The following is a 72,089-nucleotide window of genomic DNA, read 5'->3' as shown; positions in this document are numbered from 1 at the left end:
TATGCTTTAAAGCTATGAATGTCCTATGAATCCATCACCTCTCTTAAAAGAAAAATGCTTTAATCACAAAAGAACAAGAAGTACAGGATTCCGAAATTTATCTCTGAAACTAGTTGAATTAGTTTGATGTGGTGGCAATACTTTTTGTTTTCTGAATGAATGCTTGAACAGTGCATATGTCTTTTGAATTTGTTGTTTTAAGAATGTTAAAATTGTTGGCTCTTGAAAGAATGAGGAGAAAGAGAACTGTTATTGAGGATCTGAAAAATCATCAAATTGATTCTTGAAGCAAGAAAAGCAGTGAAAAAAAAAAAAAAAATTTTTCGAAAAAAAAAAGGGAAAGAAAAAGAAAAAGAAAAGAAAAGAAAAAAAAAAAGAGAAGGAAATAGAGTTGTGATCCAAAGCAACAAGAGTGTGCTTAAGAACCCTGGACACCTCTAATTGGGGACTTTAGCAAAGCTGAGTCACAATCTAAAAAGGTTCACCCAATTATGTGTCTGTGGCATGTATGTATCCGGTGGTAATACTGGAAGACAGAGTGCTTTGGGCCACAGCCAAGACTCATACACTGGCTATGTTCAAGAATCAATGTACTTCACTAAGAGAATCAATAACACTATCTGAGTTCTGAGTTCTTATAGATGCCAATCATTCTGAACTTCAAAGGATAGAGTGAGATGCCAAAACTGTTCGGAGGCAAAAAGCTACTAGTCCCGCTCATCTAATTGGAGCTGTGTTTCTTTGATATTTTGGAATCTATAGTATATTCTCTTCTTTTTATCCTATTTTGATTTTCAGTTGCTTGGGGACAAGCAACAATTTAAGTTTGGTGTTGTGATGAGCGGATAATTTGTATGCTTTTTGGCATTGTTTTTAGTATGTTTTTAGTATCTTTTAGTTAGTTTTTAGTATATTTTTATTAGTTTTTAATTAAAATTCACTTTTCTGGACTTTACTATGAGTTTGTGTGTTTTTCTGTGATTTCAGGTATTTTCTGACTGAAATTGAGGGTCCTGAGCAAAATCTGATCCAGAGACTGAAAAGGACTGCAGATGCTGTTGGATTCTGACCTCCCTGCACTCGAAGTGGATTTTCTGGAGCTACAGAAGCCCAATTGGCGCGCTCTCAACGGCGTTGGAAAGTAGACATCCTGGGCTTTCCAGCAATATATAATAGTCCATACTTTGTCCAAGATTTGATGGCCCAAACCCGCGTAGCAATCCGGCCTCAGAAATTCCAGCGTTAAACGCCGGAACTGGATTAAAAGTTGGAGTTAAACGCCCAAACTGGCATGAGAACTGGCGTTTAACTCCAGAAAACGTCTCTACACATAAAGCTTCAATGCTCAGCCCAAGCACACACCAAGTGGGCCCGGAAGTGGATTTTTCTGTCATTTACTCATTTCTGTAAACCTTAGGATACTAGTTTACTACTTATAGGACCTTTTGACATTGTAATCAAAACCTTATGACCTCATAACATTTCATACACGTTCTTTCCACAGTATGAGCCTCTAAACCCCATGGTTGGGGGTGAGGAGCTCTGCTGTGTCTTGATGGATTAATGCAATTACTACTGTTTCTTATTCAATCATGCTTGCTTCCGTTCTAAGATAACACTTGTTCTTAATCCGGATGAATGTGATGATCCGTGACAATCATCATCATTCTCAACCATGAACACGTGCCTGACAAGCACCTCTGTTCTATCTTAGATTGAGTAGTTATCTCTTGGGTTCTTTAATCGGAATCTTCGTGGTATAGGCAGGACCTGATGGCAGCATTCAAGAGAATCCGGAAGGTCTAAACCTTGTCTGTGGTATTCTGAGTAGGATTCAATGATTGAATGACTGTGATGTGCTTCAAACCTGTAACCTACTGGGCGTTAGTGACAGACGCAAAAGAGTGATTCTATTCCGGTAGGGAGGGAACCAAACCGGTGATTGGCGGCACTGTGACAGAGTGCTTTGCATTAGCTTTCACTGCGCGGATGGGAGGTAGCTGCTGACAACAGTGAGACCCTACACGAGCTTGCCATGGAAGGAGACATGCGTGTTTGATGAAGAAGACAGTAGGAAAGCAGAGATTCAGAAGATGGAGCATCTCCAAACCTCAACCCATTCTCCATTACTGCAGTACAAGTAACCATTACATGTTCTTTTGCTTTTTACAATCAATCCTGATAATTTCTGATATCCTGACTAAGATTTACAAAATAACCATAGCTTGCTTCAAGCCGACAATCTCCGTGGGATCGACCCTTGCTCACGCAAGGTATTACTTGGACGACCCAGTGCACTTGCTGGTTAGTTGTGCGGGATTGCAAAAGTGTTATTGCAATTTCGTGCACCAGTACCCAATTCCTAAACATGAAAGTGTACTACCCCTTTTTCCCATCCAATGTTCCCAAGCCTCACCAACTTTGAATAATACACACTCTCATTAGCCTAGGCTAATCAAAGATCCAAACAAGGACTTTTCTTGGTTTTTCGCCTTGGGCTTGTAATGTGCTAAATTGGGAATAAGTTGGTTAAGCATAGGCTCAAAATTGGCTAACAATGGAGAATAAAAGGTTGGCTATTTGGGTAAGTGGCTAATGAAGTAATGGCCTCAATCATATAAATGCATAAATACAAGAAATAAATGGACATATAGAATCAAGCAAATCAAGGATTACATTCATAGAAAGAGAACAATTTCACACAAGAATGGAAAATAAGTGGCTATAAAGTGTAACCACATCAATAGGCTCAAGTCTCACAAGCTTGTGTTCTCAATTCAATGCATGCTTCACAAAGTATGAAATTCAAGCAAGTTTCACCAAAAATTTTCTTTCAATCAATTGGGTTAATGCCCTATATTTAAACTTCTTGGAAGCTTTCAATGTTTGAATAAGCATTGTTGTGATTGAAAAATTCAGAAATTTTCTTAGTTCACCCTTTTCTTTTTTACTTAAAACCAATTTCTTATGCAAAAAGGATGACTAAATATTTGCCATTTCAAGTATGATTTCTAATCACAACCACAACTAAAAAGACAAAGATAAACAAAATGTATAGAGAAAAATCCAACTAAAAGTACGAAATCTATCATCCAAAATATCTAAAATCCAAAATAAGCAATAAAAGTAATAAAAATATCCAAAGCAAACTAAAAGTGCATCAAAATATATACAAAATGTGCAAAATAGGATAACTAGGCTTGAAAAGTTCACCGGTTCCCAAATAATGCTACCGGTGCCCTCCCCACACTTAAAACCAAGCATCGTCCTCGATGCTAAACCTGAGGATCAGTGGGAGGTACAACGATAGGGTCAGTCTCTGGCTGTGGGACCGGCTCCTCATGAATCTCTAGTGGCTCTGTAGTGGCAGGGGAGTCCTGCTGAACCGGCGCCTCTGCAACCTCCTCCTGATGATCCTGAGCATCGGAGGCCGGAGAATCGGGAAGCGGAGGTAGCTCAGCACCCAAAGAAATCAAGGCCTGATCCATCCTGTCCAAACGGCGTCTGACATGGCGTCTCTCACGCTCCAAGAATCGGAATAGACGCTGAACCAGGAGATAAGTAGGCTCAGGTGCTGCTGGAGGATCAGTAGATGATGAAGGAGCTGCTGTGGAGGATGATGGGGCAGCTGTAGGGGCCGATGGTGAAGGTGTCCCAATGGCAGCTCTAGCCCGAGAGCGGCGCCGAGCAAGTGGCCTCTCGTGCACCCAACCACCCCAGGGGATAGTAACCTCCCTGTCATCAGCATCAGGGGGTGGTGGTCGCACATCGTCATCCAACCACGGAACATCTGCCAGGGCCGCCATACTCGTGACCAATGTAGGAAATGGAAGTAGGCCACGAATATGCGCCCGCCACATACACTGTCTGATCAGTCTAGGGAAAGAGACCTCCTTCCCCTCCATGACACACCCAATCAGTAGAAGCATCTCCATAGGAATCTCAGAGAAGTGGGTGGTGGGAAGGACATAGCAGGCAAAGATCATCTGCCAAGTCTTGGCCTCCCTAGTCAAGTGAGTAAACAACATCCCCTTCGGCTTGGTGTTGTTGGCATCCATAACCCAAGTTGCCTCTGGTAACCCAATAACAGTCCTGAGTGCCTCATAATCGAAGGTCATGCTGTGGATGGCTAACTCAGCCTGCTGGTGGGCACACAACTCATCCGGGACATGCCGGCACTGTAGTGCCTCCTCAATGGCAGTCTCAGTGATCATAATCTCCCTACCCCTCACCTGAACCGAATCCAATGTGGGACGGAAGAAGTTGCAGTAGAATTCCTTCACCCAGGCTACATTGATATCCCCCAAATCCCGGTCGACAAAGTCAATACCCAAATCAATGATCCGACCGGAAATAGAACGTCTCACATCCATCGGGAGAAGCAGCTTCTTCTCAATGTTGAGCTTTGTAGTCCGATATTTAGAAAATCGGAGCTCACAATAGAGATTAGAGAATTTGTCCGGATTGGTGGAAGGTAACTGTTGATTCTCCTTGTCCACGTCATTTAATGGGTTCTTGGCATAATGCTTATATGTGGAGGGGATGGAAGGGGTAGAGTGTTTTCTCTTTTTGGAGGTAGTGGCTATGGCTTTGCCTTTGTCAGTCATCCTGAAAATATGATAAAATATAATAAGGCATTTAGCATTTAACAAATAAGGCATGTTCAGGAGACAATTGTCAAAAAGAAACAACCATGATGTTGTAATGAATAGGTAAATGTGAACAAATAAATCAAGAAAGCAAATATCATTAAAAGTAACAACTCACATTCAAAATGCAAGAATATCATCATAATTTCGAAAGAATTGTTAAAGAGGGTCAAGGTGAGCGGAAGTTAGAGAATTTAGTAGGTTAAAGAAAATGGATTAGTAATGTGATGAGATTTATGCACAGTGAACGGAAAAGTTGTGGTTCATGTTCACAAAGAATATGCAAACCCGGAAAGTCAAAGAGAAACGGAATGTTGCCCAAAATTGGATTAAAGACCAAAATGAACTAATTTCCTTGAAAATTGGGCAGCATTCCGGCTTAAAATTGGACGTTCCCGGATAGCAAATGATCACAGTTAACATAGAAAACAACATCAAATAGTACAGCACCACTGATATAGTATTGAGGCAGCACGAAATGCATACAAACAGGCCAAAAAGCAGCATATAATATCCAAATAAACAGACAGCAAGTAAGCACATACGGAGCACTTATCAGGCCTAGAATCCTCTATCCAGCCCTAGCTACCTAACCGCAATTATTTCTAACTAATCTAATATGCAAAAATTGAATTTGACTAACTAACATGCAATATACTAACTAACAGAAATTGATGATTAAAAAGAAACAGACAATGAAAGTTGAGTAGGAACCTGGGGGTAGAGAAACTAGGGACAGAAAGGGAGTTGGGGAGTATGGTTGCAGAGTCAGAGCTGCGCCGCCGTGGACGGTGGCCGGAAGTGGCAGAAAAGGGTGACGGTGGGGGTGCTGCGGCCTAGTGAGAGTGAGAGAAGAGAGGGAGCGGATGAGAGTAGAAAAGGGAGAATGAATGAGAGAGAGAGACCGTGAGCAGTGGCGGCTGCGGTGGACAGCGGCGGAGGTGGTTATGGAGGGTTGAGAGGAGGAGGAAGAAGATGAAATGAGGAGGGGGAGAAGTGCGCTGCGGCGCAACGCTCTTCGCGTATTAGGGCTCCCATCTTTTGAATCGGCGCAAGCGCGCACCATGCGCGTCCGCGCCCATTGAGTAAACTAGAGATCTGCGCGTGCGCGTAAAGCGCGCCTGAACGTGGATGAGCAAAATGGGAAAGGACGCGTGCGCGTACAACGCGCGCACGCATGCATGGAGTTGGGCTATGGGCATAGAGTTGGCCCAACTCAGGCCTAACTCTCTGGAGAATGGCCTGGAAGTCGCGTTATCGGATCGGCGCGCACGCGGCATGTACGCGTCCGCGCGCATCGAGAGGAATGGAGATCCACGCGTGAACGTGCAGTGCGCTCTAGCGTGGAATGGTAGAAGAGGTATGGGTGCGAGTGCGTACTGTGCGCGCTCGCGTACATGAGATTGGGCCTGAGGCTTGGAATGGGCTTGAGGCACGCCCAACTCTCGGGTCCGTGGCCTAAAGTGGTGGCAGCACACAAGGGCGCGCGCGCGGCAAGCGCGCGTCCGCGTGGGTCGTGTTGGGCCTGAGGCGTAAGGTTTGCCCAAGGGAGGCCCAACTCTCGGGAGTGTGGCTCGTGGTGCATCCTCACGGGGACGCGTGCGCGTACATGGTGCGTTCGCGTCCACCCTTTTTTTTTTTATTGCTGGGTGCTCCCCTTAGTGTTCACAGCTCTTATTCACTTCAACCATCATGCAATTCACAAAAATACACTTTTGATATTATTCATCTACTACTAAACACAACATGCATGTGACTAAGCTAACAATTATGTTGTACAAACAAATTGTATGAAACATCTATCTACAATGGTGACTCAAATCACTTATTAAGTAAATGTAGAAGATTGGAAAGAGTTTACCATGGTGGGGTGTCTCCCACCTAGCACTTTTGGTTTAAGTCCTTAAGTTGGACATTTTGAGAAGCTCCTTGTCATGGTGGCTTATGCTTGTACTCATCCTTGAATCTCCAAGGATCTTTGCTTCTCAATTGGTTGACAGAATTTCCAACCATTTTTATTAAGCTTGGGCGAAGTTCTACCCAAGATATGAGCTCCCAAAGTTGGTCTTCATGTTGTGATCCGGGATCCCATATCTTATTTTCACACCCATCCGTTGGTTGAGTTTCGTGATTTTGTCGGATGAGCGGTTGACATAAAGGTGATTGACACAAAGAATTCCCTTTATTCCACCAGTGCTTCCTTCTAGATCCATACAAAGTGATCCTTGTCCCAACATCATCCCTATACCTTGAGGCCTTGACCTTGACGAGCTTAACACCTACTTTCCAACCACTACACAACTTATTCTTACTTTTAATTCCACAAAGAGTTCTAAGTTGACCATCCTTTTCAATCAAACCATATTCAAGTGAGAAATTAAAGCTTAGAGATAGAGATTTTACCCACTTAAATGTTGTATTGAATGGTAACTTGGGAAGGAAGGCTTCCCCACACTTAGACAATGCAAGGTCCACTTCCTTGTGCTCCTCTTTGATTGTTTCCACCTCTTCACAAGCTTCTTCAATTTCAACCTTTTCCCTTTCGATACACGGCTTGGTGTTGACATATTGTTTGATGGGAGGTGATTCAACTTTGGATAGGAATTCATCGATGAATGAATTCATCTCTTGATCAACCCCTTCATATTCTTCAATTTCAATATACACTGTGCCATTGTCGTTATCCTTGGGAGGTTGTGCACACTCTTCTATAATTTCAACTTCATGTCCAATGGGAGAGAATTCCATCGTAGAGAGAAATTCATCCATGATTGAATCCATCTCTTGATGAGCTTCTTCCAAGTCTCCAATGATGACATGCCTTGGAGGTTGCGCACCCTCCTCAACATCAATATCAAGCTTCTTGGAAGCGTTCTCCATGATGCTACATTCCCATGGACTTTCAACATCTCCTAAATCTTCAACCACTTCTTCTTTTTCTTCAATGATCGTAGGCTTCTCCAATTGTTCCAACACAAAGTTTGACTCCTCCTTCTTCACCGGATTTTCCAATTTCTCCTTCATACTTTGCTCTTCTTTTGACTTTGCACATGGGGCTGCGGAAGTACCTTGAGTGGTCAAGCATTGGTAGGCTATGGTAGACACTACCTTGGTCAAGTTGGTCACCAACTCAAGCGTATCCCGCTTCATGGCCTCTTGTTCTTGAAGTAACAAAGTGAGAGAATCGTCTATTGGGGCTTGGGGTGAATAGGAAGGATCATTATTTTGGAGAGGGGGTTCATAATAGGAAGGTGGTTCTTCTTGGTGAAATTGTGGAGGTGGTGTGCATTGAGGTGGCTCTTGGTAGTACTCTTGATAGGGTTGTGGTGGTTCTAAAGGTTCTTGCTCATAATGGTCATAAGAGTATGGTATGGGGGTTTGGTCATATGATGGATATGGATCATAGGGCGGTGTTTGGTATGGAAAGGCTTGTGAGAATGGTTGAGGTTCATGTTGAGGGTAGGATTCATAGGCATATGATGGTGGTTGTTGAGTGTCACAAAAAGAATCATCATAGCCGTTAAATTGACATGCTCTAGGATGGAAATTATACCTATAAGTGTCCGGAGGTTGTTGCCAATAGGAGTGATCAATTCCTTGAGGCTCCTCCCATCTTTGTTGGTTCCATCCATGGTACATGTTGCCATTAAAGTCCACATTTCCTACAACACAATTAGAACCAAACTCATAGCCAAAGTGAGAATTCATTATGGAAAAACAAAATAAAACTAACAAAATCTAGTAAACAAGCAAAAGACAAACTATTTACACTATTCACATATGTACATTAACCAATAACATAACACCATTGCAATTCCCCGGCAACGGCGCCATTTTGACGATTGGATTTTTGACGGTTTAGAATTTCTCAAATAAAATCTCGTTGTAAAGTATAGTTTCTAAACCAAACAATAATCCTTTCGTACAAAAAATTGTTTGTCACTAGTACAAACCCCTAAAATTTATAAACCGAAGTATTTAGACCTCGGGTCGTTCTCCCTAGGATTTACAATAAAGTGTCTTGTTATTGGTTGTGAGTTATTTTGGGGTTTTAGATGAGAAACATGAATAGTAAATGGTAAGAAAACTTTATTAAGAAAATAGTCTTGGCAAGATTTGATTGTCAAGGATCTTCATCATTATCACTAGCCACAAGTATGGTAGTTGCAAGGATTAATCCCACTTAGTCATCCTTAAATCAATTAACAAAGGAAAGTCAAGTGAGTTATATCAATCCTAGTCCATAAGTCCTAGCTTTCCACTAATTGGATTAATGAAGGCTAGAGTTAATGGCTATCAACTAGCAATCAATTGGACACTAGTGACTCAAGAAATCCTAAGTTACCTTCTCAAGCCAAGAACATAAAATCCTACTCTAGCATCCTCTCAAGCATTTCATCAAACACTTGGAAGGCATAAAAAGGAAAACATAGTAAATCAACAACAAGAATGAAATCTAACAACAATTATTGAAAGGAATTAATAACAACAATCAAAAGAAACACTTTTATTATGAATTACTGGTGCACGAAATTGCAATAACACTTTTGCAATCCCGCACAACTAACCAGCAAGTGCACTGGGTCGTCCAAGTAATACCTTGCGTGAGCAAGGGTCGATCCCACGGAGATTGTCGGCTTGAAGCAAGCTATGGTTATTTTGTAAATCTTAGTCAGGATATCAGAAATTATCAGGATTGATTGTAAAAAGCAAAAGAACATGTAATGGTTACTTGTACTGCAGTAATGGAGAATGGGTTGAGGTTTGGAGATGCTCCATCTTCTGAATCTCTGCTTTCCTACTGTCTTCTTCATCAAACACGCATGTCTCCTTCCATGGCAAGCTCGTGTAGGGTCTCACTGTTGTCAGCAGCTACCTCCCATCCGCGCAGTGAAAGCTAATGCAAAGCACTCTGTCACAGTGCCGCCAATCACCGGTTTGGTTCCCTCCCCTACCGGAATAGAATCACTCTTTTGCGTCTGTCACTAACGCCCAGTAGGTTACAGGTTTGAAGCACATCACAGTCATTCAATCATTGAATCCTACTCAGAATACCACAGACAAGGTTTAGACCTTCCGGATTCTCTTGAATGCTGCCATCAGGTCCTGCCTATACCACGAAGATTCCGATTAAAGAACCCAAGAGATAACTACTCAATCTAAGATAGAACAGAGGTGCTTGTCAGGCACGTGTTCATGGTTGAGAATGATGATGATTGTCACGGATCATCACATTCATCCGGATTAAGAACAAGTGTTATCTTAGAACGGAAGCAAGCATGATTGAATAAGAAACAGTAGTAATTGCATTAATCCATCAAGACACAGCAGAGCTCCTCACCCCCAACCATGGGGTTTAGAGGCTCATACTGTGGAAAGAACGTGTATGAAATGTTATGAGGTCATAAGGTTTTGATTACAATGTCAAAAGGTCCTATAAGTAGTAAACTAGTATCCTAAGGTTTACAGAAATGAGTAAATGACAGAAAAATCCACTTCCGGGCCCACTTGGTGTGTGCTTGGGCTGAGCATTGAAGCTTTTATGTGTAGAGACGTTTTCTGGAGTTAAACGCCAGTTCTCATGCCAGTTTGGGCGTTTAACTCCAACTTTTAATCCAGTTCCGGCGTTTAACGCTGGAATTTCTGAGGCCGGATTGCTACGCGGGTTTGGGCCATCAAATCTTGGACAAAGTATGGACTATTATATATTGCTGGAAAGCCCAGGATGTCTACTTTCCAACGCCGTTGAGAGCGCGCCAATTGGGCTTCTGTAGCTCCAGAAAATCCACTTCGAGTGCAGGGAGGTCAGAATCCAACAGCATCTGCAGTCCTTTTCAGTCTCTGGATCAGATTTTTGCTCAGGACCCTCAATTTCAGTCAGAAAATACCTGAAATCACAGAAAAACACACAAACTCATAGTAAAGTCCAGAAAAGTGAATTTTAATTAAAAACTAATAAAAATATACTAAAAACTAACTAAAAGATACTAAAAACATACTAAAAACAATGCCAAAAGCATACAAATTATCCGCTCATCACAACACCAAACTTAAATTGTTGCTTGTCCCCAAGCAACTGAAAATCAAAATAGGATAAAAAGAAGAGAATATACTATAGATTCCAAAATATCAAAGAAACACAGCTCCAATTAGATGAGCGGGACTAGTAGCTTTTTGCCTCCGAACAGTTTTGGCATCTCACTCTATCCTTTGAAGTTCAGAATGATTGGCATCTATAAGAACTCAGAACTCAGATAGTGTTATTGATTCTCTTAGTGAAGTACATTGATTCTTGAACATAGCCAGTGTATGAGTCTTGGCTGTGGCCCAAAGCACTCTGTCTTCCAGTATTACCACCGGATACATACATGCCACAGACACATAATTGGGTGAACCTTTTTAGATTGTGACTCAGCTTTGCTAAAGTCCCCAATTAGAGGTGTCCAGGGTTCTTAAGCACACTCTTGTTGCTTTGGATCACAACTCTATTTCCTTCTCTTTTTTTTTTCTTTTCTTTTCTTTTTCTTTTTCTTTCCCTTTTTTTTTCGAAAAAATTTTTTTTTTTTCACTGCTTTTCTTGCTTCAAGAATCAATTTGATGATTTTTCAGATCCTCAATAACAGTTCTCTTTCTCCTCATTCTTTCAAGAGCCAACAATTTTAACATTCTTAAAACAACAAATTCAAAAGACATATGCACTGTTCAAGCATTCATTCAGAAAACAAAAAGTATTGCCACCACATCAAACTAATTCAACTAGTTTCAGAGATAAATTTCGGAATCCTGTACTTCTTGTTCTTTTGTGATTAAAGCATTTTTCTTTTAAGAGAGGTGATGGATTCATAGGACATTCATAGCTTTAAAGCATAAACTTTATTAATTTTATTAATTAAGAACAAGACTCAATTATAGATATAAGATGAGACTAAAAATAAAGGAAAGAGATAAAAAAAACGAAAAACAGAGGCCTCTAATGATAGAGGTTTCACAGAGTTAGGACTCAACAACCTTGATTTTGAGAAGTGGATGCTCCCCCAGCTTGAGAGGAGAGCTTTTGGCGTTTCAGTTCCTTGATATCACGCCCCTGCTTCTCTTGTTCCTTCAGCAATTTGCAGATCATGCAGTTCTGATTCTGCTGTTCTTCCTTCAGTTGCTCCATAGTCTCTTGCAGCTTGTTGATGGATGCTTCTAGGCTGGCCCAGTAGCCAATTTCAGGGAATTCAGGGAGGAACTCACGCGCCCTCCTTTTGATGGAGTTGTCTTGCACTTGTCCTTCCATTGACTTCTTGGTGATTGGGTGTTCAATGGGTATGAACTCATCTACTCCCATCTTTACCCCCGCCTCTTTACAGAGCAAGGAGATCAAGCTTGGGTAAGCCAGCTTGGCTTCAGTGGAATTCTTGTTTGCAATTGTGTAGATCTCACAAGCAATCACATGATGCACCTCCACTGCTTTTCCAAGCATAATACAGTGAATCATCACTGCTCTCTTGATGGTGACCTCAGAACGGTTGCTAGTGGGCAATATGGAACGCCCGATAAAGTCTAGCCAACCTCTTGCAATTGGCTTGAGGTCTCCCCTCTTGAGTTGGTTTGGGACACCCTTAGAATTGGTTATCCACTTAGTTCCAGGGAGGCATATGTCCTCTAGAACTTGATCCAACCCCTTATCTACTCTCACCATCCTCCTATTGAAGGAATCAGGATCATCTTGTAGTTGAGGTAACTTGAAGATTTCTCTTATTTTGTCCAGATGGAAGTACATAACTTTCCCTCTGACCATGGTTCTGTGGGTAGGAAAAGCGGTTCCAGTCATTCTTTGCTTATCTGTGAGCCACAGATTTGAGTAGAATTCCTGAACCATGTTCCTTCCAACCTTTGTCTCAGGATTGGTCAGAACTTCCCAACCTCTGTTTCGAATTTGCTCTTGGATCTCCGGATATTCATCTTCTTTCAGATCAAATTTAACTTCCGGGATCACTGACCTCAGTCCCATTATTTTGTGATAATGGTCCTCATGTTCTTTGGTTAAAAACTTCTCTTCATTCCAAAGATTCTTTGGATTGGTCTCTTTCCTTCCTCTTGAGTTGGTTTGTTTTCCCTTGGGAGCCATGATATTGATGAATCTTGGCTTAGTGATCACGGAAAAGCACACCAAACTTAGAGGTTTTGCTTGTCCTCAAGCAAAAGAAAAGAAATAAGAGAAGAGAGAGAGAGAGGGAGAGAAAATTCGAATGGTGTGAGGAAGGAGGGGTGAGGAACGTTCATTTATAGAGTGGGGGGAGGAGAATTTCGAAAACAAAGAGAGATTTGAAAGGAAATTTGAAAAGATATGAAAGATTTTTGAGAAAAGGGTGAGTTTTTGAAGAAGAATTGGGATTATTTTGAAATAGATTTGAAAAGATTGTTTTGATTTTTGAAGATTTGAAAGTGTATAATGAATGATTGAAGTGTGATTTTGTAGAAAAGTATGGGTGAGAAAAGGAAAGTTTGAAAAAATCTGAGTTGAAAACAAAAATGTGGTCCCCCCACCAAGCTGGCGTTAAACGCCCAGAATGGCACCCATTCTGGCGTTTAACGCCCATTTGTTGCCCCTTTTGGGCGTTTAACGCCCAGCCAGGTACCCTGGCTGGCGTTAAACGCCAGAAAACCTTCCTCACTGGGCGTTTTTCTGAACGCCCAGTGATGCTGCACACCTGGCGTTAAACGCCCAGAATGGTGCCCATTCTGGCGTTTAACGCCCAGAATGGTACCATTACTGGCGTTAAACGCCCAGAATGGTGCCCATTCTGGCGTTTAACGCCCAAAATGCCTCTTACTGGCGTTTTTTCGCCAGTAAGCTCATTTTCTCTGCTTTTTGAGCTGAATCCTTCTGTAACTCTGTGAATTCCTTCATTTTTGACACTTGCCTCTGTAAGAACTAATCGTACAACTTCCTAATGACTGGGTTGCCTCCCAGCAAGCGCTTCTTTACTGTCTTTAGCTGGACTTTCACTGAGAATCACTCAAGTCTCAGTTTTGAGCATTCCTGCTCAAAATTTCCTTCAAGATAGTGTTTGATCCTCTGTCCATTAACAATGAACTTACTGTCAGAATCAATATCCTGAAGCTCAACATACCCATATGGTGACACTTTTGTAATCACATATGGACCCCTCCACCGGGATTTGAGTTTTCCTGGAAACAGTCTGAGCCTAGAGTTGAAGAGCAGAACTTTTTGTCCTGGTTCAAAGACTCTGGTTGACAATCTCTTGTCATGCCACTTCTTTGCCTTTTCCTTATAGATCTTAGCATTTTCAAAGGCATTGAGTCTGAACTCCTCTAGCTCATTTAGCTGGAGCAGTCTTTTCTCACCAGCTAACTGTGCATCCATGTTTAGGAATCTGGTTGCCCAGTAGGCTTTATGTTCCAGTTCCACAGGCAAATGGCAGGCCTTTCCATACACCAATTGGTATGGAGAGGTGCCTATAGGAGTCTTGAATGCTGTTCTGTATGCCCACAGAGCATCATCCAAGCTCTTTGCCCAATCCTTTCTTCGGGACATCACAGTCCGTTCCAGGATTCTTTTTAGCTCTCTGTTAGAGACTTCAGCTTGCCCATTTGTCTGTGGATGATACGGAGTTGCCACTTTATGGCTGATTCCATATCTAACCATAGCAGAGTATAGCTGTTTATTGCAGAAATGAGTACCCCCATCACTGATTAGTACTCTAGGGACGCCAAACCTGCTGAAAATGTTTTTCTGGAGGAATTTCAGCACGGTTTTGGTATCATTAGTGGGTGTAGCAATTGCTTCTACCCACTTAGATACATAGTCCACTGCCACCAGAATGTAAGTGTTTGAGTATGATGGTGGGAATGGCCCCATGAAGTCAATTCCCCATACATCAAACAGCTCTATCTCTAATATCCCTTGTTGAGGCATGGCATATCCGTGAGGCAGGTTACCAGCTCTTTGGCAACTGTCACAGTTACGCACAAACTCTCGGGAATCTTTATAGAGAGTAGGCCAGTAGAAGCCGCACTGGAGAACTTTAGTGGCTGTTCGCTCACTTCCAAAGTGTCCTCCATACTGTGATCCATGGCAGTGCCATAGGATCCTTTGTGCTTCTTCTCTGGGTATACACCTGCGGATCACTCCGTCAGCACATCTCTTAAAGAGATATGGTTCATCCCAAAGGTAGTACTTGGCATCTGAAATTAGTTTCTTTCTTTGCACATGACTGTACTCCTTGGGTATGAACCTCACAGCTTTATAATTTGCAATGTCTGCAAACCATGGAGCTTCCTGGATGGCAAAGAGTTGCTCATCTGGGAAAGTCTCAGAGATCTCAGTAGAAGGGAGGGACGCCCCAGCTACTGGCTCTATTCTGGACAGATGATCAGCTACTTGGTTCTCTGTCCCTTTTCTGTCTCTTATTTCTATATCAAACTCTTGCAGAAGTAACACCCATCTGATAAGCCTGGGTTTTGAATCCTGCTTTGTGAGTAAGTATTTAAGAGCAGCATGGTCAGTGTACACAATCACCTTTGATCCCACTAAGTAGGATCTAAACTTGTCAATGGCATAGACCACTGCAAGTAATTCTTTTTCTGTGGTTGTGTAATTCTTCTGTGCATCATTTAGAACACGGCTGGCATAATAAATGACATGCAGAAGTTTGTTATGCCTCTGTCCCAACACTGCACCAATGGCATGATCACTGGCATCACACATTAATTCAAATGGTAATGCCCAATCTGGTGCAGAGATGACTGGTGCTGTGACCAGCTTAGCTTTCAGGGTCTCAAATGCCTGCAAACACTGTGTGTCAAACACAAATGGTGTGTCAGCAGCTAGCAGGTTACTCAGAGGTTTAGCAATTTTCGAAAAATCCTTGATAAACCTTCTGTAGAATCCTGCATGCCCCAGAAAGCTTCTGATTGCCTTAACATTGGCAGGTGGTGGTAATTTTTTAATTACTTCCACCTTTGCCTTATCCACCTCTATTCCCCTGCTTGAAATTTTGTGCCCAAGGACAATTCCTTCAGTCACCATAAAGTGACATTTCTCCCAGTTTAAAACCAGGTTGGTCTCTTGGCATCTTTTCAGGACAAGTGATAGGTGGTTAAGACAGGAGCTAAATGAGTCTCCATATACTGAAAAGTCATCCATGAAGACTTCCAGAAATTTCTCTACCATATCTGAGAAGATAGAGAGCATGCACCTCTGAAAGGTTGCAGGTGCATTGCACAGACCAAAAGGCATTCTCCTATAGGCAAACACGCCTGAAGGGCAGGTGAATGCTGTCTTCTCTTGGTCCTGAGGGTCTACTGCAATTTGGTTGTAGCCTGAATAGCCATCCAAAAAGCAGTAATAATCATGGCCAGCTAGTCTTTCTAGCATTTGGTCTATGAATGGTAAAGGAAAATGATCCTTTCTGGTGGCTGTATTGAGCCTTCTGTAGTCAATACACATGCGCCACCCTGTGACTGTCCTTGTAGGAACCAGTTCATTTTTTTCATTATGAACCACTGTCATGCCTCCCTTTTTGGGAACAACTTGGACAGGGCTCACCCATGGGCTGTCAGAAATAGGATAAATAATCCCAGCCTCCAGTAATTTAGTGACCTCTTTCTGCACCACCTCCTTCATGGCAGGATTTAGCCTCCTCTGTGGTTGAACCACTGGTTTGGCATTATCCTCCAACAGGATCTTGTGCATGCATCTGGCTGGGCTAATGCCCTTGAGATCACTTATGGACCACCCAAGAGCTGTCTTGTGTGTCCTTAGCACTTTAATCAGTGCTTCCTCTTCCTGTGAATTTAAAGCAGAGCTTATAATCACTGGAAAAGTATCACCCTCTCCCAGAAATGCATATTTCAGGGATGGTGGTAATGGCTTGAGTTCAGGCTTAGGAGGCTTATCTTCCTCCTGAGGAATTTTCGAAAATTCCTTTGCCTCTTCTGGCTCTTCCTGATCAGTTGGAGCATCTTTGAAGATGTCCTCAAGCTCTGATTCTAAGCTTTCAGCCATATTGATCTCTTCTACCAGAGAGTCAATAATGTCAGCGCCCATGCAGTCCTCTGGTGTGTCTGGATGCTGCATAGCTTTTACAGCATTCAACTTGAACTCATCCTCATTGACTCTCAAGGTTACTTCCCCCTTTTGTACATCAATGAGAGTTCGTCCAGTTGCTAGGAAAGGTCTTCCTAGAATGAGAGTTGCACTTTTGTGCTCCTCCATTTCCAGCACCACAAAGTCAGTTGGAAAGGCAAATGGCCCAACCTTGACAATCATGTCCTCTATTATGCCTGATGGGTGTTTAATGGAGCCATCAGCAAGTTGGAGGCATATCCTGGTTGGTTTGACTTCTCCAATCAACCCAAGCTTTCTGATAGTGGATGCAGGTATTAAGTTAATACTTGCTCCAAGATCACATAAGGCTACCTTGGTGTAAGTGCCTTCCAATGTGCATGGTATCAGAAAGCTTCCAGGATCTTGAAGCTTTTCTGGTAAGCTTTTTAGAATGACTGCACTGCATTCTTCAGTGAGAAATACTTTTTCAGTTTCTCTCCAATCCTTCTTATGACTTAAGATCTCTTTCATGAACTTAGCATAAGAGGGTATTTGCTCAAGTGCCTCTGCAAAAGGAATCTTTATTTCAAGAGTCCTTAAATAGTCTGCAAAGCGGGCAAATTGCTTATCCTGTTCCGCTTTGCGGAGTTTCTGAGGATAAGGCATCTTGGCTTGATATTCTTCAACCTTAGATGCTGCAGGTTTATTCCTTACAGAAGTGGTTGAAGAAGCCTTGTTAGAGGGATTACTGTCAGCACTCTCAGGTGTCTGATTCTCCTGGGGCGTTTGAACGCCAGGAGTGGATGAAGTTTGGGCGTTAAACGCCAACTTCTCCCCCTTTTCTGGCGTTTGAACGCCAGAACTGGGCAGGGAATGGGCGTTTAACGCCAGCTTTCCTCCCTGTTCTGGCGTTTGAACGCCAATAATATTCCTCTCTGGGCTCTTACTGTCCTCAGAGGGATTTTGAACAGTGGCTTGGTCATCCTCTGTCAACTGTTCCTTAATTGACTTCTTGCTCTTTTGAGCAGTGGCATTCAGTGTTTTCCCACTCCTCAGTTGAACTGCTTGACATTCTTCTGTTATTTGTTTAGATATTTGCTGTTTTGCTTGATTCAACTGCAGTTCTATGCTCTTGTTAGCAACCTTAGTATCATGGAGCATTTCTTTAAATTCTGCTAACTGTTCAGTCATCAGGAGTAGTTGTTGATTAAGCTCATTCATCTGTTCTTGAGGATCAGGATCAGTGACTACTGCCATGACCTCTTCTTGTGGAACGAATTCCTTGCTAGAATATAAGTATTGGTTTCTAGCAACAATGTCTATAAGCTCTTGAGCTTCTTCAATTGTCTTCCTCATGTGTATAGATCCACCAGCTGAGTGGTCTAAAGACATCTGAGCTTTTTCTGTGAGCCCATAGTAGAAAATGTCTAACTGTACCCACTCTGAAAACATTTCAGAGGGACATTTTCTTAGCATACCTCTATACCTCTCCCAGGCATCATAAAGGGATTCATTATCCTCTTGTTTAAAGCCTTGGATGTCCAGCCTTAGCTGTGTCATCCTTTTTGGAGGGTAAAAATGATTCAGGAATTTTTCTGATAACTGTTTCCATGTCTTTATGCTTGCTGTAGGTTGGTTATTTAACCACCTTTTTGCTTGATCTTTTACAGCAAATGGAAACAGTAACAGTCTGTAGACATCCTGATCTACCTCTTTATCATGTATTGTGTCAGCAATTTGTAAGAACTGTGCCAGAAACTCAGTAGGTTCTTCCTCTGGAAGACCGGAATACTGGCAATTTTGCTGCACTATGATAATGAGTTGAGGGTTTAGCTCAAAGCTGCTTGCTTTGATGGGAGGTACACAGATGCTACTCCCATATGCAGCTGTACTGGGGTTGGCATAGGACCCCAGAGTCCTTCTGGACTGATTAATTCCACTTAAGTCCATAATAGACAAAAGGGAAATGAGAATAATTGCAAAGAGATGAATTTTGTTTATTTTTTTATTATTATTTTTTTTTTTTGAAATAACCGAAAAATTAAAATAAAATAAAATAAAACAAAAGGAAAATAAAATAAAATTCGAAAATTAAGAATAGAATAAGATCAAAGCAAATTGGGAACTGAATCAATTAGTAAAGAAAAAGATTTTGAAAACAGCAATTAAGAAGATATGATTGAAAAATTTTTTTTGAAAAAGATTTGATTCTTAAAAAGAGGAAAGAGAAAAACACAAAAAGACACCAAACTTAAAATTTTAGAAAATCAAACACTAATTTTTTTCGAAAATTTTAAAGGAAAAACACAAAGAGGACACCAAACTTAGAACTTTTATGAATCAAAAAGGGCTAAGAACATGCAAGAACGAAAATTTTAAAAGAAAAACAAACGCATGCAATTGACACCAAACTTAGAATATGAAACTAGACTCAACTAAAAAGACTCTAAACCAACAAAAATAAAAAAAAAAATCCTAATCTAAGCAACAAAATAAACCGTCAGTTGTCCAAACTCGAACAATCCCCGGCAACGGCGCCAAAAACTTGGTGCACGAAATTGCAATAACACTTTTGCAATCCCGCACAACTAACCAGCAAGTGCACTGGGTCGTCCAAGTAATACCTTGCGTGAGCAAGGGTCGATCCCACGGAGATTGTCGGCTTGAAGCAAGCTATGGTTATTTTGTAAATCTTAGTCAGGATATCAGAAATTATCAGGATTGATTGTAAAAAGCAAAAGAACATGTAATGGTTACTTGTACTGCAGTAATGGAGAATGGGTTGAGGTTTGGAGATGCTCCATCTTCTGAATCTCTGCTTTCCTACTGTCTTCTTCATCAAACACGCATGTCTCCTTCCATGGCAAGCTCGTGTAGGGTCTCACTGTTGTCAGCAGCTACCTCCCATCCGCGCAGTGAAAGCTAATGCAAAGCACTCTGTCACAGTGCCGCCAATCACCGGTTTGGTTCCCTCCCCTACCGGAATAGAATCACTCTTTTGCGTCTGTCACTAACGCCCAGTAGGTTACAGGTTTGAAGCACATCACAGTCATTCAATCATTGAATCCTACTCAGAATACCACAGACAAGGTTTAGACCTTCCGGATTCTCTTGAATGCTGCCATCAGGTCCTGCCTATACCACGAAGATTCCGATTAAAGAACCCAAGAGATAACTACTCAATCTAAGATAGAACAGAGGTGCTTGTCAGGCACGTGTTCATGGTTGAGAATGATGATGATTGTCACGGATCATCACATTCATCCGGATTAAGAACAAGTGTTATCTTAGAACGGAAGCAAGCATGATTGAATAAGAAACAGTAGTAATTGCATTAATCCATCAAGACACAGCAGAGCTCCTCACCCCCAACCATGGGGTTTAGAGGCTCATACTGTGGAAAGAACGTGTATGAAATGTTATGAGGTCATAAGGTTTTGATTACAATGTCAAAAGGTCCTATAAGTAGTAAACTAGTATCCTAAGGTTTACAGAAATGAGTAAATGACAGAAAAATCCACTTCCGGGCCCACTTGGTGTGTGCTTGGGCTGAGCATTGAAGCTTTTATGTGTAGAGACGTTTTCTGGAGTTAAACGCCAGTTCTCATGCCAGTTTGGGCGTTTAACTCCAACTTTTAATCCAGTTCCGGCGTTTAACGCTGGAATTTCTGAGGCCGGATTGCTACGCGGGTTTGGGCCATCAAATCTTGGACAAAGTATGGACTATTATATATTGCTGGAAAGCCCAGGATGTCTACTTTCCAACGCCGTTGAGAGCGCGCCAATTGGGCTTCTGTAGCTCCAGAAAATCCACTTCGAGTGCAGGGAGGTCAGAATCCAACAGCATCTGCAGTCCTTTTCAGTCTCTGGATCAGATTTTTGCTCAGGACCCTCAATTTCAGTCAGAAAATACCTGAAATCACAGAAAAACACACAAACTCATAGTAAAGTCCAGAAAAGTGAATTTTAATTAAAAACTAATAAAAATATACTAAAAACTAACTAAAAGATACTAAAAACATACTAAAAACAATGCCAAAAAGCATACAAATTATCCGCTCATCAATTACCTTTATTGAATTGGAAGAGAGTAAAGAGGAACAATACTAGATCTATAACAAAATACAAGAACAACATAAAAGAGATTATAACAAAAGAATAGAAGAAGAATCAATGCAACTACAAGGAATTGAGAAGATAGAGGTAGAGGAAGATGAATCTAAATCTAAATCCAAGAACTAACCCTAATCCTAATCCTAATTCTAATTCTAGAGAGAAGTTAGAGCTTCTCTCTCTAGAAAAACTAGTGCTAAAACTAAAAACTAAACTAATAGTCATTAACACACGTTTCCCTCTTCATTCCTTGGCTCTTATATGCATTTTGGCGCCAAAGTTGGTTGCTGAAAACCTTCCAAAATCGCCAGGCACGTGTTACATAAATGAAGTCATGTGCCATCATCGGCGCGTGCGCGCATGGTACGCGTGCGCGTCCTTGGCCTATTTCGCAATGTGCGCGCGAGCGCCTAGTGCGCATACGCGTGCTTTGGCTGACTTTGCTTCTTTGACTTTTTATGCTTTTCTCCATTTGTATGCTTCCTTCCTTGCTTCCTTTGATCCATGCCTAGCCTATTTCAATCCTGTAATTACTAGCAAACACATCAAGGCATCTTATGGAATCAAAGAGAAATTAGAATTCATCAAAATAAGGCTTAAAAAGCATGTTTTTACACTTAAGCACAAATATGGGAGAGATAACAAAACCATGCTAATTTATAGGCTAAATGTGACAAAAGGTTATCAAAATACTCTAAATTCAATACAAGACAAAGCCTCAAATTGGGGTTTGTCACAAGCTTCTGCACGTCATTTACTATGCTAGTCGTGTTTTAAATGACGCACAGAAGAACTACACAACCACAGAAAAAGAGCTACTTGCAGTGGTTTACGCCATTGACAAATTCAGATCCTATTTAGTAGGATCAAAAGTGATTGTGTACACTGATCATGCTGCTCTTAAATATCTACTCACAAAGCAGGATTCAAAACCCAGACTCATCAGATGGGTGTTGCTTCTGCAAGAGTTTGATATAGAAATAAGAGACACAAAAGGGACAGAGAACCAAGTAGCAGATCACCTGTCCCGAATAGAACCAGTAGAAGGGGCGTCCCTCCCTCTTACTGAGATCTCTGAGACCTTTCCGGATGAGCAACTCTTTGCCATCCAGGAAGTGCCATGATTTGCAGACATTGCAAACTACAAGGCAGTGAGATTCATACCCAAAGAGTACAGTAGGTAGCAATCAAAGAAGTTGATCACGGATGCAAAGTACTATCTTTGGGATGAACCATATCTCTTCAAGAGATGTGCAGACGGAGTAATCCATAGATGTGTGCCTAAAGAAGAAGCACAAAAGATCCTCTGGCACTGCCATGGATCACAGTATGGAGGATATTTTGGAAGTGAGCAAACAGCCACAAGAGTTCTCCAATGTGGCTTCTACTGGCCTATTCTTTATAAAGATTTCTGAGTGTTTGTACTTAATTGTGACAGTTGCCAAAGATCTGGCAATTTGCCTCACAGTTATGCCATGCCTCAACAAGGGATCTTGGAGATTGAGTTGTTTGATGTATGGGGTATTGACTTCATGGGGCCTTTCCCACCATCATACTCAAACATTTATATTCTGGTGGCAGTGGATTATGTATCCAAATGGGTGGAAGCTATTGCAACACCCACTAACGACACTAAGACAGTGTTAAAATTCCTCCAGAAACACATATTCAGCAGATTTGGTACCCCTAGAGTATTAATCAGTGATGGGGGCACTCATTTCTGCAATAAACAGCTATCCTCTGCTTTGGTTCGTTATGGAGTTAGCCACAGGGTAGCCACTCCATATCATCCACAGACAAATGGGCAAGCTGAAGTCTCTAACAGAGAACTTAAAAGAATCCTGGAACGGACTGTAATTAACCGTAGAAGGGATTGAGCAAGAAGCCTGGATGATGCTCTGTGGGCATACAGAACAGCATTCAAGACCCCTATAGGGACCTCTCCATACCAGCTTGTGTACGGAAAGGCATGTCACTTGCCAGTGGAACTGGAACATAAGGCCTACTGGGCAACCAGATTCCTAAACCTTGATGCCAAGTTAGCTGGAGAAAAATGATTGCTCCAGTTAAATGAGCTAGAGGAATTTAGACTCAATGCTTTTGAGAATGCAAAAATTTACAAAGAAAAAGCAAAAAGATGGCATTACAAGAAACTGTCGTCCAGAGTCTTTGAGCCAGGGCAGAAAGTTCTGCTATTTAATTCTAGGCTCAGATTATTCCCCAGGAAATTAAAATCCCGGTGGAGAGGTCCATATGTGATTACAAGTGTGTCACCATATGGATACGTAGAGCTTCAGGATAATGATTCTAACAAAAAGTTCATTGTTAATGGACAAAGAGTTAAACATTATCTTGAAAGCAATTTTGAGCAAGAATGCTCAAAACTGAGACTTGATTAAAGCTCAGTAATAGTCCAGCTAAAGACAATAAAGAAGCGCTTGCTGAGAGGCAATCCAGCCATTTACAAAGTTTATTTGTTAATTAATTAATTTTTACAGGTATATGTCAAGTATCTTCAAGGTAAAATAGCAATTGCTTGAATTCATAGAGTTACAAGGGAATTTGGAAGCTCACTGGCATGAAAAAGCCAGTAAGAAATATTTTGGGCGTTGAACGCCCAAAAGAAGCATCCACTGGGCGTTTAACGCTAGTAAGGATAGCCATCTGGGCGTTGAACGCCAGAAAGAAGCTCCTTCTGGGCGTTTAACGCCAGAATTACAGCATCCCGGGCGTTCAGAAAAACACCCAGTGACAAAGGACTTCCTGACGTTCAACGCCAGAAAGAAGCAACAGCTGGGCGTTGAACGCCCAGGAGAAGCAGCAATTGGGCGTTAAACGCCCAAAACATGCAGCGTTTGGGCGTTTAACGCCAAAATGGTGGGGAGGAGGTAAAATTCGTTTTTCTTCACAAATTTTCTAATTTTTATGTTTCAATTCATGATTTCTTGCATAAACATGTTTCAAAATATCATCCTTCAATTCCAAAAAAAAAAATTTAATCCTAATTTCTAAAAACCCTAATTTCTAAAATCCCTTTTTTTTAAAAAAATATCAAATGTATCTTAATCCATAAAGACAAATCTTTTTCCAATCCAATCCAACTCTTTTTTTTTTAAGTTTTTCAAAACTCAATTATCTTTTAAAATCTTCTTTCAAAATAAAAATTCAAATTTATCTTTTCCAAATATAATTAACAGCTTTTTATTTTTAAATTATATCTTTTTCTTATCATATTTATCTTTTATAAATCATATCTTCTATCTTTTTTTTTCTTATTTTCGAAACCCACCCTCCCCCCCCCCTTTATATCCACATTCGACGCCCATCCCATCATCCACCATTCAACACTTGCTCTCCTCCTATCCCTCTCCTTTCTTTTCTTTTGCTTGAGGACAAGAAAACCTCTAAGTTTGGTGTGTTTATCCGTGATCACAAAAACATACTCACTAAGATCATGGCTCCTAAAGGAAAATAACCCACTCCAAGAGGCAAGAAAGAGAGTATTCCAAAATCACTTTGGAATCAAGGGAAGTTCTTAACCAAAGAACATTCAGACCATTACTACAAAATAATGGGTCTAAGATCAGTGATCCCGGAAGTCAAGTTTGATCAGAAAGAAGATGAATATCCAGAGATCCAAGAGCAAATTTGAAACAGGAACTGGGAAATCCTAGCTAATCCTGAAACAAAAGTGGGAAGGAATATGGTTCAGGAGTTCTACGCTAATCTGTGGCAGACAGACAGGCAAAGAATAACTGGAACTGCCCTCTATGACTATCGAATCTTGGTCAGAGGAAAGATTGTTCACATCCACCCTGACAAAATTAGGGAGATCTTTAAGCTTCCTCAACTGAAAGATGACCTGGACTCCTTTAATAGGAGAATGATGAGGGTAAACAAAGGCCTGGACAAGATTTTAGAGGATATATGCATCCCTAGAGCCAGGTGGACCACCAGCACCACTGGCATCCCAAATCAACTCAAGAGAGAAGTTCTCAAACCAGTTGCCAAAGGCTGGCTGGACTTTATTGGGCGTTCTATATTACCCACCAGCAACCGTTCTGAAGTTACTGTTAAAAGAGCAGTGATGATTCACTGCATCATGTTGGGAAGAGAAGTAGAAGTTCATCAACTACTCTCGTGTGAACTCTACAAAATAGCAAACAAGAACTCCAAAGATGCCAAATTGGCCTATCCAAGCTTAATTTCTATGCTCTGCAGAGATGCTGGAGTGAGGATGGGAATAACTGAGTATATCTCAGTTGAGCGGCCAATCACTAAAATATCAATGGAAAGACAACAGTTGCAGGATGACCCAATCAAGAGGAGAGCACAAGAATTTCTCCCAGAACTCCCTCAATTCGAATATTGGGATCATCTTGAGGCATCTGTTTCCAAGTTGCAAGAAGCTATGAACCAAATAAAGGAAGAACAGAATAATCAAAGTAGCATGCTTTGCAAATTGCTTAGGGAACAAGAGGAGCAAGGGCGTGACTTGAAGGAGCTGAAGCGTCAGAAATTAATTCTTGAAGGACCAAGCACCCCACAGACTAGAGGAACATCCACTTCCCAAAATACAGGTTGTTGATTTCTAATTTTAGCTTTAACTCTGTGATAGTTTTATTATAGGAATTTATCTTAGAAGTTATATAGGAGTAGTAGTAATTAGCATATCTATTTTGGTTTTATTTCCAATTAAGTTATAATTTATTTTTCTCATCATCATCAAACATGAATAAAATAGTAGATTTTTAGAATAAAGAAGTAATTTATATTTTTCGAGTTCTTAATAAGAAAAATTATAATTAATTATATGTGGTGGCAATACTTTTTGTTCTCTGAATGAATACTTGAACAGTGCATATTTTTTATCTTGAATTTTATGAATATTGGCTCTTGAAAGAATGAGGAACACGAAAAATATTATTGCTGATCTGAAAAATCATGAATTTGATTCTTGAAGCAAGAAAAAGCAGTAAAAAAAATTTAAAAATTACAATATTTCATTGGATCAAGAAAAAGAAAAAAGCCAATAGCCCTTAAAACCAAAAGGAAAGGGTAAAAAGGATCCAAGGCTTTGAGCATCAGTGGATAGGAGGGCCCAAGGAAGTAAATCCAGGCCTAAGCGGCTAAACCAAGCTGTCCCTAACCATGTGCTTGTGGCATGCAGGTCCAAGTGAAAAGCTTGAGACTGAGTGGTTAAAGTCGTGATCCAAAGCAAAAAGAGTGTGCTTAAGAACTCTGGACACCTCTAATTGGGGACTTTAGCAAAGCTAAGTCACAATCTGAAAAGGTTCACCCAGTTATGTGTCTGTGGCATTTATGTATCCGGTGGTAATACTGGAAAACAAAGTGCTTAGGGCCACGGCCAAGACTCATAAAGTAACTGTGTTCAAGAATCAACATACTACACTAGGAGAATCAATAATACTATTTGAATTCTGAGTTCCTATAGATGCCAATCATTCTGAATTTCAGACGATAAAGTGAGATGCCAAAACTGTTCAGAAGCAAAAAGCTACCAGCCCCGCTCATTTAACTAAAATCTGAGCTTCACTTGAAACTCTGAGATATTATTGCTTCTTAATTTCTTTTCATCCTATTTTATTTACCTAGTTGCTTGAGGACAAGCAACAATTTAAATTTGGTGTTGTGATGAGCGGATATTTTATACGCTTTTTGGGGGTATTTTCATGTAGATTTTAGCATGTTTTAATTAGTTTTTAATATAATTTTATTAGTTTTTAGGCAAAAATCATATTTCTAGACTTTACTATGAGTTTGTGTATTTTTCTGTGATTTCAGGTATTTTCTGACTGAAATTGAGGGAGCTGAGCAAAAATCTGAGTTAGGCTGAGAAAGGACTGCTGATGTTGTTGGATCCTGACCTCCCTGCACTCGGAATGGATTTTTTGGAGCTACAAGAGTCAAATTGACGCGCTCTCAATTGGGTTAGAAAGTAGACATCCAGGGCTTTCCAGAAATATATAATAGTCCATACTTTGCGTGAAGATAGACTGAACGCCAGTTCCATATTGCAGTCTGGCATCCAGCGCCAGAAACAGGTTACAAGTTGGAGTTCAACGGCCAAAACACGTTACAACCTGGCGTTCAACTCCAGAAACAGCCCAAGCACGTGAGAGGCTTAAGTCTCAGCTCCAGCACACACCAAGTGGGCCCCATAAGTGGATCTCTGCACCAATTATCTTAGTTTACTCATTCTCTGTAAACCTAGGTTATTAGTTTAGTATTTAAACAACTTTTAGAGACTTATTTGGGATCTCATGACATTTTTAGATCTGAAATTTATACTCTTTGACGGCATGAGTTTCTAAACTCCATTGTTGGGGGTGAGGAGCTCTGCAGCGTCTCGATGAATTAATGCAATCACTTATATTTTTCCATTCAAATATGCGTGTTCCTATCTAAGATGTTCATTCGCGCTTAATTATGGAGAAGGTGATGATCCGTGAGACTTATCACCTTCCTCAACCCATGAACGTGTGTCTGACAACCACCTCCGTTCTACATCAAATTGAATGAATATCTCTTAAATTCCTTAATCAGAATCTTCGTGGTATAAGCCGGATTGATGGCGGCATTCATGAGAATCCGGAAAGTCTAAACCTTGTCTGTGGTATTCTGAGTAGGATTCTGGGATTGGATGGCTGTGACGAGCTTCAAACTCGCGAGTGTTGGGCGTGATGACAAACACAAAAGAATCAATGGATTATATTCCGACATGATCGAGAACCAACAGCTGATTAGCCATGCTGTGACAGAGCATTTGGACCATTTTCACTGAGAGGATGGGAAGTAGCCATTGACAACGGTGACACCCTACATAGAGCTTGCCATGGAAGGAACCTTGCATTATGGTATTGAGTTGAATATTACATTACAGGAATTCAGAAGACAAAGCATCTCCAAAACCCCAACATATTCTCCATTACTGCACAACAAGTAATTATTTCATGCTCTTTTATTTTTCTAATAATTCAAACTGATAATTATATTTGATATCCTGACTAAGAATAATAAAATAAACATAGCTTGCTTCAAACCAATAATCTCCGTGGGATGGACCCTTACTCACGTAAGATATTACTTGGACGACCCAGTGCACTTGCTAGTCAGTGGTACGAAATCATAAGAAATCTTGATTTTGATATTGGGATTAAAATTTCGTGCACCAATACGTTTTCCCACCCACCATATATATATATATATATATATATATATATATATATATATATATATATATATAGGTGTAATCTATGGTGGCCACAAGTTTTGGTGCCTATGGTGGCTATGAACTTTACAAAATGATATTTTCAACCAAATAAAATAAAAAATTGAAGCACGTTTCAGTTCTATTAATAAATAATGACATGTTTATGAGTGTAAATAAAAGAAAAAAATTAGACCATTTATCATATTTCTTGACAAAAAAATGATTTATCGTTTTCTCTCGTCGTCGAAAATGAAGTCGCTACCAATGCCCAAAATTTAAAAAATGATAGTATCTAAAAATACTTACATTGCATTAATATTTTCATTATCTACTTATACTTTTCTTTTTTGTAATTAATAATTTTAAATTTCACTTTACTAATATTAAAATTTAATTAATAACAGTAACTTTAGACTTCAAAATTTTTATTGCAGAATAAAATGATTATTTTAATTAAAAATAAAAGATATAAATAATTATTTATTAACGTGAGAAAAAAATTAATGCAGTGTAAGTATTTTTAGATACTATCATTTTTTAAATTTTGGGCATTGGTAGCGATTTCATTTCTGACGACAAGAGAAAACGATAGATCATTTTTTTGTCAAAAAATATGATAAATGGTCTAATTTTTTCTTTTATTTACACTCATAAATATGTCATTATTTATTAATAAAACTAAAATGTGCTTTAATTTTTCATTTTATTTGGTTGAAAATATCATTTTGTGAAGTCCATAGCCACCATAGGCACCAAAACTTGTGGCCACCATAGACTACACCATATATATATTATTAACTATATATAAAAAAAAAAATAAATAAATAAATAAATAAATAAATAAATAAATACATCAATAAATATCTATATATATATAAATGATAATAAATAAATAAAATAAATATATATAAACAATTTTTAATTTTTATCTTTCTTGTCCTTTTATTATTTTCGACTTCTTTTGCATTAATATTTGTTTTTACTCCTCCATACGTTTTTTTATGTCCCTCCCTGTTTTCAGTTTTTCTTTGCTTGAGGATAAGCAAACTTTTAAGTTTGGTGTTGTCGCTTCGCTTATGGCTTTTCTATGTATTTTAATGGCACCAAAGGGAGGCAAATCATCTTCACGGAGGAGCACAGCCTGAAGAATAAGATGACCACTAGGATAACTGAGGTGGTTGAGTTTCTTTCATTCTATATTTCCTCCCGTTCTTATTATGTTATATTCCTATTTTTTGCTATTTTTGTTATTGCATGATCAGTTTTTATTTCAATTCCTAGGTTCTAGTTTAATTTACTGTTCATTTTGTTATTTGATTTTTAGTCTGAAGGGATGTCTCATGTATTACTCACTGAGCTTGAAATCAAAAAGAAAAAGATGTATTGTATGAGAGATTGAGTTTATATTGAAGAATAGTCTTATTTACTTAAATGTGGTGGTATTTTCTGTAATTCTGAATGCATGACATGAACAGTGCATATCTGAATTTGAATCAAAGGATGTTGATGTATAAGGAACAAGAATTTAGAGAACTATTATGATTTCTTTGAAATTAGTGAAAGCTTAATCCTTGAAGCAGAAGAAGCAGCAAAAGAAAAATAAAAGTAAGGTCCAAGGCTTTGAGCATCAATGACTAAGGAGGTCATACATGATTAAAAGCTCAAAGAGTTGTTTCCTTAGTCATATGCTTGTGGTATTCTTGTGTCAAGTAATTCTTGAGACAGAATATTTAGAGTCGAGACCAAATGCATTTAGCAGAGTATGTCCAAGGCTTTGAGTACCCCTGTCTGGGAGTAACTGAAAAAAAAAATCAGAACTTAAAGAGAGTTCCCCAGTTAAGTGTGTTCCCCAGTTAAGTGCTTGTGGTGTTTTTGTGTCAAGTAATCCTTGGGACAAAATATTTAAAGTCACGGCTAGGCTCAAGGTGCAAAGCACCAAAAGGAGATTTGATGTGTTCAAGGATTAAACTGAAGTATAAAAGACTAGAGAGTTCATAATATTATCCGGATTCTAATTCCAGATGACAATAACATTTTTCTAATTCAAAGGATAGTGAGATGCCAAACCTATTTAAGGTTGCAATTGTAAACCGCACGTCAAGAAGAGACGTTAGCTTAATCGAACTCTCGCTCTCATGCAAATTCACATCCTAGGCCTATATTAGTTTGGTTGCTTGAGGACAAGCAACAATTCAAGTTTGGTGTTGTGATGCGTGAGCATCTTCTCTATCTTTTCCTAGTGAATTTGCATTCAAATTGTTGAGTTTAATCAAGATTTAAATATCTTTTAGCCACTATGAATGCTACTTTGAGTTGTGTGCATTGTCGTTTATTTTAGGTAGCATTCGAATGGATTTGACGGAGTTTTATAGCAGAAAAGGAAGAAAGCGAATGTTGCTGTCAACTCCGACCTCCTTGCACTCAAACAAGAATAACTTGAGCTAAAGAGATCCAATCGACGTGACTCTAGCGACATTGAAAAGCTAACTTTCAGAGCTTTCCAATGATATATAATAGTATACCCTTTTCTTCCATTTCACTCTGCCTCCTCCATGCCGAACTTGAGCTTTCTCAAGTTTAGCATGGAATCCAACGCACAGAAGAAGAATCACGTATTATCCCACGCTAAGTTCAACGTGGATTCAGGCTCCAAAGGATGCATACTGCTCTCATCAACGCTGAACTTGAGAATTCTCAAGTTCAACTTGGACCTAAATGAATCCAATGATTCCCATGCACTCATACAAGGCTGCGTGTGAAGTTAATTAATTTTGATTTAATTTTGATTTTATTTATAATTAGGAAAAGATATTATTTTAGTTTTAGGAAATATATTTTATATTAATTAGAATTAGATATAAAAAGGGAAAAGAATCATCCCTTTGGGTTCTTCTCTTCTCTTCTACCTCATTCCGCAATTTACAATTTTTCAGAATCCTTATTTTCTCTCTGAACCATGAGCAACTAAACCTCCACTGTTAAGGTTAGGAGCTCTATCTATTGTATAGATTGATACTATTATTTTTCTATTTTAATTCATGTACTGATTTATAATTCAAGAATTATTTTCGTTCTTTATTTTATGAATCTGGGTGCAACGGAAGTATGACCTTGGTTCTAATTGAGTTCTTGTATAACTTGGAAAAACTCTTTACTTGAACAACAACTTGAAAACATATTCTCCTAAATTTCTAATTATCTGGACTTAACGGGATACGTGACATATAATCCTTTTATATTTGGATAATTAGGATTTCTGTGGCATATAAACTAGAATTGAACTTCACCCAATAATTGGAATTGAGTGACCAAGGAATTGGCGGTTGATGAATTTTAGAGGAGACTAAAAAGGTCTAAGAAATTAATGTTTAGTCACATATAGTTTGCCATGAATTAAATCTTGCATGATTAAAATAGTTAGTAAGAAAAGTCAATCCGGAAAATAGATAACACTGAAGCCTTAATTGTTTCTCCATATATTATTCACAATTTGTTTACTGCTTGCTTCTCTGATTCTCAGAATTACTGTTAATACTTTTGAACCTTCAAACATCATTTTCTGTTTGTCTAACTAAGCAAATCACTTGACCATTGTTGCTTAATCCATCAATCCTCGTGGGATCGACCCTCACTCACCTGAGGTATTACTTGGTACGACCCGGTGCACTTGTCAGTTAGTGGTGCACGAAATTGTGATCATCAATGGCGCCATCAACATGGTACGCTCATTGCAATCTCAACTCTTCATCACAACTCCGCACAACTAACCAATAAGTGCACTGGGTCGTCCAAGTAATAAACCTTACGCGAGTAAGGGTCGATCCCACGGAGATTGTTGGTATGAAGCAAGCTATGGTCATCTTGTAAATCTTAGTCAGGCAAACTCAAATGGATATGGTGATATACGAATAAAACATAAAGATAAAGATAGAGATACTTATGTAATTCATTGGTGGGAATTTCAGATAAGCGCATGAAGATGCTGTGTCCCTTCCGTCTCTCTGCTTTCCTACTGTCTTCATCCAATCCTTCTTACTCCTTTCCATGGCAAGCTTATGCAAGGGTTTCACCGTTGTCAGTGGCTACCTCCCATCCTCTCAGTGGAAATGTTCAACGCACCCTGTCACGGCACGGCTATCCATCTGTCGGTTCTCGATCAGGCCGGAATAGAATCCATTGATTCTTTTGCGTCTGTCACTAACGCCCCGCCCTCAGGAGTTTGAAGCACGTCACAGTCATTCAATCATTGAATCCTACTCAGAATACCACAGACAAGGTTAGACCTTCCGGATTCTCTTGAATGCCGCCATCAGTTCTTGCCTATACCACGAAGACTCTGATCTCACGGAATGGCTGGCTCGGTTGTCAGGCGAGCACTCGGTTGTCAGGCGATCAACCATGCATCGTGTATCAGGAATCCAAGAGATATTCACCCAATCTAAGGTAGAACGGAGGTGGTTGTCAGGCACACGTTCATAGGTGAGAATGATGATGAGTGTCACGGATCATCACATTCATCAAGTTGAAGAACAAGTGATATCTTAGAACAAGAACAAGCGGAATTGAATAGAAGAACAATAGTAATTGCATTAATACTTCGAGGTACAGCAGAGCTCCACACCTTAATCTATGGTGTGTAGAAACTCCACCGTTGAAAATACATAAGAACAAAAGTGATCATTGGCTTCGGTCCCAGAGAGGGAACCAGAAGAACCAAGATCTGATCTAAGAACTAGATGTCCAAAGATGAAAATACAATAGTAAAAGGTCCTACTTATAGAAAACTAGTAGCCTAAGGTTTATAAAGATGAGTAAATGACATAAAAATCCACTTCCGGGCCCACTTGGTGTGTGCTTGGGCTGAGCAATGAAGCATTTTCGTGTAGAGACTCTTCTTGGAGTTAAACGCCAGCTTTTGTGCCAGTTTGGGCGTTTAACTCCCACTTTGGTGCCAGTTCCGGCGTTTTAACGCTGGAATTTCTGAAGGTGACTTTGAACGCCGGTTTGGGCCATCAAATCTTGGGCAAAGTATGGACTATCATATATTGCTGGAAAGCCCAGGATGTCTACTTTCCAACGCCGTTGAGAGCGCGCCAATTGGGCTTCTGTAGCTCCAGAAAATCCACTTCGAGTGCATGGAGGTCAGAATCCAACAGCATCTACAGTCCTTTTCAGTCTCTGAATCAGATTTTTGCTCAGGTCCCTCAATTTCAGCCAGAAAATACCTGAAATCACAGAAAAACACACAAACTCATAGTAAAGTCCAGAAAAGTGAATTTTAACTAAAAACTAATAAAAATATACTAAAAACTAAACCAAATATACTAAAAACATACTAAAAACAATGCCAAAAAGCGTACAAATTATCCGCTCATCACAACACCAAACTTAAATTGTTGCTTGTCCTCAAGCAACTGAAAATCAAATAAGATAAAAAGAAGAGAATATGCAATGAATTCCAAAAATATCTTTGAAGATCAGTATTAATTAGATGAGCGGGGCTTTTAGCTTTTTGCCTCTGAACAGTTTTGGCATCTCACTCTATCCTTTGAAACTCAGAATGATTGGCTTCTTTAGGAACTCAGAATCCAGATAGTGTTATTGATTCTCCTAGTTAAGTATGATGATTCCTGAACACAGCTACTTATTGAGTCTTGGCCGTGGCCCAAAGCACTCTGTCTTCCAGTATTACCACCGGATACATTCATGCCACAGACACATAATTGGGTGAACATTTTCAGATTGTGACTCAGCTTTGCTAAAGTCCCCAATTAGAGGTGTCCAGGGTTCTTAAGCACACTCTTTTTGCCTTGGATCACAACTTTATTTCTTTTTCTTTTTCTTTTCTTTCTCTCTTTCTCTTTTTTTTTCGTCTCTTTTCTCCTTTTTTTTGTATTCACTGCTTTTTCTTGCTTCAAGAATCATTTTTATGATTTTTCAGATCCTCAGTAACATGTCTCCTTTTTCATCATTCTTTCAAGAGCCAACATTCATGAATCACAAATTCAAAAGACATATGCACTGTTTAAGCATGCATTCAGAAAACAAAAGTGTTGCCACCACATCAAAATAATTAAACTGTTATAAAATTCAAAATTCATGCAATTCTTTTTCTTTTTCAATTAAGAACATTTTTTTTTCATTTAAGAGAGGTGATGGATTCATAGGACATTCATAACTTTAAGGCATAGACACTAAGACACTAATGATCACAAGACACAAACATGGATAAACATAAGCACTAAAATTCGAAAAACAGAAAAATAAAGAACAAGGAAATTAAAGAACGGGTCCACCTTAGTGATGGCGGCTTGTTCTTCCTCTTGAAGATCCTATGGAGTGCTTGAGCTCCTCAATGTCTCTTCCTTGCCTTTGTTGCTCCTCTCTCATGATTCTTTGATCTTCTCTAATTTCATGGAGGAGGATGGAATGTTCTTGGTGCTCCACCCTTAGTTGTCCCATGTTGGAACTCAATTCTCCTAGGGAGGTGTTCAATTGCTCCCAATAGTCTTGTGGAGGAAAGTGCATCCCTTAAGGCATCTCAGGGATCTCATGATGAGAGGGGTCTCTTGTTTGCTCCATCCTTTTCTTAGTGATGGGCTTATCCTCATCAATGGGGGTGTCTCCTTCTATGTCAACTCCAACTGAATAACAGAGGTGACAAATGAGGTGAGGAAAGGCTAACCTTGCCAAGGTGGAGGACTTGTCCGCCACCTTATAGAGTTCTTGGGCTATAACCTCATGAACTTCCACTTCTTCTCCAATCATGATGCTATGAATCATGATGGCCCGGTCTAGAGTAACTTCGGACCGGTTGCTAGTGGGAATGATTGAGCGTTGGATAAACTCCAACCATCCTCTAGCCACGGGCTTGAGGTCATGCCTTCTTAGTTGAAGCGGCTTCCCTCTTGAATCTCTCTTCCATTAGGCGCCCTCTTCACAAATGTCAGTGAGGACTTGGTCCAACCTTTGATCAAAGTTGACCCTTCTAGTGTAAGGATGTTCATCTCCTTGCATCATAGGCAAGTTGAATGCCAACCTTACATTTTCCGGACTAAAATCCAAGTATTTTCCCCGAACCATAGTAAGCCAATTCTTTGGATCCGGGTTCACACTTTGATCATGGTTCTTTGTGATCCATGCATTGGCATAGAACTCTTGAACCATTAAGATTCCGACTTGTTGAATGGGGTTGGTAAGAACTTCCCAACCTCTTCTTCGGATCTCATGTCGGATCTCCGGATATTCACTCTTTTTGAGTGAAAAAGGGACCTCGGGGATCACCTTCTTCAAGGCCACAACTTCATAGAAGTGGTCTTGATGCACCCTTGAGATGAATCTCTCCATCTCCCATGACTCGGAGGTAGAAGCTTTTGCCTTCCCTTTCCTCTTTCTAGAGGTTTCTCCGGCCTTGGATGCCATAAATGGTTATGGAAAAACAAAAAGCAATGCTTTTACCACACCAAACTTAAAAGGTTTGCTCGTCCTCGAGCAAAAGAAGAAAGAAGAGAGTAGAAGAAGAAGAAATGAGAAAGAAGGGGATGGCTTAGTGTTCGGCCAAAAAGGGGAAGAAGTGGTGTTTAGGTTGTGGGAAAATGAAGGAGTGAAGATGGGTATATATAGGAGTGGGGGAAAGGTTATGGTTCGGCTATGGGAGGGTGAGTTTGGGAGGGAAAGTGGTTTGAATTTGAATGGTGAGGTAGGTGGGGTTTTATGAAGGATGGATGTGAGTGGTGAAGAGAAAGATGGGATTTGGTAGGTGAGGGGTTTTTGGAGAAGAGGTGTTGGGGTGATTGGTGAAGAAGAGAGAGAGTGGTGGGGTAGGTGGGGATCCTGTGAGGTCCACAGATCCTAAGGTGTCAAGGAAAAGTCATCCCTGCACCAAATGGCATGCAAAATTGCGTTTTTAGCCAATTCTGGCGTTAAACGCCGGGCTGGTGCCCATTTCTGGCATTTAACGCCAGGTTCTTGCCCTTTCCTGGCGTTTAACGCCAGTCTGGTGCCCCTTTCTGGCGTTAAACGCCCAGAATGGTGCCAGACTGGGCGTTAAACGCCCATCTGCTAGCCTTACTGGCGTTTAAACGCCAGCAGGTTCTTCCTCCAGGGTGTGCTGTTTTTCTTCCTGTTTTTCATTCTGTTTTTGCTTTTTCAATTGATTTTGTGACTTCTCATGATCATCAACCTACAAAATAAAATAAAATAACAAAGGAAAATATATAAAATATAACATTGGGTTGCCTCCCAACAAGCGCTTCTTTAATGTCAGTAGCTTGACAGAGGGCTCTCATGGAGCCTTACAAATGCTCAGAGCAATGTTGGAACCTCCCAACACCAAACTTAGAGTTTGAATGTGGGGGTTCAACACCAAACTTAGAGTTTGGTTGTGGCCTCCCAACACCAAACTTAGAGTTTGACTGTGGGGGCTCTGTTTGACTCTGATTTGAGAGAAGCTCTTCATGCTTCCTCTCCATGGTGACAGAGGGATATCCTTGAGCCTTAAACACAAAGGATTCTTCATTCACTTGAATGATCAGTTCACCTCCATCAACATCAATCACAGCCTTTGCTGTGGCTAGGAAGGGTCTGCCAAGGATGATGGATTCATCCATGCACTTCCCAGTCTCTAGGACTATGAAATCAGCAGGGATGTAATGGTCTTCAATCTTCACCAGAACATCCTCTACAAGTCCATAAGCTTGTTTTCTTGAATTGTCTGCCATCTCTAGTGAGATTCTTGCAGCTTGTACCTCAAAGATCCCTAGCTTCTCCATTACAGAGAGAGGCATGAGGTTTACACTTGACCCTAAGTCACACAGAGCTTTCTTGAAGGTCATGGTGCCTATGGTACAAGGTAGTAAAAACTTCCCAGGGTCTTGTCTCTTTTGAGGTAATTTTTGCCTAGACAAGACATCCAGTTCTTTGGTGAGCAAAGGAGGTTCGTTCTCCCAAGTCTCATTTCCAAATAACTTGTCATTTAGCTTCATGATTGCTCCAAGGTATTTAGCAACTTGCTCTTCAGTGACATACTCATCCTCTTCAGAGGAGGAATGCTCATCAGAGCTCATGAAAGGCAGAAGTAAGTCCAATGGAATCTCTATGGTCTCATTTTGAGCCTCAGATTCCCATGGTTCCTCATTAGGGAACTCATTGGATGCTAGTGCACGCCCATTGAGGTCTTCCTCAGTGGCGTTCACTTCCTCTCCTTCCTCTCCAAATTCGGCCATGTTGATGGCCTTGCACTCTCCTTTTGGATTTTCTTCTGTATTGCTTGGAGGAGTACTAGGAGGGAGTTCAGTAATTTTCTTGCTCAGCTGTCCCACTTGTGCCTCCAAATTCCTAATGGAGGACCTTGTTTCAGTCATGAAACTTTGAGTGGTTTTGATTAGATCAGAGACCATGGGTGCTAAGTCAGAGTGGTTCTGCTTAGAATTCTCTGTCTGTTGCTGAGAAGATGATGGAAAAGGCTTGCCATTGCTAAACCTGTTTCTTCCACCATTATTGTTGTTGAAACCTTGTTGAGGTCTCTGTTGATCCTTCCATGAGAGATTTGGGTGATTTCTCCATGAAGAATTATAGGTGTTTCCATAGGGTTCTCCCATGTAATTCACCTCTTCCATTGAAGGGTTCTCAGGATCATAAGCTTCTTCTTCAGATGAAGCATCCTTAGTACTGCTTGGTGCATTTTGCATTCCAGACAGACTTTGAGAAATCAAATTGACTTGTTGAGTCAATATCTTGTTCTGAGCCAGAATGGCATTCAGAGTATCAATCTCAAGAACTCCTTTCTTCTGATTTGTCCCATTGTTCACAGGATTTCTTTCAGAAGTGTACATGAATTGGTTATTTGCAACCATTTCAATCAGCTCTTGAGCTTCTGTAGGCGTCTTCTTCAAATGAAGAGATCCTCCAGCAGAGCTATCCAAAGACATCTTGGACAGTTCAGAGAGACCATCATAGAAAATACCTATGATGCTCCATTCAGAAAGCATATCAGAGGGACATTTTCTGATCAATTGTTTGTATCTTTCCCAAGCTTCATAGAGGGATTCTCCATCCTTCTGTCTGAAGGTTTGGACTTCCACTCTAAGCTTACTCAATTTTTGAGGTGGAAAGAACTTTGCCAAGAAGGCATTGACTAGCTTTTCCCATGAGTCCAGGCTTTCTTTAGGTTGTGAGTCCAACCATGTCCTAGCTCTGTCTCTTACAGCAAAAGGGAATAGCATAAGTCTGTAGACCTCAGGGTCAACCCCATTAGTCTTGACAGTGTCACAGATTTGCAAGAATTCAGCTAAGAACTGATGAGGATCTTCCAATAGAAGTCCATGAAACTTGCAATTTTGTTGCATTAGAGAAACTAATTGAGGCTTAAGCTCAAAGTTGTTTGCTCCAATGGCAGGGATAGAGATGCTTCTCCCATAGAAGTCGGGAGTAGGTGCAGTAAAGTCACCCAGCACCTTCCTTGCATTGTTTGCATTGTTGTTGTTTTCGGCTGCCATGTCTTCTTCTTCTTTGAAGATTTCTGTTAGGTCCTCTACAGAGAGTTGTGCCTTAGCTTCTCTTAGCTTTCACTTCAAGGTCCTTTCAGGTTCAGGGTCAGCTTCAACAAGAATGCCTTTGTCTTTGTTCCTGCTCATATGAAAGAGAAGAGAACAAGAAAATGTGGAATCCTCTATGTCACAGTATAGAGATTCCTTGAGGTGTCAGAGGAACAGAAAAATAGAAGGAAGAGGGAAAAGAATTCGAACTTAGTGAGATAAAGTTCGAATTGTGCATTGAGGAGGAGTGTTACTCCATAAATAGAAGGATGTGAGAAGAGGGGAAGAGCTTTTTCGAAAATTAAGTTAAAAAGATTTTTTTTTTAAAAAGAAATTTTGAAAAGCTTTAATTGATTTTCGAAAATCAAGAGTGGGAAAGAAATCAAGTAATTTTTGAAAAATACTTTGAAATTAGAAATCAAGAAGATATGATTGAAAACTGTTTTGAAAAAGATGTGATTAAAAAGATATGATTGAGAAGATATGATTTGAAAACAATTTTAAAAAGATTTGATTTTAAAAATTAATGACTTGCCTAACAAGAAAAGATATGATTCAAACATTAAACCTTTCTCAACAGAAAAGGCAACATACTTGAAATGTTCAATCAAATCATTAATTGTTAGCAAGTATCTTTGAAAAAGGAAAGAAATTGATTTTGAAAACATTTGATTGAAAAGATATGATTTGAAAAAGATTTGATTTTGAAAAACTTTGAAAACTTGAAAAAAAATTGATTTGAAAACAAAATCCTCCCCCTTGTGCCATCCTGGCGTTAAACGCCCAGAATGTGCACCATTCTGGGCGTTTAACGCCCAATGCACTACCTTTTTGCAACCAGGCACCCTGGCTGGCGTTTAAACGCCAGTCTGTCCTTCTTCACTGGGCGTTTTGAACGCCCAGCTTTTTCTGTGTAATTCCTCTACTGCATGTTCTGAATCTTCAGTTCCCTGTACTATTGACTTGAAAATAGAACCAAGACCAAATAAACAATGCATGCAAGACACCAAACTTAAAATTAGACACTAGACTCAAACAAGAAACATAAAATATTTTTGGTTTTTATGATTTTGAAAAAAAAAATTTTTTTGGATTTTTCGAAAATTAAGTGGAAAAGAAAATAAAGGTATCAAAATTCTTAATGAAAATTCCAGGAATCATGCAATGTTAGTCTAAAGCTTTTAGTCTAAAGGATTTAGACATGGATAGCCAAGCTTCAGCAGGACATTGCATTCAAGAGCTAAATTGATGATAATCAATCAGCTTTGGTGATGGTAAGATCATCACCTTGAAACACTAGAATTCACTCTTAAGAATTCTGAAAAATACCTAATCTAAGCAACAAGATGAACCGTCAGTTGTCCAAACTCAACAATCCCCGGCAACGGCGCCAAAAACTTGGTGCACGAAATTGTGATCATCAATGGCGCCATCAACATGGTACGCTCATTGCAATCTCAACTCTTCATCACAACTCCGCACAACTAACCAGCAAGTGCACTGGGTCGTCCAAGTAATAAACCTTACGCGAGTAAGGGTCGATCCCACGGAGATTGTTGGTATGAAGCAAGCTATGGTCATCCTGTAAATCTTAGTCAGGCAAACTCAAATGGATATGGTGATATACGAATAAAACATAAAGATAAAGATAGAGATACTTATGTAATTCATTGGTGGGAACTTCAGATAAGCGCATGAAGATGCTGTGTCCCTTCCGTCTCTCTGCTTTCCTACTGTCTTCATCCAATCCTTCTTACTCCTTTCCATGGCAAGCTTATGCAAGGGTTTCACCGTTGTCAGTGGCTACCTCCCATCCTCTCAGTGGAAATGTTCAACGCACCCTGTCACGTTACGGCTATCCATCTGTCAGTTCTCGATCAGGCCGGAATAGAATCCATTGATTCTTTTGCGTCTGTCACTAACGCCCCGCCCTCAGGAGTTTGAAGCACGTCACAGTCATTCAATCATTGAATCCTACTCAGAATACCACAGACAAGGTTAGACCTTCCGGATTCTCTTGAATGCCGCCATCAGTTCTTGCCTATACCACGAAGACTCTGATCTCACGGAATGGCTGGCTCGGTTGTCAGGCGAGCACTCGGTTGTCAGGCGATCAACCATGCATCGTGTATCAGGAATCCAAGAGATATTCACCCAATCTAAGGTAGAACGGAGGTGGTTGTCAGGCACACGTTCATAGGTGAGAATGATGATGAGTGTCACGGATCATCACATTCATCAAGTTGAAGAACAAGTGATATCTTAGAACAAGAACAAGCGGAATTGAATAGAAGAACAATAGTAATTGCATTAATACTTCGAGGTACAGCAGAGCTCCACACCTTAATCTATGGTGTGTAGAAACTCCACCGTTGAAAATACATAAGAACAAAAGTGATCATTGGCTTCGGTCCCAGAGAGGGAACCAGAAGAACCAAGATCTGATCTAATTAAGAACTAGATGTCCAAAGATGAAAATACAATAGTAAAAGGTCCTACTTATAGAAAACTAGTAGCCTAAGGTTTACAAAGATGAGTAAATGACATAAAAATCCACTTCCGGGCCCACTTGGTGTGTGCTTGGGCTGAGCAATGAAGCATTTTCGTGTAGAGACTCTTCTTGGAGTTAAACGCCAGCTTTTGTGCCAGTTTGGGCGTTTAACTCCCACTTTGGTGCCAGTTCCGGCGTTTAACGCTGGAATTTCTGAAGGTGACTTTGAACGCCGGTTTGGGCCATCAAATCTTGGGCAAAGTATGGACTATCATATATTGCTGGAAAGCCCAGTATGTCTACTTTCCAACGCCGTTGAGAGCGTGCCAATTGGACTTCTGTAGCTCCAGAAAATCCACTTCGAGTGCAGGGAGGTCAGAATCCAACAGCATCTACAGTCCTTTTCAGTCTCTGAATCAGATTTTTGCTCAGGTCCCTCAATTTCAGCCAGAAAATACCTGAAATCACAGAAAAATACACAAACTCATAGTAAATTCCAGAAAAGTGAATTTTAACTAAAAACTAATAAAAATATACTAAAAACTAAACCAAATATACTAAAAACATACTAAAAACAATGCCAAAAAGCGTACAAATTATCCGCTCATCAGTTAGTTTGTGGGTTATAAATTCTACACCACTAACCTTGCCACACCGCTGGCATTACCCAAGAGTTTACAATTACATGCACAACGCAACACGTTGCACACCAAACAAGGTGGAATGTACCAACATAATAAAAACCAGTCGCATACATACTAAAATAAACATCCATGATAATAACATAATTAATTTAATGAAAGCAAATCACCTTCTGCGCATCCATATATCGTTGCTAAAGTATAGTCCTGCACCGGGTAAACAGCGCTTGGTCGGAGTCCTTGTGGGGCCTTTTACACCTTGCTTGTTCGTTTTCTTCTTTACTACTAGCTACTTGCTTGGTTTTTTTCTCCTTTCTGGCCTTGTCCACGATGCATTCCTGTGTGTTCAACGTGGGACAACGAAGTTAGCAAAAATCAACTTGAACCTCTGATGCCCTTTGTATTTAATGTGACTATAAAAATGAAATTATTAGGGATTGTACCTGTGAAATAACATGGTTGGCCTTCTTATCAAGTTCAATAGCTGTCCATTCATCAAGTCAAGGCTCACGTGCTTGACATGCATGTAATGGACCATGCTTTAAGTGCTGAAAGTACAGAACCTGGACACAAGTAATTCAAATTTTAGGATTTACAACTTATGCCGTACATGTAGGAGAAAATTAGGTAAACTAGGTGCGATACCAGCAACACGAACATGCACCCGCCGCATGTTTTCCGGTGCTCATTTTGAAATTTTCTTATTGCATCTCACAACCACTTTAATATCTGATATGGCCAGTGGAATCTTCTTAGATTTGAGACATCCAAAATCAGAGGGAGGTGCCATGGGAAGATAGTCTGCTGGCTTGTGAGGCAAAGAAACATCTTCAGAACCACAAGGATAATGTATCGTCTAAAAGCCATCCTTTGTCGCTCGGTCTCCATTGGACAGCCAAAGAGAAATTCCCGCAGTTGTGTTGTTGTTTTCTTCTAGAACTGTCTCTTAAGTACCAGATGGGATGCATTTTTCTTCTGCAGTTCTGGGATTGGGTCTCCTACATTAAGAAAACATTGTACAACAATCAATCTGTGTCAACAAAGGCAAACCAAAAAAACACGCATAGTAATTATTACATCTTACATAACTTCTACTAACCTTTAGAAGGTATGCCGAATACACTGCCGATCAGTTCGGTGGTAACGCGAATGTCCCCTACGTCGACCCTGAGAGTGTTTGATTCTATGTCATAAGCCCTCGCAAGTTGGAGCATGATGCTCTGCTTCACATGCCATAGCGGTACCCGCCGCAGGAATTCAAATCCAATAGCCTGAATCTCAGCCAAATTAGCATCCTCATTATGTAGTTCCAAGTGGAAAAACAAGTTGTTGATATAGCAAGGTGAGCATCGCGTCTCGACTAATTTCTGTTGAGAAAAAATTAAGAATAGAATTACGTCACAACATATAACCAAACATGTTCTTTCAATCATGTAAACAATGTGATACCTTTTTACCCATCTGATTTTGGGTTCGGACGGTATGATAATGGATTGTTGGAGTACTGTGAAAAGTTACTCACGCAGTAGGTCTTGTGAATTCTAATGCAAGATTCTATTTAGTTTATACTTAACCAGCGAAAATTATAATAACATGAGCAAAAAACCTTATAATCATTCCAAATGATAAAAGTCAAACAATTATAAAGCCGATGAAAAGAAAGGATGTCCACAGCAAGAATTTAGGTGGTCTGAGAGTTCGACTCGGCCAATTATAAACATAACAATCTGAAAGGTAAATCAGATTCAAATAAAGCAAAAATATAGCACACCTAAACAACGAAGTAATCGGTGAAATTCAACATCTTAGTGAACAACCATACGCACTATAGACCCATATCTTTTACATTCTTGAAGTACAAAATTAGAACCCTTCACACCCAACATCTTCTACATATGTGCTATAGGTAGATAAACTAAATTAACACCGAATATAAAAAAAATTATTCTCTTCAAGTCATATGTTCACAATAAAAGTAAATTCAATGGTATGTGTGAAAGTAAACATCTATCAGAAATTTTTTCAAACTAAATAAACGGTTAATATAATTAGAATCGTATATGCATTATCTTGCCTACAAAAAGAAGAGACTCATCAAATAGCAACTCGTTCAAACAAGCTGATAATGCACTAGGATCAAAATAGAATTCACCATCATCAAAATCGATCATACAAAGGTTTGGTAAACTAACCAACATATTCGCACTTTAACTTGTCATGTGCTCATTAACATCTCCGCAAAGTAAAAACAAATCATACTTCATAAATCATGGCAACAAGGTTATGTTGAAAAATGATCAAATAGTAAAATAAGACCTGTTTCAAATTTATTGGCTTATGCAATACGAAGCTCGAATTGATGAGCAAATATAAAATTACACTTCCTTAGGGAATATACAATAGTACTCAGATACTAAGATTAATTGCTAAACAGAAAAAGAAAAAAAAAACAAAATCACTGCAAAAAAAAAAAAGAAAATAACCAGATAAGCAAATTTGTTGTTGTCGATAGAAAACAACCATTCAATAACATGCTAAAGTAACCATCTACACGGTGTCAACTAGATATCAACAATGGTCCACACAGCGAGGAAAAAAACAGACATATTTGAACCAAGCTTTTACAATTCTTCCCGCGCAAAAATTAAATAAAAAACAACCATCCACATTACAATTTTATTCAACAAGGTCCGACACAATAATCATGCAGCAAGTGAGGTTTTCACTGTGATAAATCCAACAACTCAGCAATATAAACAGTATCCAGTACTAGAAACAGCAGAAACAGGAATCATAAGAAAAAGAAATCAAGCCACTTACCAATTAACGTCGATGATGGTAGGTGTGATCGGACATGCACACCAACGAGCCCGTGAACCATCCAACGGTCATGCAGGAGGAGGACCCAGGCCTCCGGTTGACGCATAATGGCGAGCGCGAACGACCTTGGGTGATGCAGGTCGCGTCGGGGCAGATTAGGGTTACAAATCACGCGGGGCAGAGCGGCCGGATGTTCAGCCGCGACGTTGCTCACGGGTTGCTTCAAGCGATGGTGGTGGCACGCCAGGGAAGCTCTGTATCAGGTGGCAACTCAGACGGGGATGCTCAGCCGTCACATTACGCAACAATTACTGCCAGCAATGGAGGACGGGTGCAAGGAAGGTTGGCCCCTGAAGTCCTCTGCGGCAGGGACGCAGTTCACAGGTCAGGTGGCGGCTGCTGTGGTCGGGATGTTCAGCTGCGACAATGGGGGTTTTGGGTGGTGGCGTGGCCCTCCATTCAAAATAGAGGAATCGGGGAAAATTGAAAATAGGAGTTAAAACAAAACTGAACAGGCATTTAGGTTAATTAGGGTAAAAAGGGGTTAATTTTCATTTTTAATTCATATTAGGCCTAACAAACCGTCCATTGTAGCCATTGTATAGATACCCCTTTGGTTTCTTAGAAAAAGTATAGGTAAATAATAAAAATACTAAATAATGTAAATAATAGATATATCGAATGTTCATTTTATTAGATGTATAGATGATTATTCTAATATTAAATTTTAGGTGAATAATTTAAAAGTGTAATATATTTTTATTTAATTAATAATTATTTATATTATTTAAAAAATTATTAGTTATCTAACATATCTCAAATGAGTCAATTAACCATCAACTAAATTGAATGATATTAACATTAATCAGTGACATGGCTAACAAAAAAGATGACATTGGCTGTGAGTCACGTGCATTGATGGTAATTAATTAAACGAGTAAAATGCTTAATTGAATAATTGATTAGGTATTTCAATAGTTTAAAATAAACAAATAAACCTTTAAAAGGCTTCATCATCGCCTGTCTCCTTCTAACTTGAGTAACTTCTAACTAGGGAAAATTATTCTAAAGAACTATACGAAGATTTAATTATTAAAAGAGATTTTTAATACTAAAATTATTAAAAAATTAAATTTTTTTATATTATTTAAGTAGAAGAATAAAATTTTTTTATATAAAGATAAATATATCTTTAAATATTTTTTATTTATTTTTTATAATCTTTTTATTGATAAATTTTATTTCTCTTAAAATTTTAGTAATTTTATTAATTATTTATTTATTTTTATTTATTTTTTTATTTTTGTGATCTTTAGCTAATAAAAAAAAAGACAAAATATCGTAAAAGTAAAAAATAAATAAATAATAAAAATTACTAAAATTTTAGAAAAAATAAAAATTGTTAATATAAAAATTATAAAAAATAAATAAATAAATAGTTAAGAATTAATATTTTAATAATTAAATCTCCCTAACGATCTTTTAGAGTAATTTTTTTAAAATTAATTAACTAATTAATCCCAAGTGAATATTCATACATATTTATATAGCGTTGAGAATCAAACAGCATATATTAAAGATTATAAAATAGTTAAGGATATATTTATCTCCTTATAAAAAGATTTGATTCTTCTTCTTAAATAGTATAAAAAAATTTGGTCCTTTTTAATAATTTTGTTATTAAAAGTCTTTTTTAATAATTAAATCTTCCTAATGGTCCTTTATAATAATTTTTCCTTCTAACTAACTAGAGTCGGGTGTTGCCCATTTCTAACACTTCACTACACTTCCTCATATAGTTATTAAAACTGGTAATTAATCTGATCTATAACTAAATTATTAGTTTAACTGATAAATCACTGATTTATTCGATTGATTCGATTATAATTAAATAAAAATATAAAATTATAAAAATTAAACTAAAATAAAAAAATTAAAATATATGTTTTAATAATATATTAATACCAATTAAGTATCAATTCTTAGACATAATTAATGATATAAAAATAGATAAAAAATTAGTTCTTAATATACAATATTTTTTCAATTTAAATAAACAAAAAACATAAATCAATAAGTTAATGATTAACTGTTGGGAATAAGTAGTATGACCACAATTCAATCAATTACGTGTCAAATAATTTGTTATTGTTATTATATTAAAATATTAATATAATAAGGTCCTTTATTAAATTTAGAGATTTATCATTGTGATAGTGATTATAATAATGAGAGATAAATCTTTTATAATTTAATCTAAATTATTTTTGGTCATAGGATTATTAAAAAAGGACATTAATAATCCGAAAATATCAATATATATATAATGGTCTTCATCGGATGAAAATTAATAGATCTCATTTATCAAATTTTATATATAGATGGTGCATATAGAGATATGACCATTGAACTGATTCACTTTGAGAATTCTTAATGGTTATAATTACCGTATATTTGTCAATAGGATATTCTCAAGATGAACATAGTAATAGAGTTTCGTTTGACCTGCGACTGTCATAGTAATTAACAATGTATTTATTATACTTTGATTCCGGACCCCTAATACCCTAGGGTGCTAGTTGAATGGATATTGGGTATGATTTAAATACTTGTAGAATTAATGATTATTCAATAAGGAATCCGTCAACTCTCGGTAAAGAGTTTGAGCTCTATGATTATAATGACTGAGATGAATAAAACCTTGGTCAAGGAAATTGAATGAATGAAGAAATGAGTTTCTTAGGTCATTCACATTTCATTATAATAATGGTAACAAGTTAGAATTTGACAATTAAACCATACTCTAAGGGCTAACTAAGAGTTGGAAAGATGAAAGGAATTATACTTTGTTCTTCTGAGGTTCTTAGTAAAAATATATTACTTCATACTATCGGGTCGTTGAGGAGTATTGCTAGACGCCAACCTTGATTAGTAAATTTAGTATGACTAATTTACTACCCGCTTAGTATTGAACCTATGGAGTCACACACTAACGAGTGTTCTAATCTTTGTTGTAGAATTATTTAATTATTATTTTAATTTAATCAAATAAATAATTATATTAATTCAAATAGAATATTATTGTATTCTTTGCTAGCACCAAGAATATAATAATAATATGATAATTGAGAATATTAAATGAGATTTGAGAATAATTAGTTATTTTACTTCTGAATTTGAATTATAAATTTGGATGAGATTCAAATCGATTATGTTTTAAATTGTTATGATATGATTCATAAAATTCGAAGGATTCAGATTTGGAATTTTAAGATATGATTTAAATTTGAATTAAGAATCAAATTTAAAATCAGTAACAAATCTCATACTATATATATATATATGTATGCCAAGAGTAGAGGAAGGTGACGGAGGTGAGAAAAAAAACACAAGAGTTTTTTATTCCTTTACCTCTACACACATAAACGTATGTGAGCCTGATTCTTGGAGAAGAATTTTATGGCGTGCAAAGAGTTGCAAGAGGTTTCTCAATTTAGATCAGATGCCCATTGGTCAAGGAGTTGATAGCAAAGGTTGGTCTCGGTGTGGATACGCATAGCGCGTTCGTACCATCGAAGGAGAAAAAAGATTTTACTAGCGTACTCAGGTATTTAGATCTGATCTTATATATATTTATTATTGGAATAAAATTTAAACACAAAATAGATCTTAAGGATTACTTTCTTTTCTTCTGCTGCGTATTATGAACACATGGTAATCCTTCATTAACAAACTAACTAACTACTAAATTCAAATATATTCTTACAGTAATAAATTTATCTCACTGATAATTTTTAACAACAAATTCAACTATGATAATTTTGAACAACAAAAAAATTTAGCTAAGTCATTATTTCAGCAAGACAGCAATAAATTCAAAGTTTATGATAATTAGTAACAAATTCAACTTAGTGATTATTTTTCAGCTACAAAAAAATTTAATTAAGTGATTATTCAGCAAGATAGCAACAAATTTAAGGTTCAATCAATAACAAATTCATCTCAGCAACAAACAAATTTAAGTTAAGTGATTATTTCAGCAAGACATCAACAAATTTAAGGTTCTAGCAAATTTCCGTAATACATTCAACTTTCATCAACAAATTCAACTTTCAACAACAAAATCAAAGTACATAGATAAATTACAGCAAAAAAATTGAAACAGAAAGAATAGGATAATTTGTTGGAACTCACCAAATTGGGCACGAGCTTCTGGTTGCGTGAAGGAAGCTGATGACAAGGAGGGAGCTGACGGCAAGGTTCAAAGTAAGAAGACGACAACGAAGACCAGTCCACTGAGACCTGCTGCCTCTGCTGTCGGCGACAACGAGTGCAGGGAAGGCACGCGTTTGAGTGCGAGATGAGATCGGAGACCAACGACGACGACCATCCCGTGCTACTTCTTGTGCATGCAGCAATCCATTGGCTAGCGGAAAACTCTTAATGGAGCTCCGATCCACGACAGATAAGTTCTTGGCTTGTCGGGTTAGGAGATACTGTGAAAAACCAAATAAAAAAAGGTCAGAAAGATGAGAGAGCTCGAAGCTTCAGTAATTCAGTGAGAGAGTGACAACAAGAGGAAGGAGACGTTGAGGTTAGGCTAGGATTTTCAGTTTTCGCCCATCCCTACAAAGAAAATGACATCGTTTTCAAATTTACTAAAGAAAAAATTTTAACATAATCCGGTTCGAGTTATAAAAATTGGCTGGGCCACCGGCTTTTTATGAAAATCGAATGGATCGAACTGATTTTTAGGGGACCTCATGCTCATATAATATGGAGGATGGCTTGATCCGACTAGATAATCAAATGGCCAATTTTTCAATCGAACCAATCGAACCGAATTGAATTTGATAGCTATTAATCACAAAATTGTGTGGGTTCATATTTTATGTAATGATGATGATAATGATACTGACGGTGGTACCAATAAAAAAAATTATATAGAATTGTATATATAGACACGTATATACGTATTCCTAATTTAAAGGCTTGTATGTAGGGATGGCAATGGGTAGGGTAGAGTTTGAAGTCAACCCTAACCCTACCCACGGGTTGAGATTTTTATATAAACTCAACTCTATCCTACCTGCGGGTTGAGAATATCCCAATCCTAATCTTATCCGCTCTCAACCCGCGGGTACCCGACCCTATCCGCAGGTTATAAAAAAAATACAAAATTATTATATAACTTCATGACAATTTAAAATAGAACTGACTTTTATGTAAAAAAAAATTAAATTATCAATTAATGATCTTTTTTAATAGCTAAAGATCTTTTACATTTAGTGAGAGGTCTTTGGTTCAACATTCACTTGAAACATATTTTTATATAAATATATAACATATACATATATAGGGTGTGGGTTGGTCGGGTAGAGTTAAGGCTCAATCCGCACTCTACCCGACTCGCACGGAAATCCAATCCGCACCTATCCTATCCGCTGCGGATCGGGTTGACAACCCTATCCGATCGGGTGAGATTGGATTGAATACCCGTGGGTAGGATACATGTTGGCACCCCTACTTGTATGATGATGATGATGATGGTACAATCACAGAATCATCTCTCTATATATATTATATGAGAAACTAAAGGTTTGTATGTGATAAAATTAAAATGATGCATATATAATCCATATATAATAACGTGATAATAGTAATAAGGATGATAAAAATAATAATTTGTAGTAATAATAACGAGAATTATAACAAATGTATGTCAAGCACTTTAAAAAACAAAGAACATAGGATTCTTACTTTTTAAAGCCTCTTAATCAATTTATAGTATTCACTTTTCTTCGTGTTTGCACATGAAATTTTTTTTGAAAGAATGAGATAAAAGAATAGAATTAAAAGAAATGTGTTTTTATTTGTTGATCTACCTCGATTTATACACTTTTATTAGTATGTATGGATAAAATATTTAATTCTTAAAAGAAAAAAAATTAGAATGACGATTTGATTATTTTTACTCAAATTTTAAAATTTAAGACTTTTAGTTTCTTACTAACTAATTTTTTTTTTGTTTGAACTTAAAATTTTAAATTGAAGTTTGATGAGAGGAAAAACTTTTGTTACAATTAGATTTTTGTTAATAACAAATTAAAGCTGATAATAATAAAGCTAACGTAGCTTATTCTTGAGAATATTTTCTAATTGAGTAAAGTATCGTTTTTGTCCCCAACGTTTGGGGTAAGTCTTAATTAAAGTTGTCCTTAACGTTTGAATTGTTGTATTTAGGTCCCTAACGTTTCAAAATTGACTCAATGTTGTCCTGCCGTTAGAAATCTATTAAAAGAATTGATGGTAGGACAAAATTGAGACGATTTTGAAACATTGGGGACTTAAATAGGACGAACACGTTGAGACAAAAATGATACATATAAATAAATTTTAATTTTATCTTTCAATAATATCAATTTTTTACGGTACATAGTTATTCAATTATTTTTTAAATACATCTAAGTAAATTATATTTGATCAAATTAATTTTATTCTAAATAAATTTATTTTTTTATAATTTTACTCTTAAAAACTTTTACTCATCATAAAATGTTTGTAAAATGACTAATACATAAACTTGTGGGAAAAAAAATGATACATATACAATAAAATAATGTGATTCTAGTAATTTTATAAACATTTCATGATGAGTAAAAGTCTTTAAAAGTAAAATTATAAAAAAAATTAATTTATTTAGAATCAAAGTAATGTAATTAAGTGTAATTTACTTAAATGTGATTAAAAAATAATTGAATAACTATGTACCATAAAAGATTGATATTAGTGAAGGATAAAATTAAATTTTATTTCTATGTATCGTTTTTGTCCCCAACGTTTTCGTCCTATTTAAATCCTTAACGTTTTAAAATTGTCTCAATTTTGTCCCGTCATCAATTACGTTAACAGATTTCTAACGGCGGGACAACATTGAGTCAATTTTGAAACGTTAGGGACTTAAATAGGACGATTCAAACGTTAGGGACAATTTTGAAACTTACCCCAAACATTGGAGACAAAAACGATACTTTACTCGCTTATTCTTGAGAATATTTCCTAATTTACTCAACTTAATTTATTAAACAAATAATTATAACTAATTATAATTGATCCACGAGAAAATTACATATATAGTAATTGATCCACAAGAAAATATAGTTCTGTTAAATATACTAGTCTTTTTGATAAATAAGTTTAAATAAATTAATTTTAATCTAATAAAATTCATTTACATAATATGTGTGAAAAATTATGTCGTTTTTTTTGTATTTTTTCATTTTTTTTTGCGTTCCTCTTTTAACGTTTGTATCCCGCGTTTCTTCTTCTCCTTCTCTTTCTTCTTTTTTTTTTATCTTTTTTTTTACGTTTTTCCTCTTTTTTCTTTGCGTTCTTTCTTCTTCTTTGCGTATTTTATCCTTTTCGTCATTCTTTTTATTGTTGCAGTTGTTGCTGCATTTTTTTCCTCCTCCGCTTTTGATTGATTTTGTAACATTATATATTGTTCTTCTTTGTTTGATTTTTTCCTCAAAAAAAAAAATTATGAAAAAAATGAAATAAGAAGATAAAGAAAAAAAAACAGTAAAAGATGAGAAGGAGGAAGAGTAAGAATGTTGAATTATGCAAAATTTATTAGAATAAAAATACACCAAAATTTCTTAACAATAACACATAAATTTCTTATTTTTTACACCGAAATTTTGCTAAAAATGCACAAAAATATTTTTTTAATGCAGTTTTTTTTCTTTTTTTCTTATTTCTTTCTTTATTTTAGTTGAATAAATGTAGGTTTATCTTCTTCTAAGTAATTTTGTAACATTATGTATTTTTTTAAATTTTTTTATTCTTGTTAAGATAGTAAAACAAGAAGAAACTTAAGAAGGTAAAACAAGAAGGAAAAAGATGATGATAATGAAAAAGAAAAAGACCAGATGAGGAGGAAGAGGAAGAGTTTTGAATTATGGAGAACTTATCAGAATACAAATACACTAAAATTTTTTAACAATAACACATAAATGTTTTAGTTTTTATACCAAAATTTTGCTACAAATAATCAAATACATAAAAATATTTTTTTTAATGCTGTATTTTTTCTTCTTCTTTTTTTCTTTTTTTTTTTAGTTGAATGAATGCATGTTCATCATCTTTCTAGTAATTTTGCAGTTTCATCTTCTTCTTTGTTTGGTTTTTTCCTTTTTTAGTCTTATTAAAAGAGTAAAATAAGAAGAAGATGAACAAAAAAGAAGATAATAATGATGAAAAAGGAGGAGAAAGAGAAATTTTGAGTTATGCATAATTGATCAAGAAATAACATCAAAATTTTTTAATTGTGACACAAGGTTTAAAAAGGGTTATCATTAAATAATTTCGGTACATTGAGGGTTATCATTAAGTAATTTTGATGCATTCTAGATTTAATTTCGGTGCATTTTAGATCTAAATAAAGTGTACTTTTGGTCTAAACTTATTTTTGGAATGCACCTCAATTAACTCTGAAATTAGAATAAAAATACATCGAAATTTTTTAATAATAACACGTAAATTTCTTAATTTTTATACCAAAATTTTGCTACAAATGCACAAAAATATTTTCTTTAATGCTGTATTTTTTTCTTCTTTTTTTTATTTTTTTCTTTCTTTTAGTAGAATGAATGTAAGTTCATCATCTTCTACTTAATTTTGTAGCATTAAGTGTTTGTTTTTATTTTTTGTTTGATTTTTTTGTTTTTATTCTTGTTAAGAGAGTAAAACAAGAAGAAACTTGAGAATGAAAAACAATAAGAAAAAGATGAATAAGAAAAAAAAGATGATGATGATGATGTTGAAAAGAAGAAGAAGCAACAAAAGATGAGAAGGAAGAAGAGGAAGAGTTTTGAATTATGCAGAACTCATAAGAATAAAAATACACCTAAACTTTTTATCAATAACACATAAATTTCTTGATTTTTACACTGTAATTTTGCTACAAACCTCAATTAACTCATAAATGCACCAAAATTACTTAATAATTGCGATACATAAACTCAGTTTGAAAATAACATACAAAATGACTGAATTATTAACAAAAACATATCTAAATCAATTTTGGATCAGGCAACGTCATCGATATGACAAAAATTCTATAATAACGATAACAATAACGATGATAACGATAATGACAATACGTAAAAGAAGAAGACGACGATGACTATAATAATGATCATCATGATGATGAAGATGATGGAGGAAAAAGAGGAAAAGAAAAGAAGAAAAAAATTTTCAATAAGAGGAGGAGGAGGAGGAGGAGGTGGTGGTGGTGGTGGTGGTGGTGGTGACGACGATAATGAAACAGAAAAATAATGAAAAAGAAGGAGGAGAAGAAAAAGAAGTATCAAGAGTGATGAAGAAGAAGAAGACGACGTGCAGCAGGGACGCAAAGAAGATTGTGCGCGCGAGTGTAAATGACTTGGTTGGATTTGTTTGGTTAAATGATTTGTATGTAGAAATTAATTTTCTATAAAATAAACTGATTTTAATATTATCCAGATGTCTTAAATGATATTGGTTTAATTATTCTGTCAGTCTTTTATAATTTTATTAAATTTTCAATTAAGTCCCTATACTATATTAGATTTTGTAATTAATGTTCCTACCATGAAAAAAATGTTAAAATTAACAGAATATTTCGTTAAACAAAATGAATATGCCTAACACTTGATTGAATATTCTGTATAATTTAAAAGAATATTCCATTAATTCTAACGTTTTTATTATGATAAGGTTTTAGTTACAAAATCTGATATAATATAAGGGCCTAATTAAAAATATATATAAAAATCTAATTAAAAATTTAGTAGACTATAAAAATCAATAAAATAGTTAAACCAATGTTATTTTGATATATTTTTTTAAAATATAAGTCATTACGAATTGTAATAAATTAGGATTTTCGACTAAATTGTGTTAGATAGCTACGATTTAGCTTAGAACAAGGAAGAGTATAACTTGGAAAACATGATTTAACACGTGAGGTAATTTGTAAAGGAAAAATATATGGAACCAACTTTAAATTAGGCAAAAATGGAACAACTTGATTAATTATAAATATAATAATTAATTTTATTTATTTATGATTTAAAATATTGTTTATTAAATGTTTCACTACATTCAAATTAGAAGAAAATACGTTCAGTGTCATTGCAACTTGAATCACAAAAATTGATTCAATTAGCTTCCGTCTCTTTATCCTCCTTCTCTCACCAAATGCTCAAAACATGATAAATCAGAAAACAGATTTAAAATCATCCAATTTATCATGAAAAGAAATATCTTAATGTCTAACATAAACACCATTTACACAAAAATTTTAGATTCATTCAAAAATATTTAACTGATTTTTGGTTGAAACCATCTTAATTCCTAGTATTAATTGATTTGTAAATTATGGAGACTTGTTGCGATTTAGCTACTATGCTAAATACCGCCTGAAGTATATACTATCAATTTTATTTACTTTTCTATTCGTGAATATACAACTTGATTAATTTCTTTTCCTTTAAATTATTTATATTCTCGTAAAACTAAAAATATAACTTACCAATTTTGTAAGCAAATTGACTAATTTAATTTCTCTCTCTAACTTATTTCTTTTATATCTCCTTTTAATACATTTATTATTATTATTATTATTATTATTATTATTATTATTATTATTATTATTATTATTATTATTTGCTTCCATTTTTTATTATACTAGTTCCATCATGTCGAATTTATAAAAAGTTAAATTCGTCGCTCTTGGTACAATAAGCAAGAATAATTTACGATGAGAGTTTGATGTTAAAATTTATTCGATATTCAAAAAATTTGAAAATATTTTAGAAAAAGAACTAAAATTATCAAGTAAAGATAAAATTAAGACGCTTATTTTTCTGTTTTGTCACTTCTATAAAAAAGATTAAAAATAAAATATTTAACTATAAAAAATTCACAAGAATTATGAATAAATTTAAAAGATAAATAACAAAAAAACTATACTCTTATTTTAAGCCTACAAAATTTTAAAATAGTCTGCGAATATAATTATGAACTTATTAAAATAAGTTCTCAACTAAATTTTTGTGGTTAGAAAGTTAAGAATAAAGACTTAATAAAAAAAACTTATTCCACATTCATTCTACGCTTCTAATTACAACACTATCATAAAAAGTATTTTAAAAATATTCTGATTTAATAGGTTGTCTTTTATTCACGAAAAAAAGTATGAAACCCATTTCTATTGGTTTAGCTGCTTTTCCTAAAATAAATACGACATCTCGTGGACTTAAAAATATCATGGCCAGAAGTTTACAAATTCTATATATTTACAATTTGACATGTCATGTTAGGTTATTCAAGCTTAATCATGATATGAAAAATCATTGAGAATTTTTCTAGTCATCCTTCAAACATAAGATTCTTTAATTTTAAAGAATTATCATTTGCTGTTTGTTCTCAAGTTAAATAATGACATTATTCATGATGGTTTTAATAGAATTTGAAAAGACTGGTTGAATCAAATTGTTTTTAAAATTGAAGTTGTTTTCTCAGAATTTGTAGATGTAAATTTAGCAGGAAATTTTTTGAATTTTATTTCTAAAATCAGAAAAAAACAGAATAAAAAAGAGAGAATTACATAAGCATGTATCTTGGTTCGATTTTTATGTTCAATAAAAATTTACATCTAATTTCTACCACAATTTACATGCACCAATTACAACCTACCAGCTGCAATTTTCATTGTCCTTGTGTCTTTATGCGGTCCTTTCTCCATCTTGATGCTGCTAAGTGTCCAATTTAATTTTCTGCTTTATCCTTGTGATGATCATACAATGATTTCCTTAACAATGCAGAATTTTCTCTATTGGCATCATAGTTCTGATTTTGCATGTCATTTTCATTTGGGCTGCAACCTTGATATCGTGCATGGTGGAATATTTAGTTGATGCTTCCTTGATATGGGCTAAATGTTGTGTCACATGATTTTGGGTCTTCATTAACAAACTCATCAAACTACTTTTGCGCTTTTAAATCAATAAAATGTTTCTCATTATATTAGCATACTAAAATTAATTCTAAACTCAACAATTCACTCCCTGTATTCTATTATCACTACATTGAATTTTCTTGCAGTAAGTAAATAATGTTGGTAAAGAAAAAGTGATAAGTTAAAAGAGAATTTAACGATGATGATAATGAAAAGAGTAAATCATAAAAAAATATTTTTGAATTATTAAATTGTTGATAAGAGTATCCTCCAAATTTGTTAACAACAAAAATACTTTTAGAATATTTTAAAATGAGACTAAAATAACTAAATAATATAAATATTTTATTTATAAGTGGCACAACTTTTTGTATTGACTAAATTGTTTATGTATTTGATCTAAAATTTTATAAAAATGTTTAAATAACTATTTGAAATGTGCATGAAAAACCAAACCAAATTTCAATCTTTAGATTTTTTATTTTTTAAAAAATATTTTTGGCTATGTACAGAAAAATTGCAAGACAACACTTAGCATAATCACTAAAATTTAAAAAGAAAATATCCCATTTTTCCAATGCGCTAACAAAAAATACATAAAAATTTGATCCCTAAAAATTGTTAGCATTTAACAACTAATGATAATTTGGTTAATTCATTCTCCAATTGTCAAATTATTTTTGGTCAATTAACTATTCTAATTCACTGCATTGTGAAAAGGATAGAGATTTCATTCTATTACCATTAGATCAAAGTTTCTTGAGCTAACACGGTCCAATGTCAAAAGTTTCCTAAGAGAATTAGCTATTAGCTTTTGAAAGGTGCCAAGTGAATTATGTATACATTTTGCTGACTGATTTGTAGTTAAATGAAGAAACTGACAATGGAATCCAAGTTAGAAGGCAAATGTGAGGGTGTATATTCATGTCTTGTAACAAGTTGTAAGAACATGGCCCAAAAATCACATAGAAGGGAAAAACTTGTCCAGATTGAAGGGCAGAGAGTAAAACGCAGCACTCCTTGCATCTTTCTGGAATGAAATGAACCTGTCCCACCACTGCATGCCACTGTCTTTGCGGGTTTGGCCGTCTTTCTTGCGCAACGTGGCATCTAACAACAGCGCCAATGAACCACCAACAAATGCTTTTGATGACATTGACACATTGATCATGTCATTGAACTGCAAAAATAAAGAGAAAAATAAAAGATGAGAATGCACTTTCAAGCAATAACAAAAAGAGAGCTAGAATGAAAGAGTGAAGTTGGGTTACCCATCTAGCATGAGTGTGTACAGGACCATGGAGCTTAAATGCTGTGTACTCATGGAAGTATTGTGGTATGGAGAATCCCATGAAAATAGAGAACCCCAAGATGAATTTGGTTCTAAAACTGTTTAGATTACAAAACTGAAGGAAGCTGAGGCCAGCAGAACCTGTTTCGTGGGGGAAAAAAAAAGAAAAAGGTTAATAAATTATAATTGAATAGATTATGATAAGAAAAATCCAGCTTCTTAAGATGATCATTCATACCAACATAGGCAAAGAAAAGGCAATATAAGGAAGCAAATATTGGTGCCGGGATTGAAGCAAACACAGCTCCAAATTTTCCTGCATATATTAGGAGTTCAGAGAGTACAAATGTTAACCAACGAGAAAGTTTACCTTAGAATTTTCTAGCATTTGTGAACTCACCAAATATGGAGAAAAAGATCATGTATCCAGATGATATCTGAACAGCCCTTCGGCTACCGTCTCGAGTCAAAGCTAACAGTCCAGTGTTCTCTCTGTGAAATGACAAAGATGATTCTTACAAGTTACAATCATTCATTTCATTACAAACCCTATCAAGAAAATGGTATCTCCAGTTCATGGAAGTTTGGACTAAAATCTTACATGGAAACTGATGATCCATTCCCTGTCCCAAAGATCCCAGATAACAGAATTCCCACTCCCTGGTACATAGAAAATAACCATCAATGATGATCATAACAAATGATGAAAGTGACAAAAATCAAGAACAAGCAGAAACCCAACAATGCATCATCAGTGTACAATTGACATTGATAATGCCGGTTTGGAAACAATTTATAATTGGTAACTTCATATTAAAGATAGGTACAAAAATTAGATGGGTAAAATGATACATTCAATTCATGATTTATGCTTACCTGCCAGCCAACACCGCGGCTAAGAACTGCCGGCGGGATAGGAGTTGCACTTGCATACCTTGAAACAGCAATGAGAGCACCTGTTGACTGTTGAACAATGAAACTTATGTGAGAAGCAGCCATTACTAAAGGCTATATAGCCTTTCATTTGTTAATTACAATAAGAATTGAGAACAGGTAGACTGGTGGAGTGTTCTGCTTATTAATGTACCAGACGAAACAGATTCTAGACAAAATTAGATGCAGGACAATATGCTATAACACAAGCAAAACAAGAAACAAACCTCTACTAGGGCAACAAGTGAAGCAGCCATCATAGCAAAAGCTTCTCCAGCATTAAATGTAGGAGCTCCCCATTGAAAAGGATATGGGACTCTAATCCTGATTGAGACATATTTCGTAAGCAACACCAGTAAAGGTGTTAACTAAATTCAATCTCACTTTTTTTTTTTTTCATTTAAGGATATCCAATTGGCAGAACAAGCTAAGGTTCAACAAGATAATCAGCATACTCCAAATTTTTGTAATTAGCAGAACTACAAGATTCTTACCAAGGAGCACCACTTATAATTCCAGCATGATCAGTTCTGCAAGAATTTTTTGTTGTGAGTGCTACCTTTCTGTAAGCTCCACTGACAGTTAGAATAAGAGCATAAACCCACACAACTGCAACCGTGAATACAACTGCGAAGCGATCAACAATACACCTTTCTCCTTTTATCACATGCGGAATGTACTGCAAAGACATGATGAATTTTACTAAAAAATATCATGTTTAAAATTTAACTTGAAGAGGAAGCAAAGAAAGGAAAGGGGAAGCAATAAATGGCTCTAGCAATTGGGCAAAAAATGAAATTAGCATCAGTACATTCAGAATCACCTGTGAAAATATTAGTAGGAAGAGAATTGCTGGCAGTCCAATCTCCACACATTTTGTAACCTAGAAATTTAGCAGCAAAAATGAACAGTGTGAATCACACCAATTATGATCATGTGTTGATAGCATAGTTACATAAAAGGTAATATGTTTTGGGACTAGAACGAATACTCGGTATGCGATAAGAAAAATGTGAAATATTTTATATGTGAAAATTTTACATATGACGTTTGGGTACGCAGATACGTTAGTATGCGGTACTCGTGAATTGGTACGCCATACACTACCTAATTAGTGAATTCGTGTAACTATGGGTGATACTTGATAGTAGCAAATATGCATTACCTCAGGGAAACCCAACTCATAAAGTCCAAAGCCTGAGAGAGCAACCAAAGGAACAGCTGAGAGAGGGCTTAGAAACCTAAAACAATATATACATAGAAATTGTTACCAAAGTTATTTTAAGAGGCTGGAAAATGAGTGAACAACTGTCAGAAAGGATAAAGCCATAGGCCATAGTTATAAGTGTAAATGCAAATAAGGGTAAAATTGTTGTTAACAAATTAAATGGAGAATAGTATTAAGAACCAGGCCCTGTACTAAACAAGTATATTTGAAAAAATCACATAACATATGAAACTAAAAGTATTCCTGGATAAAATCCAACCAACCTCACTACGTTGCGCCAAACTCCACTGAAGCCAACAATAATTTGGAGAGTAGAAGCAACAATAAGAGCGCCCTGCGTTCCGCGCATTATCCTCTCGAATTTCTGCATAGCAACAAAGATTCTGACATTGTAATATAACAAAGGAAATGAAGAACAATTAAGCATGTCTGTGATGAAGCAACCTCCTTAGGATCGGCAATGGCGTCGTAGCGAGTAGCCAGAACGATTGAAATGGTGGTTGGCACAAAGGTATAGGATCCACCTATAACTGCAGGGAGACGAGTCCCGAATAGAGTTTGGATATAAGTGTTTATGCCAGCCACAAACAAGAGAGTCTGAATCACTCTTGCTTTCTCTTCCTGTAGAAAGCACAACTGATTATTTTGAACATGACAACGAAATTGAGAATCAAATGACCGATGACTTACATTTCCTCCTCCCATTTGAGGAACTAGAGAGGCAGGTATTAAAACAGTTGTGCCGAGCATCACCACGTAATGTTGGAAACCAAGTAGTATAGCCTCCGCTTCATTAACAAAGAAAATTCTAGACTCAGTCAATGCATATTGAGAAATAAATGAATAAGCATCATCATCATCATCTATGAAAATATAAGGCAGTGAACCGACGCCATGGTGGAGGACTATTGCAGCAGTAAGAAACATTGGGGAGTTGATCTTTGACGGGAGGTGGCTGCGGCTGTTGTTGTTTTGGTGGTGGTGGTGCAGCTGCAGCCCCTTCTTCTGCCATTCTTCTTCTTAGCTTGATCAACTCAAATGCCAATAAACAAAACTAAATTTTAATTAAGGAAGCTGAAGGGGTGTGACACACACACCTTTCACCCTTTCTCAGTTATTTATTTAGCCGAGAATTGCTAAATGCTAACAAGTAACAACGTTTCATAATGGAAAGTTTATATGTCCCAATTTCCGGCGTGACAGCTATACATTAATTAGCAAATAATATTTTTGTTTATATAATACAATTATAAATATTTTATTCCACATTTTTGACAATTATTTATATTTTTATTTATTTTAATATATTTTCTCTTTGTTTTTATTATTTTGTAGCGATAAATTAATATGACGGAAGAATTATTTTTTATGGTGTATAGTAAAATTAGACTTGTTGATGTTATAAAATGAAAATAAATTTATGAAAATGCTAGAAAAGGGATTGATTGTTTTGTATTTCATTTTTAGACTTTTTATTGTATTTGTGAATATTTTTCTTTCACAAAATTGTAAAAATAAAAATACTGAAAACGAAAAGAGAAATCAATAATATTTACTCTAAATGATAATTATTATTTGTCCCGAAATCCAAATTAATATAATCACAAGCTCACGATATACTTCTCTTAAGGCTTTACCACTGCCACCATTTTTAATTCCATTTGCTTCTAATACTATAGCTTCTAGTAAGTAGTAACTAATGATAAAGAAAAAAAGGTCACACAAATGTAAACCTTTTCTTTTTGGTTGAGGACACACAAAATTTAACCTTGGAGGAAGAGTTTGGAAGTTAATTGGAAGGTGCAGCGAGGTTGTAAAAGCATGGCATTATCCTAAGTTGCAAGTTTTGTACGACCTGATGGAAACGGTCACGCAAGCAAGAGTGCCTCTCTACTACGTTCGTCGTTCGGTACGTTGTTGTGTTGGGTGAGTGCGCGCCTCGCGTTTTCTGTTCAGACAGACGGTTTTGCTTTTTGGACGTTTCATGTGCAAGCAAAATTGAAAGTAAAAAGAAAATAGATAAATAAAAATAAATCAACAAATAAAAATCCCTTCTCCAGTGGGAGTAACAGCTATATCAAACTCATCATAGCACATTGCGTCCAATGGAGAGAATTTTTATTCAGATTAATTTTCCATGCATATTAAGTAGAGATGTGGTGGTAGATTTATATTATAGTGTCTCAAATAGAAGTCGAATTCTATTTTTAGAGAGAATTGCAATTGGGTAAGTAAGTAATTCCATTAAAATATCCATTAATCTATTTTCAGTTAATAAGGGGTACTTGTAAGAAGAAAAACCTCCTTCTCGTAATTAATGTTAACGCATTAAAAGAAACTTTATTTTGTTTATTGAAAGGAACTTGAAATGCTTTTTATTTTACAAAGTTAATACTTTAAAAAATAGGATTAAATTTGCTCCCGAAATTTATAAACAATGTCAAACTTTATTAAAAAAAAAAAAAAGAAATAAAGAAGGAAACACCAAAGTGAAACACGCCATAAAAGTAGGGTGTCCATGGATCGGATCGCATCCGTAGATTCGCGCTAAATATCCGTATCCGATCCAAAAATTGCGAATATAATCCGATCTGCAAATTGATCGGATAGGATTCGATCTGCACCCTTTGCGAATTGGATCGAGGATATCTGTTCTACATCCGTGGATCCGCAGATCCGCACAATAATAATTAAAAATAAATAAATATATATGTTTGGTATTATATTTACTTGTTTGTATGTTTTAGTTAGTAATTATTATTCATATATTGTATTATTTTATTTTTGTTATTTAGAAAGAGTTTGATTAAAAATATTTTAGGAATAAATAAGTTTAAAACTATAAAAGAAATATTTTTATTGAACTTTTTTACATAGAAATATGATTAAAAAGAGAAGGTTTAATTATGCGGATATATCCGATCCGCGCATTTGCGGATCGGATCTGACACTAAAAAGCGCGGATATCATATCCGATGAAAATTGTGCGGATCGGATCGAATTCGGCTATATCCGATCTGATCCGATCCCCGGACACCCCTACATAAAAGAAGAATAATTATAATTAGGTTTAATTACTCTATTGGTTCCTATAATTTTATCAAATTTTTAATTAAGTTTTTATATTTTTTTTTTGTTTAGTTAGGTTCTTACGCTACTTTTAATTTTATAATTAGGTCTTTTTTATTGTAAAAAATGTTAGAGTTAACTGAGTATTTTTTTCACAAATTAAAAATATTCAAAATTAAAAATCTAACTAGATCTTTGACCGCATATATTTTTAAAGAAATATTATGTTAATTTTAATCTTTTTGATATGAAAATGACCTAATTATATTTTTTTGAAACAAAAAGCTCAACACAGTAAGGTGGAACATTTAGAAAGTCCAGAATTATAATACAAACACTAAAAAAGAATTCGTAATTATCTCCGGCATTGCCATCAACAACTAGACGGAACAAAGTCAACCCACTCTTTGTAGCTCCTAATCGACTTGGTAATAACTTTCGCAACGCCTGTTTCTTGATTCTTGAAAATCCTGGCATTCCTTTCCAACCATGTATTCCAAATGATAGCAAAAAAACCAATCAGCCACCTGTTACGTTTGTCTTTTCTTACAGGAGCTTATATCCAACTCTCAAAGTGTTGCTTAATGGTTCTTGGAATAACCAAAGTTTATTATAGGCATATAACCAAGCACACCACACCTGCCATGTGAACTCACAGCCAATGAATAAGTAGAAATCATTCTCAGGTTTTTTTTTTACATAAAACACAAAGCATATCCCTGTGATCAATAATGCCCAATCTAATCAATCTTTCCTTAGTATTGACCTTACTAACTAACACACACCAGGTGAATAGCTCAACTCTTGATGGTACTAGTCTTCTCCATATAGATCTAGTGAAACTATAACTCGTAATGTCCTCCAGGAGAGTCTTAGCCTGCAAAACTTGCACAAACGAGTTAGTAGAATAAACTCCTGATCTATCAAATTTTCATACTATTTTGTCCTCCCTCTCACTTGTTAACCTAATAGATTGTAGAACTCCATGAAGTTGGTTAACTAATTCTAACTCCCATTGGAATAGTACCATTCTCCAATGAAAGTTTCATATCCACTCCAGCCCATCCCGGAACCCACAATCCTCTATTACAAATCCGACTTGGTTTGAAACCGAGAAAAGTCTTGGAAATACATCCTGCAACACACCACATGGTAGCCAATTATCTTCCTAGAAATGAATTCTTCTACCATCTCCTAGCCTAATGATAACCCTCTGACCATCTTCTCTCTCGCTTGCTGTTCTCTTATTTGCAACTGACAAATGTCCCTCCACGAACCCTTTGTTTTAGGAACCGGCTGACAAAAAAGAAGGACATTTGGATTCAAGTCATTGCAGGGGCACACAATTTTCTTTCATAATGGGCAATCCTCCTTTGAAAACTGCCACCACCACTTGAACAATAATGCTGTAATCCGAAGCACTGCATCGCCCACGCCCAAACCCTCGAAGCATTTTGGAGCTTGCACAATATCCCACCTCACCAAAGGTACCCCATTCCTTCCGTCCTTATTACTCCACAAGAACCTCCTCTGCAAAGATATTAACTTATCTACTACTGCTCTGGGCATCTTATATAAGCTAAGGTAGTAAACCGGCAGACTATTAAGCATAGATTTGATGAGTACCAGCTTACCAGCTTTATTAATCGTTTTGGCTTTCCACAGATTGAGTTTCTCTTCTACTTTGTCTATAATAGGTTTTCATGTCTTGACCAATTTCAGATTCTCTCCCAAAAAATTTCTAAGATATTTGACTGGCAATATTGCTTCCTTACACCCCAACAAGCTACACATCCTTTGTGACCACTCTCGCTCGCAATTAACCGGAATCAAGCTAGATTTATCAAAGTTAATACTCAAACCAGACATCATCTCAAAACACTGTAGAAGCCGCTTATAATTGCAAATAGTCTCCTCCTCCGGGGAGCAAAAAAGTATTGTGTTGTCCGCAAATTGCAAGTGAGACAACTCAATATTGTCTTTTCCAACCAACAAAGGAGAGATCCTTCCATGTCTTACAACCTCTCCTACCATCCTATGAAGGACCTCAACAACAACAAGAACAAAAAGAAACAAAGAAAGAGGATCCCTTTGTCGTAAGTCTCGTTCCATCTTAAAAGATTTAGAAGGTGAGCCATTTATCAAAAGCGACATAGACATCGTGCACACACATTCCTTGATCCACCCTTGCCATCTTTGCCCAAAGCCCATTTTCTGAAGTGCAATATCCACAAACTTCCACTTGACTCTATCGTAAGCTTTTTGAAAGTCCAGTTTGATTATTGCCGATTTCTTCTTTCTTTACTTCAACCATTGCATAGTTTTACACGCAATCAAAGCCCCATCATGAATCTTCCTCCCCTGCACAAACGCACTCTGAGTCTCCCCTACTAAATCTGGCATTACCCTTCTTGTTCTCTGCACCAACACCTTTGAAATGACCTTATACACACACCCTACCATGCTAATCTTCCGAAGATCTTTAATCTCCCTTGCTCCCACAAACTTCGAAGCCAGAACCACCCATGTAATATTAGAATCTCTTGGTAGCTCAGCTGACTGAAAGAAATCCATGACAGTTGCAATAAACTCAGGACCAATTTCTCCCCAACACTTCTTTATGAAGTTCATATTATAGCCATCACAGCCAAGGGGTCTTAGATGACTCGCAATCCCAAACTGCTTCCTTTATTTCGTCAGCTGAAGGCATCCTCTACAAGTCTGTAGCCTCCTCTTCCTGTATCCTGTTAACTAGGCCATCCCGAATACCTACCAAAGGTGACGCTTCCTGACGATACAAGTTCTTGTAAAAGTCTCTTATTGCACTCTTAATCCTAACTTGATTCCTCACCAATCTGCCACTTATCACCAACGCATCAATCCGATTACTTCTTCTTCTTGCTGAGGCTAAATTATGAAAATATCTAGTGTTCTTATCCATGTATTTAGCATGTCGGGACCTTGACATCTACTTCCAATGATTTCCTTCCTAATATACCAACACTTACAGAAGCTAACTAGAGCTCTCCTTCTTGCCTCCATAGTCCCATCATAAACTCCATCACTAGTCAAATCATCCAACTTCTTGATTTTATCCTCCAACTGCTGTACCTTCAAATCAATATCACCAAACTTCTCCTTGTGCCATCTACTCAAAGGTTCGTCAAAGCCTTTAGCTTTTTAGTAAATTGAACCTCTCCTAGACCCCTCCATTCCTCCTTCACCATTCTGAGAAACCCGTCATGTGTGAACCAAAAAGCCAAACTTCGAAATAGCCTCGGTCCCCCTCTTAATCTGCTGTCCTCCATTATCAAAGGACAATGATCAGATAAACCTCTTGGCCCACCTTTATTAAGCCGCATCTCAGGAAACTATTCAAGCCATTCCAGGCTAACGAAGACTCTATCAATGCGACTACAAGATTGGCTTCTGAACCATGTAAATTTGTGATCATTCAGTTCTAAATCCATTAACTACATATCCCGTATCCAGTCTCTAAAATCTTCCGCTGATACTATTAAAGTATTAGCTCCTTTTCATTAAAATCACCCATATAACAAATTGGGACCTGACATACTCCAGCAATAAAACTCAACTCCTCCCACACCGTTAGCTTCTCCTCCCTGACATGCACACCATACACCAAACAAAATGCACAATGAAAATTATTGCTCATCAACACCCCTTCCCCACACAGCCACCTCTCCCCTTTATAACAGTTACTCAACTTAAAAATCATTTTGTCCCACATTAACAATAGACCTCTAGAAGCCCTTTTGGAATCCACATATTCCTAATCCATCGCATCATTTTCCCAAATTTGCACTACGTCAAACTTAGTAACTTTATTCTTCTTTTTCTCTATCAAGCCTAATATATTCACATTATTTTTTCTCTTAAAATTTTTAACCATGTCCACTTTTCCAACACCCCCAATACCCTTCACATTCCAAAAACTATAAAATTAAAAAGACCTAATTATAAAATTAAAAGTAGTGTAGAAATCCAATTAAAAAAAAGTATAGAGACCTAATTAAAAATTTAATAAAATTATAGGGATCAACAGAATAATTAAACCTTATAACTATTAGCGGTTCAATAGGCATTATCCATTTTTTTAATTATTTTTATGAAGTTAATTTTTGAATTTATAATTCTATAATTGTTAATTTGATATCAACAATCTAAAAATTAAAAATAATAAATTATTCAAAAACAAAACATTAATCAGGTATTTAAGAACATCTCCAATGCTACACTAATTTCAATTTTATTTTGGATTCTACAAGATGACACAAAAATATTTGTGGGACCATATATGATAAATAATGAGTTAAAATTAAAAGTAAAATTTGCCCTTCCAAGATTTAAACTTAATTCACATAGAATTTTATATTATTTTTAATTATTTCGTCAACATAATTATATAAGTGAAAATATTTTATTGATTCTCCATCAAGGTAATACTGTATCTCTAAGGGGATACCGATTTCATTTCATCAATCAATTTCAATATAGATTTTAATTTTAAATTAATTTGTTTCTTTAAAATATCAAAAGTGACTCTAAAAATACTCTATTAGAGATGTTCTAACATTTAAAAAGTATAAAATAAATAAACTTGAAGTAATTAAATAAGGTATGATTAAAAATCATTACATAGTTATGTATAAGAAAATCAATTTCCATATTTACAAACATTATTTACAATTTATGGTATTATTTTTTACTCATTAAAAAGATTATTAAAACCCATAAATGTCATTGTTTAATAATGTAACATATATTTTTTTCGGCTTGTCAAACAGGCCTGCTACACATATAAGTTTTTTTGGTATATAAGTTCATACAAATTTACCCAAATCCAACAAAAATAACCCTCAATTTAGATTGCGTGTAAACACGCACTTTTCCAACTCTTGAATAGCTCAAAAACTATTATGACAAACAGTTCTTCTTCCTCAATCAAAATCACAACACTCAAAATTTAAACAAGGATCAAAATCTCTAAAAGAGCTCTCAAAATTGTCGTGAAAAATAAAGGAAGTTTCGAAGTTGAATTCAAAAAGAATTATGAGAAAATGAAATAAGAAGATGAAGAAGAAGAAGAAGCAGAAGATGAGAAGGAGGAAGAGGAAGAGTTTTGAATTATACAGAACTTATTAGTACAAAAATATCGAAAATTCTTAAATAATACACATAAATATCTTAATTTTATACCGAAATTTACTGCAAATAAACAAAAGTATTTCCTTTAATGCTGCATTTTTTTATTCTTTTTTTCCTTATTTCTTTGTTTCTTTTAGTTGAATGAATGTAAATTCATCCTCTTCCAAGTAATTTGCAGCATTATGTATTTTTTCTTCTTTTTTGTTTGATTTTTTTGTTTTTATTCTTGTTAAGAGAGTAAAACAAGAAGAAACTTGAGAAGATAAAATAAGAAGAAAAAGATGAATAAGAAAAAAAAAGAAAAAAATGGTGACGATGATAAAAAAAAAAGCAGCAGTAGAATATGAGGAGGAGGAAGAGGAAGAGTTTTTAATTATATAAAACTTATCAGTACACGTATACCGAAACTTCTTAACAATATACATAAATATCTTAGTTTTATACCGAAATTTACTACAAATACACAAAAATATTTTCTTTAATGCTGTATTTTTTTCTTTTTTTCTTATTTCTTTCTTTCTTTTAGTTGAATGAATGTAGGTTCATCCTCTTCCAAGTAATTTTGTAGCATTATGTATTTCTTCTTATTTTTTGTTTGATTTTTTTTTTATGCTTGTTAAGAAAGTAAAACAAGAAGAAACTTGAGAAGGTAAAACAAGAAGAAAAAGATGAATAAGAAAAAAAGAAGAAGAAGATGGTGATGATGATGATGATGATGATAAAAAAGAAGAAGAAGAAGCAGCAGAAGATGAGGAGGAAGAAGAAAAAGAGTTTTGAATTATGTAAAACTTATCAGTACACGTATACCGAAACTTCTTAACAATATACATAAATATCTTAGTTTTACACCGAAATTTGCTACAAATGCACAAAAATATTTTCTTCAATTCAGAACTCCTACATTACATTTAATTTAAATCATCAACGATGAACATCAATTTTCACAAACAAAAACAACATTATTCACTTATAGAATCATAAACTACATACTAACGAAAATATTAATTAGAATCGAACCACACCTCAGCCACTTGATTGGATTCAAAACAATAATCCACTTCACTCTGGTTCAATTGACAATCTGAACTTAAATAATTCGTTATCGTCAACAACGAGATAACTATTCAAAACTGATTTTAGAGCTTAATTTCAAAAACGTAGAGAACAAAAGAAATTGCGAAAAATGAAGAAAGAGAACGTAAGGAACGAACGAAGAGAAACGCAGAGATGTAAGAAAATGTAGATAAAAAACGCTGAGAAAATTTAAAAATGGAAACGAAATCCTTTCGAAAAAGGTAGTTATATTCGCGCGTTGATTGAAAAGTTGATTAGATAATAGCGCATGAGGTGAATTAGGTTAAAGAGACTTGTATGAACTTGTATCCAAAAATGACTTGTACGTGGAGAATATTTGCTTATTAAATATGCAATAAAAGTTTGGAACGTATTTCATAAAAATTTATATCCAAATTCTTTCCATTAATTGACTTTAAAAGAAATCGTTTATTAAACAAAATTTTTCGCTAAATATTTTTTTACATACCATGTTTCGAAAAATTTATATTATGGTGTGTTTGGTTTTCTGTACCAGATCCATCACCGAGTACCCAGCGCACCCTCAGACCTATATAAAGGGATTTCGAACTAAGCTAACGTAGGCTAATCTAAACATGCAGAGGGCTAGCTCTTCTGCCTTCAAAGTAAACCGAAACTCCCACTCCAAGCTTTGGCATATGGAATAGAGTCGGTAGCACCGGTTGGTTCTATTAGTTCAAGCGTTTTATATAACTCCTAAATTCAGGTAGTGAGCGTGGATAATTTAATCAACGGCTAAGGACACCCAAGAGCACAGATGGGGCATAGCGGAGATGCAGGCTCGATTCTTTTCTTTACAAGATTCCGCTATCTTATTGGAAATAGTAAAAAAAATAAGGCTAGCCTTCTTCTGAGCCAAGATTATCGCTTGGCTCACTCCCGCCTGTCTTCTTCCACCTGTAGTAAACTTTAAGAAAAATCCTTCAGTTCACTACTGGTGCAACTCTGGTTTGTTGTGGTGCTTTGGTTTAAGAGAATATCTTATGCTATGGAATCCTAGCTTCTTACTAGCTAACTGCTAATCTGTTCTCTTTCCAGGCCGACCCCCCTTTTTCTAGTCAAGTTGGAGAGGGGAATTCAGCTTGACCGACCCTTTCACCTCTCCTTTTATGACTCTGAAAGTCCAATTCCTATAGTTAAGGTAGCTACGTATTTTCTTATTTAAGGCTATTCTAGTCTTGTCTTTTGAGGAGCTTTAAAGCCTAAAAAGAAGTTTTTATAGAATATCCTCCACTACTATCCTCGCCCCCTGGACTGGTTCAAGGTAAGCTACTGCCTCTACCGGTGTTCTTGTCTCCCGCCTCCACGTGGCACGCACGTGATGACACACATTTGGTTGTTCCCATCCCCGCTCTAGTGATATAGAACTTTAGCGATCCAGCATTCCCCCTCTCCTCCTTCTATCTAGTCGTCCCTGGGCGGATCACCAAAAACGCCTTAGCAGATACATTTCAATCTGGATTTCGAGTTGTTATCATGCTGTTCTGATAATTCGAGGGCCGTGAGAAGCATAGCTAGCATCCCAAAGGTAAAGGTAGGAGAAAGATCTTGCTTTGAGGCTCCCTCTAGATCGGATGGTTAGAGTTCGACAATAAAATAAATGACTTATAGGATGAATTCATTAATAACTAAGTACTAACCAACTCATCGCTTCGCATTATCTGGATTTAAAGAATTAATCTAAAAATCAAAATAAAATCAACATATCATATTTTGGTTATCAGGAGACGCTAGGTTTCGCTTCGAAATTGAAAAAAAAAACTTCCTTTTTTTCCGTCACATTTTTGCTCATCAATTGTTTGATCTGCCGCTAACACCACAATATTCGTCCTTTTGGGGTTAATGCTAGCAATGGTGAATCAATCATTCGATCTCTTTTTTCCTTTCCTTTTGGGCTGGTTAAGAGGTACCTACCCTTACTATACCAAGGTTATTACCTGGCAACGAAAGTAAGTAAAGACACTTTCTCATCACCCCAGTCTCTAATATGAATTTTGTGATTGAGTTAAGGAGTTCTGAAAAAGAATCCTTTAAACAGATTTGTATTTTTATTTTTAGTATTTTTTATTTTTTAAATTTTACAAAAGAAAAAATAAAAACAATAAAATTTTATTTTATTTTCTGTTTTAACCTTTTATTTTCATATTTTTTTATAAAATTTAAAAACAGAAAATACTAAAAAAAACACAAACCAAAGACACTAAACACACTTTATTTTATATTGTCATTGTTTTCATTTTTAAACATCGTTAAAAGTGTAGACATATGAAATAAGTATATGCATTTAATAAAAAAAAAGACACTTATTCGTGACTAATTTAACAAAAACAGTTCACACTTCACAAATGGATAGCATATCATTAGTTATGCACAACTCTCATAACATGACAACATTATTATTTTTATTTGACAGAAATAAAATTTTAGTTGGCATGTATTATCGAATTTCAAAAAATTCAAGTAACTCGTTCATCCTTTATAAACAATGTCATTTATGGCAGATTACATCTCAAGCAACTATTATGAAATAACAATGAAGAAATTTGGATCATAAATAAAGAAAACAGAAATAAAAAATAAATTTGAGTAATTGTCTTGCAAAAGCAACAACAACATCAAAAACGAAAACCAAAAGAGTTACGTGTCTAGTTTATTCTACTTGTTAATAATTGTTAGTAAAAAATATAGATTTTTCTCAACAAGAAGATATTTCGACTATCAATGATTTTGACTACAGAGGTAGAAATAGAAAAGTTGAA

The 72,089-nt window shown here is 36.5% G+C and overlaps 2 protein-coding genes and 1 non-coding gene across 3 annotated transcripts; 1 reads left to right on the top strand and 2 right to left on the bottom strand.

Moving 5' to 3' along the window:
• The first annotated feature begins 38,037 nt into the window (after nt 1-38,037).
• On the top strand, nt 38,038-38,145 carry LOC130984647 (small nucleolar RNA R71). The gene has a single exon (XR_009088565.1). It is a non-coding gene; the product is annotated as a small nucleolar RNA R71 (small nucleolar RNA).
• Nucleotides 38,146-57,200: 19,055 nt separating this feature from the next.
• LOC130982354 (nucleobase-ascorbate transporter 7-like) lies at nt 57,201-61,132 on the bottom strand. The gene is made up of 14 exons (XM_057906328.1): nt 60,889-61,132; nt 60,688-60,785; nt 60,442-60,618; nt 60,261-60,361; nt 59,935-60,010; nt 59,593-59,652; nt 59,264-59,448; nt 58,997-59,093; nt 58,713-58,799; nt 58,438-58,496; nt 58,237-58,328; nt 58,075-58,152; nt 57,817-57,977; nt 57,201-57,725 (listed from the first exon to the last, which is right to left on the bottom strand). The coding sequence occupies exons 1-14, from the start codon at nt 61,007-61,009 to the stop codon at nt 57,507-57,509; spliced, it is 1,611 nt and encodes a 536-aa protein (XP_057762311.1). The 5' UTR covers nt 61,010-61,132; the 3' UTR covers nt 57,201-57,506.
• Nucleotides 61,133-63,647: 2,515 nt separating this feature from the next.
• Nucleotides 63,648-65,220, bottom strand: LOC130980651 (uncharacterized). Its single transcript, XM_057904310.1, has 3 exons — nt 64,891-65,220; nt 63,852-63,943; nt 63,648-63,705 (listed from the first exon to the last, which is right to left on the bottom strand). The coding sequence occupies exons 1-3, from the start codon at nt 65,218-65,220 to the stop codon at nt 63,648-63,650; spliced, it is 480 nt and encodes a 159-aa protein (XP_057760293.1).
• Between the last annotated feature and the right edge of the window lie 6,869 nt (nt 65,221-72,089).

The sequence above is a fragment of the Arachis stenosperma genome, chromosome 5 (genome assembly GCF_014773155.1).
Source record: "Arachis stenosperma cultivar V10309 chromosome 5, arast.V10309.gnm1.PFL2, whole genome shotgun sequence".
NCBI lineage: Eukaryota > Viridiplantae > Streptophyta > Magnoliopsida > Fabales > Fabaceae > Arachis > Arachis stenosperma.
Note: the sequence above shows the minus strand (reverse complement) of the source record. Positions and strands in the feature narration are given on the sequence as shown.

Coding starts and splice junctions, on each gene's coding strand:
- LOC130982354 (XM_057906328.1), bottom strand. CDS start 61,009: ATGGCAGAAGAAGGGGCTGCAGCTGCACCACCACCACCAAAACAACAA. Junction 60,011..60,260: donor GTTTGGCGCAACGTAGTGAG/GTTGGTTGGATT, acceptor ATATTGTTTTAG/GTTTCTAAGCCCTCTCTCAG. Junction 58,329..58,437: donor AATGGATCATCAGTTTCCAT/GTAAGATTTTAG, acceptor GTCATTTCACAG/AGAGAACACTGGACTGTTAG.
- LOC130980651 (XM_057904310.1), bottom strand. CDS start 65,220: ATGTCGCTTTTGATAAATGGCTCACCTTCTAAATCTTTTAAGATGGAA. Junction 63,944..64,890: donor ATAAATCTAGCTTGATTCCG/GTTAATTGCGAG, acceptor CAAGTTTTGCAG/GCTAAGACTCTCCTGGAGGA. Junction 63,706..63,851: donor AGAGTTGAGCTATTCACCTG/GTGTGTGTTAGT, acceptor TTCACATGGCAG/GTGTGGTGTGCTTGGTTATA.